Source organism: Apodemus sylvaticus, chromosome 2 (genome assembly GCF_947179515.1).
Source record: "Apodemus sylvaticus chromosome 2, mApoSyl1.1, whole genome shotgun sequence".
NCBI lineage: Eukaryota > Metazoa > Chordata > Mammalia > Rodentia > Muridae > Apodemus > Apodemus sylvaticus.
This window is the reverse complement of record NC_067473.1, coordinates 7,264,484-7,336,572: the sequence shown is the minus strand read 5'-3', so window position 1 is coordinate 7,336,572 and position 72,089 is coordinate 7,264,484. Positions and strand designations below refer to the sequence as shown.

Below are 72,089 nucleotides of genomic sequence, written 5' to 3'. Positions count from 1 at the left end.
AAAATTATGGAAGAAAACTTCCCTAACCTAAAGAGAGAGATGTCCATGAACATACAAGAAGCCTACTGAACTCCAAACAAACTGGACCAGAACAGAAATACCTCCCATCAAATAATACCAAACAAAACCCCAAATATACCAAACAAAGAAAGAATACTAAAAGCAATAAGAAAAAAAGGCCAAGTAACATATAAAGGAAGACCTATCAGAATTACACCAGACTCTTCACCAGAGACCATGAAAGCTAGAAGATCCTGGGCAGATCTCATGTAGACTCCAAGAGAACACAAATGCCAGCCAAGACTACTATACCCAGCAAAACTCTCAATCACCATAGATGGAGAAACCAAGATATTCCACGATAAAACCAAATTTACACAATATCTTTCCACAAACCCAGCCCTACAAAGGATAATAGGTGGAAAATGCCAATACAAGGATGGAAACTATACCCTGGAAAAAGCAAGATAATAACCTTCTTTCATCAAACCCAAAAGAAGATAACCACACAAACATAAAAATAACATAAAAAATAACAGGAAGTAATAATCACTATTCCTTAATATCCCTTAACATCAATGGACTCAATTTCTCAACAAAAAGACATACACTAACAAACTGGATACGTAAAGAGGACCCTACATTTTGCTGCTTACAGGAAACACACCTCAGTGTCAAAGACAAACACTACCTCAGAGTAAAAGTTTGGAAAACAATTTTACAAGCAAATGGTCTCAGGAAACATGCCAGAGTAGCCACTCTAATATCAGATAAAATTGACTTTCAACCTAAAGTCATCAAAAGGGACACAGAAGGACACTTCTTACTGGTGGAAAAATCCACCAAGAAGAACTCTCTATTCTGAACATCTGTGCTCCAAATGCAAGGACACCCTCATTTATAAAAGAAACGTTACTAAAGCTCAAAGCACGCATTGCACCTAACACAATAATTGTGGGTGATTTCAACACTCCACTCTCCTCAATAGACAGATCAGGAAAACAGAAACTAAACAGGGACACAGTGAAACTAATTGAAACTTTGGACCAATTGGATTTAAGACACACACACACACACACACACACACACACACACACACGAAACACTTCATCCTAAAGCAAAAGAATATACCTTTTTCTCAGCACCTCCTGGTACCTTCTCCAAAATCGACCATGTAATTTGTCACAAGACAGACCTCAACAGATATAAGAAGATTGAACTAATCTCATGCCTTTTATCAGATCACTATGGAGTAAGAGTGGTCTTCAATAGCAACAAAAACAACAGAAAGCCCACATACACATGGAAGCTGAACAATACTCTACTCAATGATAACTTGGTCAAGGAAGAACTAAAGGAAGAAATCAAAGACTTTCAAGAATTTAATGAAAATGAAGGCACAACATACCCAAATTTGTGGGACACAATGAAAGCAGTGCTAAGAAGAAAACTCATAGCCCTGAGTGCCTCCAAAAAGAAACTGGAGAGAGCATGCACTAGCAGCTTAACGGCACACCTTAAAGTCCTGGAACAAAAAGTTATTCCTTTTTCACCCAAGAGGAGTAGAAGACAGGAAATCATCAAACTCAGGGCTGAAATCAATCAAGTAGAAACAAAGAGAACCATACAAAGAATCAACAAAACCAGGAGCTGGTTTTTTTTTTTTTTGAGAAAATCAACAAGATAGATAATTCCTTAGCCAGACTAACCAAAGGGCACAGAGACAGTATCCAAATTAACAAAATTAGAAATGAAAAGGGAGATATAACAACAGAAACTGAGGAAATTAAAAAAATCATCAGATCCTACTATGAAAACCTATACTCAACACAACTGGAGAATCTGGAGGAAATGGACAATTTCCTAGACAGATACCAAACAACAAAATTAAATCAGGGTCAAATAGATCATTTAAACAGTCTCATAACCCCCAAAGAAATAAAAGAGGTCATAGAAAGTCTCCCAACCAATAAAAGCACGGGACCTGATGGTTTTAGTGCAGAATTCTATCAGACCTTCAAAGAAGACCTAACACCAATACTCTTCAAGCTATTCCACAAAAGAGAAACAGAAGGAACACTACCCAACTCGTTCAATGAAGCCACAATTACATTGATACCAAAACCACACAAAGATCCAACAAACTTCAGGCCAATTTCCCTTATGAATATCGATGTAAAAATACTAAATAAAATTCTTGCCAACCGAATCCAAGAACACATCAAAACGATCATCCACCATGGTCAAATAGGCTTCATCCCAGGGATGCAGGGATGGTTCAATATACGGAAATCCATCAATGCAATCCACCACATGAACAAACTCAAAGAAAAAAAAACACATGATCATTTCATTAGATGTTGAAAAAGCATTTGACAAAATTCAGCATCCTTTCATGCTAAAAGTCTTGGAAAGAACAGGAATTCAAGGCCCATACCTAAACATAGTTAAAGCAATATACAGCAAACTGGTAGCCAACATGAAACTAAATGGAGAGAAATTTGAAGCAATCCCACTAAAACCAAGGACTAGACAAGGCTGCCCCCTCTCTCTCCATATGTTTTCAATATAGTGCTTGAGGTACTAGCTAGAGCAATTAGACAACATAAGGAGGTCAAAGGGATACAAATTGGAAAGGAAGAAGTCAAACTATTACTATTTGCAGATGATATGATAGTATACTTAAGTGACCCAAAAATCTCCACCAGAGAACTCCTACAGCTGATAAACAACTTCAGCAATGTGGCTGGTTATACAATTAACTCAAGCAAATCAGTAGCCTTCCTATACCCAAAAGATAAATAAAGAATATATCTAATAAAAGAAGAAAGTTAAAAAATAATAAATAAATAAATAAATAAACAAATAAATAAAATAAGTAAATAAAATGGTCCTCATTACCTTTAAAGGAACACCTGGTGATGCTTCCCAACATTGAAAGTGCAAAGAGTGAAGGTCAGGAATATTTTCACATAACAGTAGTAGTATAAAAATATAATTTGAAAAGATAATCCTGCAAAAGTGGCAATGATAATAGGTTTCCAGCAATACATTTAATAGAAAATTAAGAAGAATGTTAAGAAACCATGAGCTCAGCTGAGCAGTGGTGGCACACACATTTAATCCCAGCACTTGGGAGGCAGAGGCAGGCAGAATTCTGAGTTTGAGGCCAGCCTGGTCTACAGAGTGAGTTCCAGGACAGCCAGGGCTACACAGAGAAATCCTGTCTTGAAAAACAAAACAAAACAAAAAACAACAAAAAAGAAACCATGAGCTCATCTGAAAATAAATATATAGACATAAAAACATATGTGACAATGGTGGTGATTTGCCCCAGTCGGAAGTCACTGGAAAGCTACACCTACATAACCCCGCGGATCATTTGCTTGCTCTAAAGCATGAGAAAGTAGGCCGAGAAGTCCTAGTATAAATCGAAACATTTTTTCCCTTGGGAGAATACTGCAGATTATGCATTGCTTCTTGTTAACAGCAGTTCCTGGATAAATATCTGTGGCCCATTAGGGATGTGGAATGATAGCTAGAGAATCTGCCGATGGCATCGTCATAGACAAGGCATGTGATGCCTTGGGAATGAATGTTGTGCCTTAAGACAGATTTAACATATAACTACTAAGGCTCAACACTTTATCTGTCTTTTCCCTGAAAAGCTACAACACTACCTACATTGGGCATGGAGTATCTTTTCAGCTGTGGATTTATTGAAGAAACTTTGCCCTCATTTTCACATCTCCCACTCTCATTTGCTGTCAACCCAACATCAACAAGTATAGACCTACCAATTGCCCAGTGCCATACTGGGTTCCTGGAGCCACACTCCAAACCCCACGTGGGAGAGGAAACAGTAGTCAGTGGCCTCGAGTATAAACACAGTGTGCTTTACTGGTCTGTTTGGTTTACTGTTATTGTACAAAGTCAATTCCGGCTTTCAAATGTTCATCTAGTTTTGTCCTATTGGGTCACATCAGTGCATTGTGAGAAAGATTGCTCTTCCCAAAGAGGGGAGAATAGCATAATGGAAGAAATAAAAGGAAGTGGAAAATGTAAAAAGCAAAAGTGTACATCACTTGTAGATTTTCAAAGCAGGGCAGTAATATGTCTGTAGATAAGCAGACAAAATATTTTTAAAGGCAAGAGACAGAGTCTGATAAACTAATAAGAATTCAGCACATTCCAAATTATACAAGGTCACCGCCTCAGTTGATTTTTAATCTTATTTCATATAATTTTAGCTCCGATTAATTGATCATTTCATCCCAGTCATACTGAAGTGTCTCATCCTCCTCATCCCTTGAAGTGCACGAGGGAGCTTGAAATATAAGTATAGGTGGCCTCCATGTTCTTTAGTCCACCTCAGTTACAACAGCCCTTGGACCTTAGCAGGACTCTTCTCATTCCTTTTTGTTTGTTTGCTTTAGCTTTTAAAATATTTATTTTATGTATGTTTATGTGTATGAGTGGCTACTTGCTTGTGCATCTGTGCACCACATGTGTGTAGTGCACCACACCCTTGGAACTGGAGTGAAGGATGATTGTGAGCCACAGACTGGTGCTAGAAATTGAGTCTGGGTACTCTGCAAGAGTGGCAAGTGCCTTTAACTAATGCTGAGCTATCTCTTCATACTCTTTGTCTAATTCTTTGGACATGTAACTCTGCCAAAGCTGGGCAACAAGGCAGAAAGACTCCCCCTCAGCTTCTGTTACAACCCATAACCAAACCTCGAGTCCATACTGCAGAGCCTGTTGATTTCCAATTTCTTTCCTGGCTTTGTGGGGGGAAATCCACCCCATTACTCAGTCACCAAAACTATCCATTTTCATTTATTTCCAAGTCAAGCTTTTAGAAAAAAATTATAAGCATGGTGGGTTATCTATTACATGCAGCATTCTTGGAACTCAGTTGGAGAAATATCTGAATAACGTTCTAAGTTAACGTCCCCAAAATAGTGTTTGCATTAAATGCAAAGAAGTGTTGCATAATCCAGGCAGATTCAACACCATAAGTAAGCCACTGACAGATGACATAGGAATAGGTACTTCAATTTCTCAGACTCCTATGCAATGCAGGCGGGTGAAGATGCCCATTACATCTATTACATCTATTACAGTACTAGCCGTGCAAAGCCCTTGGCAGAAATTTGGCCAGACCTAGTTAAACCACCAACCAAGGAAACTGGCACTGGCCAGCAGTTCTTTAATACCTTCAGTCTTTAATACAGACCATCAGCTTAAAAAATAGAGAGTAAGCTCTGAAAACTGAAACTTTATGTAATTTGCAAGCAAGTTAATCTGCCTTGAAGCCATTTATGTTCTTTGTTTGATTTATGCCATGTAACTAGTTTTCTATTTTGTTGGAAAAATGAAGAGCTGTGTGTCTTTTGTTATTATGTGATATCCCAGGCTTGCTGAAACATTAATTCATGTATGGTCTGTGTATTATATTTCTTTATGTAATCCTAAAAATTATGGATTTCAAAAGATTTAACTATAAAGATTTTAGAAAGATGATTGTGGAACCATACTTTAGTCTTCCTGGCTTATACACAGGACAGCTGTTCCAGATAAACTTGAGTCACTGTTTCTAATAAAACATGCGAGCAGAGGTAAAGGATAGTCTCTCTGGAGGACAGTTAATATGGAAGCTTAGGCCAAAACCTTGTGAGGGAGGCAGTGTGTGGCTGGGCACCCTGGACTCTCTATGGAGCAAATGAACCTACTAGCCAAGGAAACAACACATGTCTGTTGACTAGACTATTGAGGCACTGGGAACTGAAGTGGAAACCGAGGGTATGCTTTATGATGTTGAAGGGAGAGTCAATGAGTAGGAGAAGTGAGTATTCAGTCACTGTGATCCAGCCTGCAGCTTATTAGTAGAAAGCAATATTTCAGGATTTGGAACAAAAATATCAAAGCCTTGCAGCTGCTTAGTGTGACAGGCCACACTGATATAAGAAAAAGAAGTAGTAGCCGGGAAAGAGAAATGATCGAAGAAAATTGGGTAGGACCACATTTCTGTCTGAGACAGTTTAATTCTCATGGAGCAGACAAGAGCTAACATTCCAAGTGATGGTCCAGGAAGATGCACACAAGAACCCAAGAGGACCAAGAAGGGTGATGTTGACAGAGTGGTCCTCAAAGTTGTTTCAGGGAATGGAACCTGGGGATTAGCCTCCCAGCTTGAGAATGCACATACAAAGTGAAGACCATTTTATAAGAAAGTTTTACGTTCCCTCCTTCCAATGCTCTGGTGAACAGGGTAGATATAAATAGACTAACTACAAGTATTATTTAAAAATATCTACCATAACATATAACATAAGCAAACTGTGTTTTATATGCAACAGCGTTACTCTGTTCTGTTAAATTTCACCACAGAGTTGGCCAGCTTCAGGTCTTTCGTCAACATTTAGTACCTGGAAATCTGTCTGCCTGCAGACAGTGTTCTACACTAGTGTTTGCCATGTGATGCCCATTTTCATGAAGTAGACAGAGAAAGAAGTGGAATCCTTACCTTGGATGTATCCCCACCATGCCCCCAGCACTCCCTGCCCTGAGAGGTCCCCTGGCCTGTTTCCAGGACAAGCTGTAGAATGGGCCCTTGACCTACTTTCACATGCTAGCATCACTTCCAGCGTCTTGCTAATGTCATTACTTTCTGCTTCAGGCTGTTTTCTCACTGTCTTGGCTGCTCCTGGGATTGCTGTCTGTTCACTGTTGCTTTGTGTTTTGCTCTCTGGTTAGCATTCTGTGCTGTGCTATCCTGCTCAATGTCTCCTTTCTTATTTATACAACCAGAGAGCAGAGTCTGTCTTATAATTCCTTAAAGTCTGTACAATGCATTCTACGGGACTCATTGAATTTTCGACAAAATGAAAATCAAACCAGCCAAATCAGTTTCAACATTGTTTCCCACCAGTTGCAAAATTAAAGTATTAAAAATGCTTTAATGGGTGAGAGGTGCATATTTTTAATTTTTTTTAAACAAAACAAAATAGGACATAATAGAGAGAAAGATGTCACCATGTATCATAAAACAGAATACGATTTTGTGAAACTTCTGTTTTGCAAACGTTGAGGGTCGTAGAATAAAACTTTTTTTTTTAAATGACATAGGCTATAAATGAACTTTTTTTTGTTGTTTTTTTCCATGACAGGGTTTCTCTGTGTAGCCATGGCTGTCCTGGAACTCACTCTGTAGACCAGGCTGGCCTCAAACTCAGAAATCCATCTGCCTCTGCCTCCCAAGTACTGGGATTAAAGTCTCTGAGGTCTAATATTGACTGTCAACTTGGTGGGATCAGTATTCAACTGAGGCGCATATCTCTGGGTTATTGTATAAAATATTTTCAGAAAGGATTAACAGAATGGAGAAGATCCCTGAGAAATAAGCATGTATGAGTGGGTGTTATAGAGAGATACAGAGAGGTCTGAGAAGAGAGCAGGGCTACTTGTTTAAATTTTGTTGGTGAGTCCATCTAACCACGTTGTTGTTGCTGATGCTTTCCTTTGCTGATAACAGACTCCAGCCCCTTCTGCTGTCTCCTGGGAACCAAAGACTAGCAGCTTCATTGGTTGCCTTAGGTTGCCATTGTTGGGACACCCAGGTTTTAGGACTAAGCAGCTCCCAGGTTTTCAGATCTTCTAGCGTAAAGTATTAGACTACCTAGCTTCTCCCACACTAGCCAGTCTAGTACTCCCCCATCCCCTTATATAGATTTGTGTGCACACATTATCAGTTTTGTTTCTCTGGACAACCCTTACTAATATAAAGGCTATAAATTATATTGTAGAGTGGGTTAGATATTAAGTAGACATCTGTACATTTTGTATATCTAATTCCTTGTCATATTTTATTTCAGTCAATAGAACTCGTTTATGAACATAGTTCCTTGGACCATAATCATCACCTGAGGAAGTGGCATGAGACATCAGTCCCTCCAGCTAGAGTTCTTCTTGGGGGTTTTGTGTGCATTGTGTTTTAGAGGATTAAGATCAACCCTTTCTTTCCAACATAGTGGCTTAGATGATAGATAACACATGATTTCAGGGTAAGTTTAAGGCTACCCATGGATATATGGTAGAGTAAGAAATCCCAGTTCTAAGCATCTACTACATTATGAAGGTCTAGTTCTCTCTCTCTCTCTCTCTCTCTCTCTCTCTCTCTCTCTCTCTCTCTCCTTTAAAAAGTTAACTTTGGATCTTTTCCCCTTTGCAATCTAAAGTCCTAGCCAATATAAAAGAACATGGAAGGAAGAATTGGAAAATCTGGATTTGGGTCTCACAGTGCCTCACACTGGATGTATGGTTGGAAAAGCTCCAAAACCCTCACCGTCACCCTCAGTTTATTTCCTGTCAACAGTAAGGGAAGCAGCTCGGGTTAGTAGTTCCCCGACCTTGCTTCTTCTCACAGTTCCCAGTTATGCGAAGATGTGAAAGCTGAGGTGCCAGGCTCCAGGCTAGCCTTTTCTGAATCAAACACAGGGTCAGTGTAGATGAAGCAGGCACTTGTAATTATTTTTTTATTTTATGTATGTGGGTGTTTTTGCACTATATGTGTGTGTTCTGCTCTTAGAGATCAGGAAAGGGTCTTGGATCTGCTAGACCTCAAGTTGCAGATGACTGTCAATTGTCAAATAGGTGCTGGGGAATGAGCATGGTTACTCTGGAAGAGAAGTCAGTACTCTTAACTACTGAGTTATTTTTCCAGACCTTAGATGGGTCTGGCCAATCTCCAAGCTAGATAAGTCTGAACTATATAATTTCTATGGAGTTTCCACATTTAATAACACTCAATGCAATGTATTCCTGGAGATCACACAGTTTGACTGAATTCTTAGCAATTGATATAGTGACACATATAGAATATGAACTCTGTTTTTGTTCATGAGTTTGTTGACTGGCTAAGACAAATGGCTAAGATAAAACATCACTGTGCAGTACAGACAGTGATGATGAAGAGTGCTGAGGGTAAGTGCTGAGGGTATGTGCTGTGGGTAAGTGCTGAGGGTATGTGCTGAGGGTATTGCTGAGGGTATTAATGAGGGTATTGCTGAGGGTATGTGCTGAGGGTGTTGCTGAGGGTGTGTGCTAAGGATATGTGCTGAGGGTATGTGCTGAGAATATATGCTGAGTATATGTGCTAAGGGTATGTGCTGAGGGTATTGCTGAGGATATGTGCTGAGGGTATGTGCTTAGGGTATGTGCTGAGGGTATTGCTGAGGATATGTGTTGGGGGTATGCTGAGGGTATTGCTGAGGATATGTGCTGGGGGTATGCTGAGGGTTTTGCTGAGGATATGTGCTGAGGGTATATGCTGAGGGTATGTGCTGAGGATATGTGCTGAGGGTATGTGCTGAGGATATGTGCTGAGGGTATGTGCTTAGGGTATGTGTTGAGGATATGTGCTGAGGATATGTGCTGAGGGTATGTGCTTAGGGTATGTGCTGAGGATATATGCTAAAGATATGTGCTGAGGGTGTTGCTGAGGGTATTGCTGAGGATATGTGCTTACGGTATGTGCTGAGGATATGTGCTGAGGATATGTGCTAAGGATATATGCTGAGGATATGTGCTGAGGGTATGTGCTGAGGGTGTTGCTGAGGGTATTGCTGAGGGTATGTGCTGAGGGTATTGCTGGGGGTATGTGCTGGGGGGTATGTGCTGAGGGTGTGTGCTGAAGGTATGTGCTATTACTATTTCAAGTAGGTGTCTAGAAAAATAATCCTAATAAATGAATTAACATTTCTCAGTGTACCTAATGTACGATGGCCTGCACAATTACCAACATTTATTCAAGTAGTAAGGGTGTTTAAAGACAGCAATGTAGAAACAAAGGAGGAAAGTGCAGAGAAACTGGGTGACTACATTTGTTTTCAGTCATTACTGAGATTTATAGTATCCAGAAGTGTCTCATTTCCTGTGTCAGACCATAAATGTAAATTAGAGATGTGACACAAGTGATAATACAAGGCCTTGGTGATCTTTCTTAAGTAATTTTCTCCTGCCCAAAGTTTTCACTCTGTATGAAAAATCACATATTTCTGTCATTAATTTAAGGAAAGCCCACAGAGATGAGCCTAATTACTCCAGTGGATTTGTGTCTATTTCCCTCTGTAATATGCTTCAGAATAATTTATTAGTCTGTTCCTTTATTGTTCTTTTTTTTTTTTTTACAAGAACTCTAGCATGACAGGCAGTGACGCCCTTTGTCAGGGAGATGCATGTCTCCATGTTTTCATTATGCTTCTCTTTCTGTTCCCCTTAGTGGGAACTGCAGAGAGTTATGGCATATCTGGAGAGAGAAACATACTGCCATCAAGAATGGAGACTCATCTCTTCTGTGTCCTGGGGGCTTCTGAAGGCTTGCAGAGGCAAGAAGAGTGTGTAGTCTCCATTCGTGAAGAGTTAGAAAAGACCTTTAGGGAGAAGACAGGCAGGTGCATGGGGACAGTTGAATAGGCAGATAGGGTAGGGAAGCAGGAGTTATTTTACACCTAAGGAAATAACTACTTTTTGAAACATTAGAGTAGCTTGTCAGCCTTGACTTTTTTTCCAGATTCCCAAGTCACTAGGATGAGTAATTCTAGGCAGTGACTGTCATTGTCAGGATAACGCTATAATTAGAGAAATACAAACCATGTCTCACTCAGAGTCACCGCAAATAGAGCTGCTTTGGTAGCTGTCAATTAGGAAAGGTTAATAAAGTCAGAACAGCCAGATGGTGGAGAAGTTGAAGACTGTAGATGTGCTGTCCTCATTAAAGCACAGGTCTCCTTTTGCTTCAGCAGACCCCAAAGAAACGGGTCCTGAATTCTGCAGTAAAGTTGATGAGATTGCTGTGGGTATCCACCAGAGAGTGCTGCTATTGGCTTAAGCCAATAGGAAGTCATATTAGCCTTTCTCAGGATGAGCTTTTGAGCACAAAAACCATGTTCTGGGTTTACATTGTCCAGTTAACAAGAACAGTTAGCCAGAAGCAGAACTACAGAAGCTAAAAAGCAAGGTGAGTAGTTAGAGACTTTCCCAGAACTTTGATGGATTAGGCCTTTGTTTTAAGTTTTGGCAGGTGGTAGGGTCTACATGCTGAGTGTTAATGCCTGAATAGTGCTTCCATCATGGAGTCAGTTGTGCTATGGTCTTGGACCCTTTTACATGTTAAAATTTTCCCTTTAGATTCATAATGCATAATGTGATCTATCGTCACTTGTGTAAAAGTCACGAGATGGCTTAAGCAGGACACCTTGCTGTCTTAGCTGCTTTTCCTGATGCTGTGATAAAATATCGCAACAAAAGCAGCTGCAGGCAGAGACGGTTTATCTTGACTTACAATTACCAGTGCGGTTTATCATGACAGAGACGGCTTAGCCTGCTAAACCCCTGCAAGGCGGCTGCGGAATCTGGGCATATTGCATCTACACTTAGGGAGCAGAAAGTGGTGAATGCTGGTACTTCTTTTCATGCAACTGAGAAATTAAGCTCAGGGAAGGGTAACTGCCACCATTTTGATGGGTCTTCCCAACTCGACTAATTTAATGAAGATGATCTAGGACAGCCATGGCCAGAGGCCCTCCATTGGTGTATCCAGCAGCCTGTCACCTAGGCAATTCTTATATCTAGTTGATAATTAATATTAACCATTGCATTGCATTGTCTAAACTGTTTTATTAAAGGAGGTTAAAAAATTCTGTCCCCCCCCCAATTTGAAAAATAAACCAGAGATCTTCATCCAAGAAAGTAAACACCTGTGAACCAAGGTGCTGTTCGGAGAAATGTAATTATTTCCTTCACAAATAAAAGTGGTTGAGTACAACTGCCATCAGGCATCAGGTTCAAATTACTGGTGCTCAGATACACATCCTGTATGATAAGAACAGACATGGCCCATTATTTGTTGCATTGTGTGCATAGTTTTGTTTCATTTCAAAATCTAGGAAAACCTCTTATTTTTACTACACAAATCTCAGAGAACACATCTTTAGCTTTTAATACAGTCATATACTTAAAACTTACATAATATTTGAAAAGTCCATAGGAGCTGAAGTTTGCTACAGAGCCTGGGTGATGATTTCTTTTTCCTTTTCACATTTCCCCTTTATGTTGTATATTTAGGATATGAAGTCTGTATAAGTAAGATGTGAGAACTCTGTGAAAATTAGATAAAAATAAAGTTTTGCTCAAGACAGCTTTATTCATCACCTACAAATAGATGTGATATTTAAATACCAACAATCATATCATAGTTTGCACATAAGAATAATTTTAGAAGTTAAGTTTAAAAAGGAAACCCAATTGTCAAAATTTCTGTTGATGGAAGGTATCTGCCCACGTGTAAACTTTTCCATTCTTGGTAATATTTGGTGTAACAGCGTCTGCTTTCATTCTGTCAATGACGACAACGACACTAGGCTTTATCAGGTGATGGCGTTACCTGCCAGAAGGTCCCCACAGAGCGAGTTGAATATTACTAAAGGTCAATGTGTAATTGTGGTTGTGATTTTCAAAAACAGAAATAGCTAACATTCAAATTGTTGCGACCTAGTACATTGATTAAGTTTAGCATCTCTGGATCAAACAGAAATGTTAATTACTTGCAAAAAGAGTGAAAATGGTGTACTTCATAATTGCAAAATTGTATTTGCAAGCCTTTGGCATAAAGTACCTTTGGATATGTTCTATTTCTGCTGATTGACCTTCTCCACTCAGAAGCTGGGAAATTATATCTATAGATAGCTAAATATAATTTCAAGGTTTTTCCATCTGCAATCACGCAGGAGCTGCTCTTTCATTCCTTAGACATACACTGAGATACTGGGGAAGAAGGAAAATACAATACTCTCTCTTATTAAGAAGCCCCAAATTTAGTTATGAAAGACATTTGCAAATATATGTGTGTAAGTTCATACATGAAGATATATCTGGATGCTGAAGAAGCCCAATATTTGGTTGATGGACAGGGAGTCTCACAAGCAGATGGAGGCGTTCCAGAAACATGTAGGGTTTTCATAAAGACATGAGTATTTGAGAGTAGCAAGACATTGAGTTTGGTTAGAATGGATTGAATCATTAGAGAAGAACCAAAGAGAAGAAGGGAAAGATGGATAGAAACCAGGTAGCTTGGCCATCACACTGAGCCTCAGTAAATACAATAGATCATGGGTCTAAAGAGGGACTGACTAGAGATGACAGATGTGAAGCATTTCCACATCAAGTTTGGTGTTTTAAAATCTGTCTCTCCTGAAGGAAAGGCCATCCAGAGACTGCCCCACCTGGGGATTCACCCCATATACAGTCACCAAACCCAGACACTATTATGGATGCCAACAAGTGATTGCTGACAGGAGCCTATTATATCTGCTTCGGAGAGGTTCTGCCAGTGCTTGACAAATATAGAGGGGGATGCTCACAGCCAACCGTTGGACTGAGCACAGGGTTCCCAATGGAGGAGCTAGGGAAAGGACCCAAGGAGCTGATGGTGTTTATAGCCCATAGGAGGAACAAAAATATGAACCAACCAGTACCCCAGAGCTCCCAGGGACTAAACTACCAATCAAAGACACCAACCCATGGCTCCAGCTGCAGGTGTAGCAGAGGATGGCCATTCATTAATGAGCAGACAGTCCCTTGGTCCTATGAAGGCTCAATGCCCCAGTGTAAGGTAATGCCAGACAGGGAAGCAGGAATGGGTAGATTGGTGAGCAGGGAGGAGGAGAGATGGGATAGGGAATTTTTGGAAGGGAAACAAGGAAAGGGATAACATTTCTTTATTTGTAAATAAAGAAAATATCTAATATAAAATTAAAAATAAATAAATAAAATCTGTCTCTTATTTCCACATTTCCATGGGTAGTCAGGGCATTTAGATTACAGGTTGCATGAGTATATCTTTGGTTTCTAGCACAGTTTGTTCAACCTGTCACACCAATTGAAGGTCCTCCTGACCCCAGACCTTTTGATTCACTGCCACTCCAGTTATGATATCCCATTTAGCAGGATAGAAATCAGTTTCAAGCTCCATTTTGGCAGAGCCTCAAAACTTTCACATCAGTGTGTTTGTTTATCTTATGGCTGGCGCATAACAGATTTCTCTAGTCCTTTGATCTAGCTCCAGACAGGAAACAGGCGAGTCTACTGTGGGTAAAAGCTGACACAAGAGTAAAGAGACAGCAGTGCTGTGGTTTCTGCCCATATAACTGGTAGAGAAAGATTCACCAATCAGATGGTGAGAATGAAGGTCATAATGGCAAGGCTTGGTGACTTTAGGTTGAGAGACTGAGATACTTAGAAAAAATCAAAAGGAAAGGCTCTTCAGCCTTTCAGGGTCAGGAGCCATGTGCTACTTGTCTGTTAAATATTGATGAGTCCTGCGGTCATGTTTGCTTGCCTTATCTTCTAGACTTTGTACAATAGCTTCCATTCTTGTGGCTCCAACCTCACTGTTTGTGAGCTGGTCTCTTTGTTACTAGAATTTCCCCACTCCATCTAGGTAGTAAGAACTCAATGAGTATTCATTGAATAAATGAATTGTACTTGAGTTGCTCCATCTTGCATATTTTCCAAGAGTTATTATTCTACTACTTATATATATATACATATATATATGTATATATATATATATTCTATGTATATAGAGTATGTGTATACTGTGTATATACAATATTTGCATATTCTAATGTAATACATACATTAGCCTATTTTCTAACATGGAAACATTTATGAGTCTGAAATTCAAGATTATAGTCATTTTTGAGTTGAGAATCATTGCTGGCAAATTGTTGAATATCAGCAATGGATAAGTTCACTCAAGGAAAATATATGGAGAAGAAAGGCAGTAAGGCATCAATAATACTGATGTATTAATAACAGGAAAACAAAGTAGGGTAAGTTCTTAAGAAAAGAACAAAGGGTAAGGCAAGATAAAACCAGGGAATAAGGATAGAAATAATTTAGGTGAGAGAATCGTAGCCTACTGGCCATCCCCAAACCTAAGAGTGTTACATGTTGAATATAAAACAATAGGCTTACATACTTGAACACCTAGTCTACAAGTTGATGGCACTGATTTCAAAAAGTTGAGGCTTTTCTAAGAGATGGAACCTCATTGGAAAAGGAGAGTCATTGAGGACAGGCCTTGAGGTCACACAGCAAATATCTCTTTCTGCCTGTGCGCTGTCTGCTCTGGTGAATATGACTAGCTACCTCCTATCACCCCACTGCCATGTCTTACTGGTCATGACAGACTGTACCTTCTCAAACCACAAGCTAAAACAAACCGAAGCTTCCTTGAGTTGCTTGTGCCCAGTGTTTTGTAACAGCAAGGAGAAAAGTAACCTATAAAATGAATAGCTGACGTGTGAACTTGGAGTTCGTATTCTACAATGATTGAGTGCACAGGAGAATTTAATAGGCTTTTGTGTTCCAGGAAGGAAGGACAGATGGCCCTGACAATGAATAGGTGTGAGCAGCAGAGGAGTGGATGGGGTTGGCATCAGTCCTGCATGACTCTCATCACTTTATACGTGAGGAATTTGGTGTGTCACACCTGGACAACGGCAATATTTGTAGATTTAGAGGTACTGGTTCTGAGAGGGAAAATATGTCCACTATAAAACAAACAAACAAGCAGTCTGTTTTACTGCAAACTGTGACTGCAGTTTGGGCACTTCTGAGAGTGACCATGATGGAGAACCACCATATTGGCAGTGGCAGCTGACTCTGATTTTAGAAAAAGGCAATGCTGCAGAATTGATGCATGGAAGGATCTATTTGAAATGGCCCACTCTGATATTGCTCGGTATTTCCCTGCCCAGTTTTAATGGTGAATGAGAAGCTGTAGCAACCTCCTCAGAGTGATAACAACAGAACTGCAAAGTGCGGCTGAGGGACGAGTACGGATAGTGAGGAACTGCTGTGGTGGCATTGTGGCCACTTTGACACCAGAGAAGCAACAAGGTCATGACCCATCAGGTTGGTTATATTGATATGTTTCCCCATGTGTCATAGTCCATCAGAGCTGGGAGGGCTGATTTAGAAACACATGAAGAAGGAGATCCAGGTAGTAGCAGTTGTCCCTGGATTAGGTTCTTGGAGACACTGCTCAGGTTGCTCTTTAGAAGTTTGTTGAGCTACTTGCCAGGAATGCTATTTGCAGAGGGTGTTGACCCTCAAGGATTGGCTCAGCTGTCCTCAGGAGTGTTACACAAGGTCCTGACTCTTTCTAGGCCAGTTCATCATTAATTAGCTTAGAAATATAAAGGTCTTGGCATCTTAAACAAACCCAGGTCATGTGGAAGGTCTGTTCTAGCCTTAGTATTTCTTATGTGGTTAGCCAAAGCTGACACTAGGCCTTCACCACAGCCTCAGTCTCCTTCATTCCTGACCTGCTTCCTGCCTTTCCCTTCCACCAAGGATTCTTCTTAAAAAAACCATGCAATAAACTCAGATTCTGCCCCAGGATCTCAACTCATGACATGTCTATGATATACATCCTGCATGTGGCTCTCTTCACACCACTGTTCCTTACACCCTTAGGACTTGGATCTGTGTCCTATTCAGGGACCCCTCACTGTTAGTTTCAGCTCACAAGGTCCTTTGGGTCATCTTCTAGGTAAACTTCCCTTGGGTCTGTCTCCTAGTCTCAATTGTCTGCATTTTCTTCGGTATTACTTCCCTTGGGTAGTGGAGTACCAGAACACACTTCCTATCTGTAGGGGCTAAGTTTTTCTCAGATAACACAGAAGATTAATCAATTTCAACACATGCTTATTGTAACCTACTTCTGCTGAAACGTGAAGCTATCATTTAAGAGTTTATAGAGATAAGCTAAGTCTTTCCCCTAAAGAACTTACAAAGATATGTAGAGGTAGCAGTTTCCTCTTTGAGCAGAAGGCCCTTTCAGGTCTGAACAAACAGCATGTTCCCTTCCCCTGGTAGTCTTTCAGGGCTGGACATATAACTTGCTCCCTTCCTCTAGGAGTCTAGGTTATGCTGTCAGTTTCAGAAGCAACTTTCAGAAAGGATGACTGGATATGTCCCAGTCTATGTGTCCCTGATCTTCTTATCCATATACGCATATTCCTATCACATCTTCATTCTTGAGTCTAGATCCAGAATAACATTTATTATCCCCTGGGTTATTCTCACAGGCTGGTGTATGAGAATGATTTTTGTCAACCAAAATTCAGGAACAAGCACTAGTCCTGGAGCCAGTTCCATGTGTTAAGTAATTCCTTGAGAATGAGCAGCGCCCAGAGGCCATTTCACTGGCCCATAGCTCATCACGGTGTGATGAAGGAAAATCAGGGATCTGACTTTAGATAAGCAAGGTCATGTTCCATACTGTGCATTGTCACATGCTATATGTGTGTGTACTATATATAAAATATAATATATGACATATGTATAGACATTATATTAACATAGTTAGATATCTATTATAATATATTAATTATATTATCATATATGCTACAACATTACAGGGTGTCTTTTCTGGAGAGCAGTCACTTTACTGATGCACGTCTTAGTTTATTTTACTAGAATAATAATTTTAACTTCTCCCAGGTGAATAGGAGGCTGCTAGAATCTATTGACTAGTTGATAAAATAAATATACAAAGGCAGTTTGTTGATCTGACCAACTGAAAGCACATGAGTTCATTTTATTACAGAAACAAAACATAAAATATATGTCTTAGTCACATAGTCCACAGTCAATGTGGTTTTGATGAATTTGTGTTTTCTCAAATGATTGACAGTCCTCTATTGCTCTAATGTCTGTCAGACTTTATTATTTTCTATAAGCTGCTCTTTTGACTTTTGAGTTTGTAGACTTGCTTAAGGAAATGCAAACTACTATTATTGTTGTTGTTATTGTTTTTAAAGAAACCACTATTACAATGATATATATATTACAAATGTCTAATCAAATATTCATAATTCTCTCTATATTGATTTCCAATGTTTGCTATTTGTTAGTAAGTTCACAGAGAATTGATGCACTATCGTACTCATTGCTTTATCTCAGAAGCCCAAGAAAGTGTCCAGGACACTGTTCATGCTTTGTAAGTATTTGCTGGGCCTCATTTAGCCAGATGGGAAACAAAGTAGGCCATTAAGATAGGGTAGATATTAAGGAGAAGCAGATACAGAACTGAACAGAATAATAAAAGTAAAACAAATGTGGAAATAAGTGGCCAAGTAGAACTTGTAATTAATCTCAATAAGAGAAAATAGAGACATTTAAAGTAGCAAAGACTCTACACCATCTGGACAAAGCATCAATTCCCCAGAGCAGTGAAGCCTCTAGGGGATGAGGTTCTAGGAAGAGAAAATGGAATAAGTTTCTTAAAGCCCCACACAACAAATTACGGAGGGCCCATATTAAGAAAGAAGAGCCTCTCTTCATGTGCTGCAGCACCAGTGAGGGTGGGCCCTGCACACCACCTGGGCAGACAGTAGAGCTGGCCCTGGAATGTGGAGGCTGCAGGTAAACCAGCCCCAAGGGAGGGAGTGTGGGAGAGCTGGCCCTGCCTCTTGTCTGTTGGGTGGTGGTGTGAACTAGGGAGACACCATCCTCTCATCCTCATCCCTCTCCATCTATGGCAAGGGGGAAAGCTGCCCCCTGCCCCTGGTCATGAGAGTGGGAGGACTGCCCATGCCCCTCGCTGGCTGCAATGCTTGCAAAGAATAAATCCTGTACTTTGCCGGGGCAGCAAGGTGGAGCTGGCCCTGGTTTCGGGGTTGGCCAATGAGGTGGCTCCTTTGGAATGGAAGAGCAGAAGAGCCAGTGGGTCAACCAGTCTAGATACTTCTCAGGCCCAGAGCCAGGGTTTCAAGTGGGCACACCGCCAATAGCTACCCCATTGGTGAACTGCTGGAGTGCATGAAGAGATGAGTCCTACAGATCTGAACCTGGGATCTCCATGACACAGGTCAACAACACGATATCCGAAGGGGTTTACAGTGAGGTTCCGTATTGACAGAATAGAAGAAGCCAGAGGCCTTGTACCAGACCCACGACTCATGGCAAAGAACATTTGCAAGCAAAGAAGTGTAGACAAAAAGGTATACTGTGGGACACATGATGGCACACTATAGCTTCTACAAGGAGTTTTTTTTTCTGTTGGTGGGGATGTGGGAAGGATGGAGGATGGGGAGACGAGTGGGCTTGGGGATCATGACGTGAAGTTCACAAAGAATCAACAAACAAACAAAAGCAGAACTTCTGAGTATTACTCTTTACCAGGCATTACCTGGGAATATTAGAGAAGTTATCTGCTGCTATATGTGTGCACCAGGTTGAGAATTATGATATTAGCTACCTGGCCGCTGGCATGAGATACCCATCATGAGATGGTAGCATTTGCTTTATTTCTGCACTATAAATGAATTGATTGGTTAGGATTATGTCATCCAATACAGTCTGAGCTGGTTTGGATAGACTAGGCAGATTGGACGAGCTTATTAGCTTCTAAACTTTTCTTACATTTAGCTTCTCATCTGTAATTCATCAGGGTCTTTTGATTACCTGTGGATTAAGCCCCAACCTTGATTGGAATATTGCTTTCCTCAATGCCTACATTAACTAATCTAGCTCTCTCTAGCCTTTCAGACTCCAACTTCTTCCTGCCTCAACTCTTTCTACACCAAATTCATCCCTTCTTGCAGGGTCCCCACTTGAGTTTCAAATTAAATTAAAATTCTTACTGCAATGATCCATCCTGTTCAGTCATTCATGACTGTGTGTGGCTTCCTCCATCAGGCTGTTTTCAGACCATCAAGATGCACTTTTCCTGAATCTGGGCTTGCTCTTTTCCTCATTTGCAAGGAACTCTTCAGTTTTAACAGTCATTTTTATTTTGAAAATCAATGTGCGGTTTATAGAAATTCTAGCATAAGAATGCAGTGACTTTTTATCCTAGTTAGGGTTACTATTGCTGTGACAAAACACCATGACCAAAATCAAGGGGAGGAAAGGCTTATATTTCCACATTGTAGTTTATCATTGAAGGAAGTCAGGACAGACACTCACAACACTCACACAGAGTAGGAACTTGGGGACAAGAACTGATCCAGAGACCATGAAAATGCCTACTGGCTTGTTCAGCCGGCATTTGTAGAACTTCGGACCACCAGCCTAAAGATAGCACTATCACAATGGGCTGGGCCCATCAATAATTCATTAGAAAAATATCTTTCAGGCCTGTCTATAGCCTGATCTTATGGAAGCATCTTTTCAACTGAGCCTCCACCTCTCTGATGGCTCTAGTTTGTGCCACGTTGACATAAAACTAGCTAGGGCAGTCATGTTTGATATGTCTGGGGATATGACTTCACACTTTCTGGAAGGACGTGTGTCCTGTAGTAAGCAGGAAACAGATGCATACATATTCCACTGTGTTGGTCATCGATTATGTTGGCTCTTTGAATTTGGACAATTTATTTGTTCGTGAATTACTCATGACCGTTTTCATGTAATAATGACAATGCTAAATGCAAGAGACACCATATGGGCCAGAAAGCATGATATTAAAGTTGCAAAGTCAAGCTCTGTACAGAAAATATTTGCTGACACAGGGCCTAGAGCTTTCTTGTTTGTTTCAGCCTGTCTGGTCTCTTCCATTAGAACAGAGGCTACTCAAGGGCATTTGGGTTTCCTGCTCTGCAATCATTAAAGAGATGATGTGGGATTTCTGATTGAATGACAGGCATGCTTCCAAGAAATATTAAGTGTGCCAGATGAGCAGCAAAATCTAGACATGATGTATATTTTATGTATATTTTATGTGATGGAAAGGGTATTCCCATGCCTCCTTTTCTCAACACGTTGATTCTTATTTTACTCCACAGGGATACTGTCATAAAAAATTCTCAAACTTTCTTGAAGAAGTTTTAAGGAGCTTCCCTCCTTGAGTCTGTCCTACTTCAGGGCTTGGCACAGAGGTGTCGCTAGACCAGACAGTAGTAGAGAAGTGAACGCTGACTGAATGAGCTTTCTTTTTTGGCTGCGGATAATTTTATTTAAAATATGTTGCTTGAAAACATATGTAAACTTGTATTTCACAATGTTCATAGCTCCATGGTTAATTAAATAACACCCAGGCACATGTTTGTTTAGAGAATACCCGCATATTTCCAGGGAGATTATCTAAAAGCAGAAACAGACACTAGGGTCTCACTGGGCCATTCTGTTACACTGCAAATAATTCTAGCCTGCCCAAGAAAGAAGAAGGGGCCCAGGGTCAAGAGAAGCAGAGGCAGCCTCCATGTAGACTACAAGCTGTGTTTCAGACATTTGCTTTGACCTACATTTTCTTTTCTTTTTCTTGTATTTTCTCCCTTTCTCCCTTTCTCCCTTTCTCCTTTTCTCCCTTTCTCCCTTTCTCTCTCTCTCTCTCTCTCTCTCTCTCTCTCTCTCTCTCTCTCTCTCTCTCTCTCTCTCTCTCTCTCTCTCTCTCTCTCTCTCTCTTGTTTCTTTCTTTCTGTTTCTTTTTCTATTTTTCTTTAAGGTTTTGACTGTCCTAGAACTTGCTCTATAGACCAGGCTAGCTTTGAACTAAGAAAGCTGCCTGCCTCTGCCTCTAGAGTAGCTAAGCATGGTGGAATATACCTTTGGGAGGATCTGTGAGTTGACCAGTTGGCCAACTAATCAAGTTCCTGGACAGTTAGAGCAACACAGAGAAGCCTGTCTCAAAAAACAACAAAAAAAGCAAAATAGATATTTATTGTTTCATGGATGTATCTTCTAAGGAATGGCTACATTCTAATCCATTGTGTGTGGGGGAAGGGCTGTGAAGGAAAACAAATCAGCCACATTGACCAGGTTATTTTCTTTCTTTCTTTTTTTTTGTTTGTGTCTTTTTAAAAATTTATTCGTTATATTTTTATTTACATTTCAAATGATTTCCCCTTTTCCGGCTCCCCACTCCCGAAAGTCCCATAAGCCCTTTTCCCTCTCCTTATTCCCCCATCCACAGCTTCCCACTTCCCTGTTCTGGTATTCTCCCATACTGCTGCACTGAGTCTTTCCAGAACCAGGGGCCACTCCTCCGTTCCTCTTGGACATCATTTAATATGTGGATTATGCCTTGGGTATTCCAAGTTTCTAGGCTAATATCCACTTGTCAGTAAGTGCACACCATGATTGATCTTTTGAGACTGGGTTGCCTCACTTATTAGTATAATGTTCTCCAGCTCCATCCATTTGTCTAAGAATTTTATGAATTCATTGTTTCTAATGGCTGAATAGTACTCCATTGTGTAAATGTACCACATTTTTTGTATCCATTCCTCCTTTGAGGGACACCTGGGTTCTTTCTAGCTTCTGGCTATTACAAATAGGGCTGCTATGAACATATTGGAGCATGTGTCCTTATTGCATGCTGGGGAATCCTCTGGGTATATGCCCAGGAGTGGTATAGCAGGGTCCCCTGGAAGTGTCATGCCCAGATTTCTGAGGAACCACCAGACTGATTTCCAAAGCGGTTTTACCATCTTGCAATCCCACCAGCAGTGGAGGAGTGTTCCTCTTTGTCCACATCCTCGCCAACACCTGCTGTCTCCTGAGTTTTTAACCTTAGCCATTCTGACTGGTGTGAGGTGAAATCTCAGGGTTGTTTTGATTTGCATTTCTCTAATGACTAATGATGTTGAACATTTCTTAAGGAGCTTCTCAGCCATCTGAAGTTCTTCATGTGAAAATTCTTTGTTTAGCTCTGTACCCCACTTTTTAATAGAGTTATTTGTTTCTTTGGGGTCTACCTTCTTGAGTTCTTTGAATATATTAGATATTAGCCCTCTGTCAGATTTAGGATTGGTGAAGATCCTTTCCTAATCTGTTGGTTGCCATTTTGTCCTTTTGACAGTGTCTTTTGCCTTACAGAAACTTTGTAATTTTATGAGGTTCCATTTGTCAATTCTTGATCTTAGAGCATAAGCTATTGGTGTTCTGTTCAGGAATGTTTCCCCTATGCCCATGTCCTCAAGGGTCTTCCCCAGTTTCTTTTCTATTAGTTTCAGTCTGTCAGGTTTTATGTGGAGGTCCTTGATCCACTTGGAGTTGAGCTTAGTACAAGAAGATAAGAATGGATCAATTCGTATTCTTCTCCATGCTGACCTCCAACTGAACCAGCACCATTTGTTGAAAAGGCTATCTTTTTTTCCACTGAATGTTTTCACACCTTTGTCAAAGATCAAGTGACCATAGGTGTGTGGGTTCAATTCTGGGTCTTCAATTCTATTCCACTGATCCACTTGCCTGACATTGTACCAATACCATGCAGTTTTTAATCACTATTGCTCTGTAGTAATGTTTGAGGTCTGGGATACTGATTCCCCCAGAAGTTCTTTTACTGTTGAGAATAGATTTAGCTATCCTTGGTTTTTAGTTATTCCAGATGAATTTGAGAATTCCTCTTTCTAACTCTATGAAGAACTGAGTTGGGATTTTGATGGGGATTGCATTGAATCTGTAGATTGCTTTTGGCAAGATGGCCATTTTAACTATATTAATCCTGCCAATCCACGAGCATGGAAGATTTTTTCATTTTCTGAGGTCTTCTTCGATTTCCTTCTTCAGAGATCTGAATCAGAGTTCTTGTCATATAGGTCTTTCACTTGTTTGGTTAGAGTCACCCCAAGATACTTTATGCTGTTTGTGGCTATTGTGAAGGATGTCATTTCTCTAATTTCTTTCTCAGTCTGCTTATCCTTTGAGTACAGAAAGGCTAATGATTTGCTTGAGTTAGTTTCATATCCAGACACTTTGCTGAAGTTGTTTTTCAGCTGTAGGAGTTCTCTGGTAGAGTTTTTTTGGTCACTTAAGTATACTATCATATCATCTGCAAATAGTGATAGTTTGACTTCTTCCTTTCCAATTTGTATCCCTTTGACCCCCTTATGTTGTCTATTTGCTCTAGCTAGGACTTCAAGAACTATATTGAAAAGATATGGAGAGAGGGGGCAGCCTTGTCTAGTCCCTGATTTTAGTGGGATTGCTTCAAGTTTCTCTCCATTTAGTTTGATGTTGGCTACCAGTTTGCTGTATATTTCTTTTACTATGTTTAGCTATGGGCCTTGAATTCCTGTTCTTTCCAAGACTTTTAGCATAAAAGGATGCTGAATTTTGTCAAATGCTTTTTTAGCATCTAACGAAATGATCATGTGGTGTTTTTTTTTTTTTTGAGTTTGTTTATGTGGTGGATTGCATTGATGGATTTTCGTATATTGAACCATCCCTGCATCCCTGTGATGAAGCCTACTTGATCACAGTGAACGATTATTTTGATGTGTTCTTGGATTCGGTGGGCAAAAATTTTATTGAGTATTTTTGCATCGATATTCATAAGGGATATTGTTCTGAAATTCTCCTTTGTTGGATCTTTGTGTTGTTTTGATATCAGTTAATTGTGGCTTCATAGAACGAGTTGGGTACTGTTCCATCTGTTTCTATTTTGTGGAATTGTTTGAAGAGTATTGGTGTTAAGTCTTCTTTGAAGGTCTGATGGAATTCTGCCCTAAAACCATCTGGTCCTGTTCTTTTTTTGGTTTGAAGGCTTTCTATGACCCCTTCTATTTATTTAGGGGTTATGGGTCTGTTTAAATGATCAATTTGATCCTGATTTAATTTTGGTAATTGATATCTGTCTAAGAAATTGTCCATTTCCTCCAGATTCTCCAATTGTGTTTAGTACAGGCTTTTGTAGTAGGATCTGATAATTTTTTTGAATTTCCTCAGTTTCTGTTGTTATATCTCCCTTTTCATTTCTAATTCTGTTAATTTGGATACTGTCTCTGTGCCATTTGGTTAGTCTGGCTAAGGGTTTATCTATCTTGTTGATTTTTTCAAGGTACCAGCTCCTGGTTTTGTTGATTTTTTGTATGGTTCTCTTAGTTTCTACTTGATTGATTTCAGCCCTAAGTTTGATGATTTTTTGTCTTCTTCTCCTCCTGTGTGAATTAGTTTCTTTTTGTTCCAGGGCTTTCAGTTGTGCCGTTAAGCTTCTAGTGTATGCTCTCTGCAATTTCTTTTTGGAGGCACTCAAAGGTATGAGTTTTCCTCTTAGCACTGCTTTCATTGTGTCCCATAAATTTGGGTATGTTGTGCCTTCATTTTCGTTAAATTCTAAAAAGTCTTTGATTTCTTTTTTTATTTCTTCCTTGACCAAGGTATCACTGAGTAGAGTATTGTTCAGTTTCCATTTGTATGTGGCCTTTCTGTTGTTTTTGTTGTTATCAAAGACCATTTTTACTCCATAGTGATCTGATGGGAGACATAGGATTATTTAGATCTTCTTATATTTGTTGAGGTCTGTCTTGTGACCAACTATATGATCGATTTTGGATAAGGTACCATGAGATGCTGAGAAAAAGGTATATTCTTTTGCTTTGGGATGAAAAGTTCTATATATATATCTGTTAACTCTAATTGTTCCAAAGCTTCAATTAGTTTAACTGTGTCCCTGTTTAGTTTCTGTTTTCCTGATCAGTCCATTGAGGAGAGTGGGGTGTTGAAGTTACCCACAATTATTGTGTTAGGTGCAATGTGTGCTTTGAGCTTTAATAAAGTTTCTTTTATGAATGAGGGTGCCCTTGCATTTGGAGCATATATGTTCATGATTGAGAATTCTTCTTGGTGGATTTTTCCTTTGACCAGCAAGAAGTGTCCTTCCATGTTTCTTTTGATGACATTAGGTTGAAAGTCAATTTTATCTGATATTAGAGTGGCTACTCTGACTTGTTTCCTGAGACCATTTGCTCATAGAATTGTCTTCCAGACCTGGTTTGCGACCCCAGAGATCTTAACCTCTGGATATCTCAGTACCTGGTGCTGCTTTTTTGCCTCAGCAGGCAGGGAAGATGGCAGTGGGGAGTCACTCCCTCTGCTGATCTCTATGTAGGACTCAGGCCCCACAACAGGCCGGCTGGCAGGTGAACTGCCTATGTGCTCAGGTCCTGGGCACAGGCAGACCCCTGGTGGTTTGCGCCCCCAGAGATCTTAAACTCAGGATATCTCAGTACCTGGTGCTGCTTTTCTGCCTCGGCAGGCAGGAAAGATGGCAGCGGGGAGCTCGCCAGGTTACTTTCTACTGTTGAATCTTTGGGTTTTTCTTGTAATTGTTTTTTACATCTGAAAAATGGGGGAATGCTTTTGGGGTAAGTAAATGTGATTAAGTAACAAACTGATTTTAATTATTCCTGACACAATATATTTTCTTACTGGTTTTTCTTTTTTCTCAGGCATTGTGATTTATAATTGAAACCCCTCTGACCTTTCTACATTTCTTTTGCTCCTCTAGAGATCAGGAATCTAAGTTATGTTCCAGGTAGATTTCTTGTCCTCAAGTAGGTGTGGGAGCAAAGTAATTAGCTTCTCCCCATTCTCCAATGCGTCTGATGTCTGATATATTTTTGTCTATTTTAGAGAAGGAAAGCCATCTGGATGGTTTTACACATGCTAACATGTTAATGGCTCGCCTTTCCCATTTTCAAAAATGACTAGTTATTCAACTAAGTGAATGAGTGATTAACTAGCCTGCCTCCATTTTAGACTTGAAAACCATCTAAAAGTAACTAGGTTTAATCCTGTTTATTATTAAATTCATTTTTAAGGATCTCTCCCACCAGTAACCATAACTACAAAATATTCTGTACTGTTTGTCCCAGGAAATGTCAACCATGCCTTTGTTTCAGAAGATTATTACGACCACCTGCTGTCATGACTACCTTGTTTTGTCCATCTTGTTTTTCAAAACCACCTGTTGTTGTGACCACTTTGAAGATGTTAGATATTGAGTCCTGTGTGGCCACAGAAGGGACAGCATGACACAGTTCCTAGCCATGGAGCATAGCCAGCAGGATGTGGGTCTTTATGGGTGTTAAGGCTTGTTTGTATAATAATGTATGTATTTTATGTCATGTTCCTCCTTTGGGAAATGTTCTCCTTTCCAAGGTTAATGATTCTATGGTAAATAGAAAGAATATGATCCCAGGAAGCTAGTATATGTCTCTGTGATGCTGAGACCTCCAGAACAGCCCTTATGACTGTGGGAAACAACTCTGAAAACATGAGTACAAGAATACCTAAGTCAGTGTAAGAGCTGTCCTTGAAGAGGTCAGCTCAGGAACTTAGAAAATTCTACCCGATCCCTCACCTCCTGGAAGAGGAAGGCCATAGAGCACATAGGTACCCCTCCCCTTCAGAAGGGAGAGGTTTATTACATTCCTTAGGAGGTTTATTACATCACAGGAGGGAGCCCAGAGCACTAGACACATTCCTCAGGGCAGACTGACTATTAGCCACCTGCAGATAAAGGAACCCTTTGCTACCTCATCAGTTTAAAAGTCACATTGTTCTGCCAATCACATTGTGCTTAGTGGCTGTTGCTCTATTCTACCTCTGAAAACTGCATAAAAACTGGCCGAATGGGCTGCCCAGGGTCTTCGCCTCTCCTTTGGGTGCAGGACGACCCCAATTCATTGTAACAATAAATTCCTCTTGATTTTCCATTGATCTACTGATCCCCAGCTCTGCATTGTTCCCGGGGGAGGGGTGTCCCAGGTAAGCTAAGGCTTGTCAGAGTCTTACCTCTTTTACAAGATTTCTCAGCTATGAAAAATACAAGGACACAATGTGAACTGTATGAGGGCCATCACTGACTTGAAAGAACAGAGGCAGCTACAGTAATTAACCAGCTTGTCAGAAAGATATTAGGAAGGAGATAAAGAGATCTAGGGAATTGTGATCTCAGGGCAAGATCTCACTTAGCTCTTAGAGCATACGCTATTGGTGTTCTGTTCAGAAACTTTCTCCCTGTACCGATGTCCTCAAGGGTCTTCCCCAGTTTCTTTTCTATTAGCTTCAGAGTGTCTGGCTTTATGTGGAGGTCCTTGATCCATTTGGATTTGAGCTTAGTACAAGGAGACAAGGATGGATCAATTCGCATTCTTCTGCATGCTGACCTCCAGTTGAACCAGCACCATTTGTTGAAAAGGCTATCTTTTTTCCATTGGATGTTTTCAGCCTCTTTGTCGAGGATCAAGTGCCCATAGGTGTGTGGGTTCATTTCTGGATCTTCAATCCTGTTCCATTGATCCTCCTGTCTGTCACTGTACCAATACCATGCAGTTTTTAACACTATTGCTCTGTAGTATTGCTTGAGGTCAGGGATACTGATTCCCCCAGATTTTCTTTTGTTGCTGAGAATAGTTTTAGCTATCCTGGGTTATTCCAGATGAATTTGATAATTGCTCTTTCTAACTCTGTGAAGAATTGAGTTGGGATTTTGATGGGTATTGCATTGAATCTGTATATTGCTTTTGGCAAAATGGCCATTTTAACTATATTGATTCTACCGATCCATGAGCATGGGAGGTTTTCCCATTTTTTGAGGTCTTCTTCCATTTCCTTCTTCAGAGTCTTGAAGTTCTTGTCATACAGATCTTTCACATGTTTGGTAAGAGTCACCCCAAGATACTTTATACTGTTTGTGGCTATTGTGAAGGGGGTCATTTCCCTAATTTCTTTCTCAGCCTGCTTATCCTTTGAGTATAGGAAGGCCACTGATTTGCTTGAGTTGATTTTATAACCTGCGTATGCTCTAAGAGCAAGAATTGACAAATGGGACCTCATAAAATTACAAAGTTTCTGTAAGGCAAAGGACACCATCAAGAGGACAAATCGGCAACCAACAAATTGGGAAAAGATCTTCACCAATCCTACATCAGATAGAGGGCTAATATCCAATATATATAAAGAACTCAAGAAGTTAGACTGCAGAAAACCGAACAACCCTATTAAAAAATGGGGTACAGAGTTAAACAAAGAATTCTCACCTGAAGAACTTCGGATGGCGGAGAAGCATCTTAAAAAATGCTCAACTTCATTAGTCATTAGGGAAATGCAAATCAAAACAACCCTAAGATTTCATCTTACACCAGTCAGAATGGCTAAGATTAAAAATTCAGGAGACAGCAGGTGTTGGCAAGGATGTGGAGAAGGAGGAACACTCCTCCACTGCTGGTGGGGTTGCAAATTGGTACAACCACTCTGGAAATCAGTCTGGCGGTTCCTCCGAAAACTGGGCACCTCACTTGCAGAAGATCCTGCTATACCACTCCTGGGCATATACCCAGAGGATTCCCCACCATGTAATAAGGATACATGCTCTACTATGTTCATAGCAGCCCTATTTATAATTGCCAGATGCTGGCAAGAACCCAGGTATCCCTCAACAGAAGAGTGGATGCAAAAAATGTGGTATATCTACACAATGGAGTACTATTCAGCCATTAGAAACAATGAATTCATGAAATTCTTAGGCAAATGGATGGAGCTAGAGAACATCATACTAAGTGAGGTAACCCAGACTCAAAAGGTGAATCATGGTATGCACTCACTAATAAGTGGTTATTAACCTAGAAAACTGGAATACCCAAAACATAATCCACACATCAAATGAGGTACAAGAAGAAAGGAGGAGTGGCCCCTGGTTCTGGAAAGACTCAGTGAAACAGTATTCGGCAAAACCAGAACAGGGAAGTGGGAAGGGGTGGGTGGGAGGACAGGGGAAGAGAAGGGGGCTTACGGGACTTTCGGAGAGTGGGGGGGCTAGAAAAGGGGAAATCATTTGAAATGTAAATAAATTATATCGAATAAAAAAAATTAAAAAAAAAGGAAAAAAAGATCTCACTTAGCTAAGTTTATTGTTTGTGCTTACAAAGACAGGCAGATTTCTGAGTTCATTTGCTATGTTAAAAAATGTACTTGCTGTCTTTTTCTAAGAATCAAGGGTCTAAGGCCATAACATGCTGACTCATGGGATAATCAAAAGGGACTTAGGGTAAGTGACTGAACTGACATGTAAATAAGACTGGGCTTTGGTTCATAAGAGATGAGCTGTCTGGAGAGCAATTGTAGTACTTTTTTTTTGGAATTTGTCTAGCAGGTTTTCTGACTTTGGTTGGAAAATAAAGAAGGTTCTTAGAGGGCTAACACAACTCTTAGAATTTTTCTAGCAAGTTTTCTGACTTTGGTCAGAAAACCAAAAAGCTACTTAGAGATCTATCTTGAACAGAGATGTCTTGAGAGCCACTTGGTGCAGACTACAGAGCTGTCAGCTTTCACCCCATCAGTCCCACAAGAAGATCAAACAACTTTGAGTTGTTTCTTCTGCTGCTCCCAAACACCCCTTCCTTAGTAAGAGACTAAATAAGAGAATAAACATTGACTATCTTTAGAAATGCATCTAATCTAACCTTTTAGAAAGGGAGAGGGAAGTGTTGAGGTCAAGATTAGCTGCCACAATGTTTGCAATGTTGGGCTTGTTAGAGAGTCCTTCACACCTTGCAAATATCTTTGTTTCAGGGGGTTGTTATTGTAAAGGGTTTGGAATTTGGAGAGAGAGAGAGAGAAGAAGAAGAAGAAGAGAACAAATGTAGGCCGAGGAAAGGAGAAAGGAATGTAGAGGTTTTTTAGGAGCTCTTTTTGGGAGAGAATGCAAAATTTATGTTAGCTTTGGAAAAGATATCTTTTTTTATTAATGTGTGTATAGTTCAAGAAGGAGAGAATGGAAAAAGGAAACTGCTGAAGAGAAGTGGAGATAAGATTATATTAATATATCTATATCTTTTTTCCTTCCTTCTTTCCTTCCTTCCTTCCTTCCTTCCTTCCTTCCTTCCTTCCTTCCTTCCTTCCTTCCTTCCTTCCTTCCTTCCTTCCTTGCTTGCTTCCTTCCTTTCTTCCTTCCTTCTGTCCTTTTATATTTCTCCTCTCCTCCCAGTTCCTTTTCCACCTCTTCTGGGCCCCCTCACTCATCCACTCCTCCTCCATTTCTCTTCAGAAAAGGGCAGGCTTCCCATGGAAATCAACTGATTCTGGCATATCAAGTTGCAGTAAGATTAGGCTCATCCTCTTCTATTGAGGCTAGACAAGGCAACTCAGGAGGAGGAAAAATCCCCTGCTCCCAATCTTAGGGGTCCCACAAGAAGATCAAGTTATACAACTGTAACATATATGCACAGGGCCTAGGTCAGATGCATGCAGGATCCCTGGTTGGCTGTTCAGTTTTTTTGTGAGCCCCTTTGGGCTCAAGTTGGCTGACTCTGTGGGTTTTCTTGTGATGACCTTGTCCACTCTTGCTCCTGAAATCCTTCCCTCCTCTCTTCTGTAGGATTCCTCAAGCTCTACCTTATTTTTAGCTTTTGGTCTCAGCATCTGTTTCCATCAGTTGCTGGATTAAGCCTCTCTGATGACAATTGGGCTAGGCACCATTCTTGAGTGTTAAGATACATCAGTAAACAGGGTAGTGTGGGGCAAGCCTATAATCCTAGCACTCAGGAGGCAGAGACAGGTTTGAATGTTGGCCTACATACATTTCCACTAGGCTCCTCCCAGGGACCAAGCAACAGGGACCTAGCAATAGCTTGTACCCTTGCCTGCAGCCATCACCTGCCAGGTACAAGCCAGGTGCAGCAGAGGCAGTGTATAAAGAAGACTGCTCACTACCTCAGGCCCCCTTCCTTCTCTCTCTCTCTCTCTCCTCCCTCTCCCCCTTCACCTCTCTCTCCTCTCTCTCTCTCCTCTCTCTCTATCCATTTTCCAGGTCTTCACTCCCCTCCCTTCCCTCACAATAAACCTCCCTTATACCAGTTCTGTCTTATAGCATGGTTTCTTCAGGGGATGCCTTGGCATAGGCCCACCAGGAACCCCTTTACTGAAGCCCCCACTATTGCATTGTATTTTATAACATTAAGGCCAACCTGGTCCACAGGGCAAGTTCTAGGACAGCCACAGCCACACAGAGAATGTTGGGGTTCTGAAATTGCCCACAACCATGCAAACACAGATCTCAGTCAGATAGGGATGGTTTGTTGAATGCATACTCTAAGACTGATTGATCAGAATTTGGGGCTGAAGCAACAGTGGTAACCATTTCTCAGGGCTGGTTTAAAAGGAAAAAAAGCAATGAGAGCTCATGTGTGGGTTCAGGAAGTGCTACCCAGTGGTCGACTCTGACTCATGTTATTTTGGCTAGCTTGACAGAACAATTCTAATTGACCTTTATTCTGATTGGTGCTATGTGGAGTTTACAGTTGTTGAATTTCTTAAGATTAACAAACCTCAGAACATACAGTAATAACAGGGTATGTGGTCAGCATGACCCCACTCTGAGTCAAGTTATTTTTCTGCAACAATGACTGCCAGGAATATTAAAGCCACAATATGAAATAGCTGGTGGCATGGAACAAATGGCCACAGTTATGCTGGGGTAGGGAGTGGAGGGGGCGGACCTCAGCAGAGAAACCCTGTTTTAGAAAACACAAAACAAAACAAATAAACAAAAAGATGTACTAGTAATGTTGGCTGTGAGCTGGAGTTTTCAGTTGTGACAATCTATTCCTTTTCCCAGTGGTGGCCAGGGGCCAGGGTCAAGAGCAGAGGGCACCCCCAGGTTCTCAAATGGCTAATAGGTCTCTGTGAAGGAGGGATTGTCACCCAAGCCCCATCACTAAGAGAGGGACCTAGGAGAGGCTCTGAGGAGGAATCCAGGACCTGTTAGCATTATTTTCCAGTGGTTAAGAAAGGACACTGGACTTCAGCAGAAGGCCATCAAAAGTAAAAGAAACATTTCTAACCAAGAAGAACTTGACAGAGATCCAAAGGAGTCTACTGTGGCTGCTGAGGGCTGTGGCTGTGTTCTCACCCAGACAAGATGGAGCGGGGATTCCCAACATTCAATAGTCTTGGGGAATGTTTAGGATGATAGTAAAGGAAAACTCACCAGTTAGCCACTGCTGGATATTAGGAACTAGCACTGGTTGGTTGGAAAGCTCAAGATCCTAGGTTGATCTGAATTATGATCATAGGTTACAACACCAATGTAAGGGGTTGTGTGGGTTCCCCAGGTAACACATCCAGACACCAAATTCTCAGTACAAAGATTTATTACCCTGGAAAGGCAAGCAGGGTAGAGAGGCTGTCTCTGGATCAGGCAAAGGCAGACAGCAAGCAACAACACTAGCAGGTGTTTTATTTTTTTATTTTTTTTTCAGGAGTGGGTGTTCAAGGAGAAAAATGGGTAGAACATGCTAGGGTGAGATAGTAAATCTTGAGGACAGTTTAGCCAATATAGCCAAATAACAAATTTTGGTTGTTGGAGCTTGGTGCTCTATCTCAGGAATGATTCAATGACCAAATAAGGGAGTAGACTTTGGAGATTAGCTTTAGCAATGTTATAGCATTGGGGAGAGAAAGAGGCAAAAGGGCAAAACCTCTAGGCCATATTCTTCATGCCATGATTGGACCTGTTAGAGAGCCCTTCAGGGGCAGTGGTGGCTCACGCCTATAATCCCAGCACTTGGGAGGCAGAGGCAGGCAGATTTCTGAGTTCAAGGCTAGTCTGGTCTACAGAGTGAGTTCCAGGACAGCCAGGGCTACACAGAGAAACCCTGTCTCAAAAACAACAACAACAACAACAACAACAACAACAAAAGAGTTATAGAGAGCCCTTCAGTTATGACCAACTTGTTATGCTTATGCTCTGTTTCTGTAACTCTGCCTGCTTGCCTTCCAAAAACCCCATCCGGAAACCCCCAACTCATGAACTATAAAAAACCTGCCTTACCCATGTTCAATTCCAATCTCTCAAGCTCCACTGTTAGGGAGAGATATCTTTTTACATGAAATTTTAAAAAAGCTTGCTTGGTTTAATTGTTTGGTTTAATTAATTTACTATGATTTAGATCAGTGATCTTTTCCCTCAGATCTGTTTGATTAGCATCAGGAGCAACCAAATTTTAATGCAAGCAGAAAGGAAAAAGTGCCTCTCTAGTTCTACTTTTAAAATGGCCTCTTAGACTGGAGGCAAAGCCTGGGGCAGACATGAGGCAAGTGGCCTCTTGGAACTAGCTGGCCAGTCAGACTAACCATTGAGTGTCCTCCAGGTTCAGTGAAAAACTTACAGAGGCTTCTTACCAAGACTAGCTAACTCCTCACTATCTAAGGCTTCTGTGTCCCCCACCACCATGCTGTTAGATTATAAATACCCTGAGATTTTAGCATGTTGGTGCTCTCCATCAAAGCGAGCACAGTCCTACTCCCTGATCTCTGCTTTTCTGTACTTGTGCCTCTGTTTTTCCTTCATTCCCTAGCTGCCCCACGATGTTTCCCAGACTAAGTGGTGAACAGAGGCAGGCCTCCTAATATTGATCTCTGGCCTCTTCATGCGCCTGTGCATGTCTGCACACACAAACACATACACACACATGCACACACACTCTGTTTCTCACGTCAGCATTGGATTGCCTTGTCTGTGAGGCTGCTGCTCAGTTCTATGCTTGAGTTTCTGTGGACAAATGGCTCTGGAAATACCCTGATCTGCATGTTCTTTTCTGGGGAGAGGTGTTGGCTCCCATTAGGTCTCACGAGAGTGATACTCTGTAACTCTAGGACGGTTGTGAACCTCGGCTCTCAGAAGTAGCTCTGTCTATACTGCATACTCTTAGATCTTCTCAGAGCTTCCCTACTGTCAGCACCACACTCTGGAGTACTCTTGGTGCTGAGAGATGAGAACACAGGCAGCACAGGGAAGGCACTTTCTATTCCTAGGAACTTACTCAAAATGTAATGTTTCCATATAAAAGGCACACACTCTCACTGGAGAAAATTTAGAAGCTGAGGAGAAATAGGAAGAAACAAGAAAATGTGTGTGTGCTATTTTAGTAGCTGGGTGACTGTGGTTAAAAAGCACAGTTTCCTCACTTAAAAAATGGGTATGCGAACAGCATCTATACCATATGGCACTGCCTCTGCACTTGGCAGAGTCTGCTGTATGGTTGGCACTTAATATATTAACTATACTCATACTCATATGCCTGGGTTCTTCTGTCTATAAAGTTGGGACAATTTTCCATAATTTGAATACTATTTATTACATAGTATTTTCCCTCATGTAGATGGTGATTTATAAAATGATTTCTTAATAATTAAGGATCACTGGTAGGGTTTTAAATATGAAAGGGTATCAATCTAAGGTTTTATATCCCTCAAATCCAAGCCCAGATACGTGAAGCAGTAGGCAAATAGTAGCACTAACAGTACTTGGCAACTGTGCTGGAGTCTGTGCAGCAAAGCATGGAAGCTGGCTTTTCCTAAAGGTGCTGTGTGTGTGTGTGTGTATGTGTGTGTGTGTGTGTGTGTGTGTGTGTGTGTGGTGGATATGTGTGGTGGATGTCCACATATTTTGTGAGAGAATGTGACTAGGCGCACACAGAGGCCAGAGAAGGACACTGGGTGTCCTGCGGTATCACCCTCTTCCTTATTCATTCGAGAGACAGTCTCCCTGACTCTAAAGCTAGGCCAGAGGCCAAGCCTGGGGATTTTCCCATCTCTATTCCCACAACTCCATGATTACAGATGTGGGTACTCACACCTGCCTTTTCTTTCTAATACTTTTGATTTCATGCAATAAGTTCTGATCACAGTTTCCCCTTCCCCTTCTCCAAGATCCACCCCCATCTCCTCACCTATCCAATGTCACATCTTTATTCTATCTCTTTTTTGGAACCAAACATGTCAATCAAAAAACAAACAAATGAATAAACCAGAATAAAATAAGGAAAACAGAGAAAAGTAGCAACAACAACAAAAGCCCACAAGAAACACACACACACACACACACACACACACACACACACACAAAACAAACAAGCAAACAAACAAACTTCTATGAAAACAGAAATTTGGAAACCATAATAGATAAGCAAAAGACAAGTAAGGTAAAAATGTCCAAACAAAGCATTGTAAGAAAAAAACATCTCCCAAATTACCATTGAGTTCATCATGTGCTGACCATCTACTTCTGGGCGTGGAGCCTGCCCTTAAGTGTAGTTTGTATGTTCAGTGAGACTCTATTGAAGAAAACTATTTTGTCCTTTGTGAGCAGCTATCACAAAGGTTCTGGGTTATGGACAAAGGGTTGTGTCCACTTCTTCACTCAGCACTGGGACTCCTGCTGGCTTGCACCCATGCCTGACTTATTACACGGGTGTTGAGACCTGAATTCAGGTCCTTATGCTTTTGCCCTTGGAGCCATTTCCCCAGCTCACTGAGAAACAGAATCTCTACCATGCATTTTTTTTTCAATTTTAATCCCCAGATGTGGTCTGGAACACTGTTCCTGTCACAGTGAGGTGTGGAGCCCAGGAAGCAGGTTAACCTAGATCTCATCTTTTCCTTTTGTTGAGTCTTTGGACTTGGCAGTCAGAAGTGTTTCGGCCCTTTTCCCATCCCTGTTGTTAAGAATGGACAGCCTAAGGAGGCTGCAGCTGCCTACTTCTTCTGGGTAGGTAATTTTTTTTATTCGATATATTTTTTATTTACATTTCAAATGATTCCCCCTTTTCTAGCCCCCCACTCCCCGAAAGTCCCATAAGCCCCCTTCTCTCCCCCTGTCCTCCCACCCACCCCTTCCCACTTCCCTGTTCTGGTTTTGCCCTATACTGCTTCACTGAGTCTTTCCAGAACAAGGGTCCACTCCTCCTTTCTTCTTGTGCCTCATTTGATGTGTGGATTATGTTTTGGGTATTCCAGTTTTCTAGGTTAATATCCACTTATTAGTGAGTGCATACCATGATTGATCTTTTGAGTCTGGGTTACCTCACTTAGGAAGATGTTCTCCAGCTCCATCCATTTGCCTAAGAATTTCATGAATTCATTGTTTCTAATGGCTGAATAGTACTCCATTGTGTATATATACCACATTTTTTTGCATCCACTCTTCTCTTGAGGGATACCTGGGTTCTTTCCAGCTTCTGGCAACTATAAATAGGGCTGCTATGAACATAGTGGGACATGTATCCTTATTACATGCTGGGGAATCTTCTGGGTATATGCCCAGGAGTGGTATAGCAGGATCTTCTGGAAGTGAGGTGCCCAGTTTTCTGAGGAACTACCAGACTGATACTCTTGGGGGCTGAAGAGATGGCTCAGTAGTTAAGAGCACTGACTGCTCTTCCAGAAGTCCCAAGTTCAATTCCCAGCACCCACATGGTGCCTCACAACCATCTGTAATAGGATCTAACCCTCTATTCTGGTGTGTCTAAAAAGAATAACTCATATGTATAAAATAAATGAAATGTTTTAGAAACAGAATACCCTTGGCATCTTATAAAATGGATATTTTCCCACCTCTTGTGTTGAAATGTGAACATTGTGAGGTTCCTGGAGGTATAGCTCATGGAACTGTAGGATTCCCCTATCACTGGTTTCTAGCAGTTTCTCAGCTCAGACAAATTCATAACTACTTGCCTGAAATTTGTGAATGTTGACACTTAGCATTCTCTTTGTGGAGTTAAGAATGGTGATGAAATGTTAGTTTGTTTTACCTCTTCCTAGTCAGAATGGGAGTGATGAGCACCTGGTCCTTTCAGAGTTGGCCCTGAAATAGGAATCCTCCCTATTTGGTTCTTATTAACCTTGACCGGCACATCTGTAAGCAACTCCTCGTTCCCTGACCCCCTAAATTCTGTCTTCAGATTAACATGGTTTAGAATTTCAATATGTACTTTTTCCGTATTCTATGTCTACTTATTTGCTGAGACAGGGTCTTGCTCTGTAGCCCAGGCTGGCCTAGAACTTATGCCTCCATCTATTCTTTTTTGTTAATCTTTATTGATAGGTCAAAAAACAATTGGGAGCAAAGATCTGCAGTGTCAATAAGCAGATTCCCAATGAAAGCATCAGAACCACCCTCTACAGTGTCTTATGATTTGTCCATGTTTATACATGGATATCATGCCTCTTGCCACTTTCTTTCTTGCAATATTTGTCAAAATGTCCCTTGCCCTGTCTTTTCTTCACACAAAACACCAACTATCCCAACTGCATTATAAATTTACTTAGGTAAGTTTACTAACCTTAAAATTGCCTCCTAATATTTATATTTTCCAGGCAGCTTTTCCTGGCCCTTCAAGTATGTGCTGGTCTTACTCCCCAAGCACTTAGTATTTACCCTATCATAGCAGTTACCATACTCTACTATAAGTAGTGTCTATTTTTAATGTTCTTTGACCATAAAAACTCCTAACTTCAATTAGGTCATAACATACCATATACATATTACAGCTGCAGTGCCGAAGTGAATTTTGGCTTGTGTTTCTTTTGTTACTTGTGGAATGATTGGGAGGCTGAACTTGTCAGTGAAAGTTTAGTCTTTTGATCTATTTCAGCAACATTTGTACTCAGATATCTGTTCATTTATTTATTCAAGAAATCAATTATAAAATATAATTCACTTAATAAATGGTTATGGCTACCTAATATATATGAGGCTCCATCTATTCTTAAGCCAGTGTTACTTTCTATCTTAGCTTATGCTCCAAACGTCTTATGCATTTACTACATTGATTCATATTTCAAAATAAGCTTAATTCAGCTTCCTATATTTTCATTCATGAACATATGTGGTGATCGTCACTTTGGCTTGTGAAGTTGACAAATCTGCCAAGAGGGAACGAATCTCATCTGAGACTGACCTCTGTCAGATAGGCTTGTGGGAATGTCTGAAGTGCTTTGATTAGTGATTGATAAAGGAAGGCCTAGACCTCTGGGGAAATGCCACCAAGGGCAGATGGGCCTGGGCTGCAAAAGTAAAGTAGCTAACGAAGCCCAAAAGCAGCATTCCTTATTGCCTCTGCTTCAGTCCCCTTCCCCAGGTTCCCACACATAGGTCCTGGCTTCCCTAGGTGATAGTCTGTAAGCTATAAGCCAAGTGAACCCTTTCCCTCCCCAGGATACTTTTATCAGTGTTTCATCATATCAACAGAGAAAGCAAACTAGAACACATCTGTCTTAGGGTTTACTGCTGTGAACATACACCATGACCAAGGCAAGTCTTATAAAGGAGAACATTTAACTGGGGCTGACTTAGAGGTTCAGAGGTTCAGTCCATTATCATTAAGGTGAGAACATGGCAGCATCCAGGCAGGCATGGTATAGGAGGAGCTGAGAGTTCTACCACTTCATCTGAAGGCTACAAGTAGAAGAATAACTTCCAGGCATCTAGGACTAGGGTACTCGAGACCACATTCATAGTGACACACCTACTCCAACAAGGACACACCTCCTAATAGTCCCACTCCCTGGGCTAAGCAATGTATAAAGCTTCCCAACATTAATTTGCTTCTTCCTTTCTTTCTAACCAGAGAATATACTTTTTAATGTCAAAATGTATGGTCATGATTGGGTTTAATCTTTTTATTTTAATCTTATTTTTCCTTTTATTGAAAATTGATTTTTAATCACATAATATATTTTGATTATGTTTTTCCCTTACCTCTCTTTCCAGTTTCATCCAACTTCCATTTCCATCCACTTCCCCTCGAGATTACTCTGTCATTAACAAACAAACAGGTTTCTAAGGGATAATAATAGAATAGTGTAAAATAAACTATAATAGGCTAAAACAAAAACTAAAACATTGGAATTGCACAATACAAATAAACAGGTGGCAGGGAGTCCAAGAGAAAGCGCAAGAAACAGAGACCTACTCATTCATATCCTTGGGAATCCCATAAAAACACTAAACTGGAAGTCATAATCTACATGTGCAAAGATGTGGTGCAAACCTGTGCATGCTGCCTCAGTCTGTGAGTTCATATGAGCTTTGATCATGTTGATTTAGAAGATCTTGTGTTCTTTGTATCCTTAGTCCCTTCTGGCACTTACAGTCTTTCTGTCTATTCTTCCTTAGCTCCTGGGGAGTAATTTGATGGAGACATGCCTTTTAGGGCTGAATGTTCCAAGACTTTCATTCTCTGCATAATATCTGGCTGTGGGTCCCTGCATTTGTTTCCATCTGCAGAAAAAGGAAGTTTCTCTGATGACAGCTGAGTTAGGCACTAATGCATGGTGTGGTGGTTTGAATAGGTATAGCCTCATAGACTCAGTGTGTGAATGCTTGACCCATCTGGAGTGGCACTATTGGGTAGGTGTGGCCTTGTTGGAGGAAGCATGTCACTGGGGGTGGGCTTTGAGGTCTATGCTCAAGCTCTGCCCAGTGTGGATCCAGTCTTCTGTTGCTGCTTGTGGATAAAGTTATAGAACTCTCAGCTGCTTCTGAGTACCATGTCTGCCTGCATGCTTCTTTCTATAATGACAACAATAGACCTCTGAAACTGTAAGCATGCACTGATTTCCTTTATAAGAGTTGCTGTCATCATAGTGTCTCTCCACAGCAATGGAAACCTGAACTAAGACAGAAACTGATTATAGAGCCTGGAATGTTGCTGTCATAGGCCTGATCATGCTTTTGTTTGGATGACTGTGGTTTCTGGGACTTTGGATGTCTGCGACAAAGGCAGTTGAACACTTTGAGTGGGGCTTAATGAGCCATCCAAGTAGGAACATGGAAAACAGTGACACTAAGAGGGTAACTTGAACTGTGGTGGCCTGACCCAAGAGACTTCAGAGAAGAATTTTCGTCTGTCATATCGAGATTGTTCTTGTAATATTTTGGGGGCACTAAGAAGTGGAATGAAGCTAATTCCTGTGTTTAAGGAGAATAATAGGGTCTCCCAGGACTGCCGACACACCTGTGGGCACAGGTAAGACCACCACCTCTGCTCAAATTCCTGGCCCAAGAGGGTCCCACCCAGAGCCATCAGGACACAGGAACCAAGGAACAGCTGGGAACAGGATCCTTCCAGATTCCAGCAGCACCCTGGAGCTGACCCTGTACTACAGCTCTACATACCCAAATTCCTGCCAGAGAAAACTGGTCTCCCAGGAGTGCTGACACACAGGTTTACAGGAGGAACAAGCCACAGTTAGAGACAGCAAGACTAGCTAATACCAGAGATAACCAAGTGGCAAGAGGCAAGCTCAAGAAAACAAACAACAGAAACCAAGGCTATTTGGCACCATTAGAACCCAGTTCTCCCATCACAGCAAGCCCAGATAGCCCAACACATGGGAAAAGCAAGACTGATTTAAAAATGCATCTCATGATGATGATAGAGGACTTTAAGAAGGACATAAATAACTTCATTAAAGAAATACAGGACACATGTTCCACTATGTTCATAGTAGCCTTATTTATAATAGCCAGAAGCTGGAAAGAACCCAGATGTCCCTCAATGGAGGAATGGATACAGAAAATGTGGTATATATACACAATGGAACACTACTCAGCAGTTAAAAACAAAGAATTCATGAAATTTTTAGGCAAATGGTCAGAACTAGAAAATATCATCCTAAGTGAGGTAACCCAATCACAAAAGAACACACATGGAATGCAGTCACTGATAAGTGGATGTTAGCCCAGAAGCTCTGAATACCCAAGACATAATTAACATATCAAATCATTCCCAAGAAGAAGGAAGGAGAGGGCCCTGGTCCTGGAAAGGCTTGATGCAGCAATGTAGGGGGATGACCAGGATAGAGAAGTGGGAGGGGGTTGATTGGGGAAGGGGCAGAGGGAAGAGGGCTTATGGGACTTATGGGGAGTGGGAAACCAGGAAAGGAGAAATCATTTGGAATGTAAACAAAGAATATAGAAAATAATAATAATAATAATAATAATAATAATAATAATAATAAAAGAAATACAGGAGAACACAAGTAAAAAGCTAGATTCCCTTAAAGAGGAAACACAAAAATCCGTTAAAGAATTAGAGGAAAACACAAACAAACAGGTGAAGGAATTGAACAAAATCATCAAGGATCTAAAAATGGAAATAGAAACAATAAAGAAATCTCAAAAAGAGAAATCTCAAATCTCTCAAATTTAGAGATAGGAAATCTAGGTGGTGATCAGTCATAGATGCAAGAATACGAGAGTTAAAAGAGAGACTTTCAGGTGCAGAAGATACCATAGAAAACTCAATACAATAGAAAACATTGACACAATATCAAAGAAAATGTAAAATGCAAAAAGCTCCTAACCCAAACATCCAGGAAATCCAGGACACAACGAGAAGACCAAACCTAAGGATAATAGGTATAGAAGAGAGTGAAGATGTCCAGATTTACTGAAAGGGCCAGTAAATATCTTCAACAAAATTATAGAAGAAAACTTCCCTAACCTAAAGAAAGAGATGCCCATGAACATACAAAAAACCTACAGAACTCCAAATAGTTTCGACCAGAAAAGAAATTCCTCCATTCACATAATAATTAAAACACCAAATGCATAAAACAAAGAAAGAATATTAAAAAACAGTAAGGGAAAAAGATCAAGTAACATATAACGGTAGACCTATTAGAATTACACCAGACGTCTTACTAGAGACTATGAAAGCTAGAAGATCCTGGACAGATGTTATACAGACCCTAATAGAATACCAATGCCAGCCCAGAATACTATGCCCAGCAAAACTCTCAATTACCATAGATGGAGAAACCAAGATATTCCATGACAAAACCAAATTTACACAATATCTCCCTACAAATCCAGTTCTACAAAGGATATTAAATAGAAAACTCCAGTACAAGGAGGAAAACTACACCATAGAAAAAGTAAGAAGGTAATCTTTCAACAAACCTAAAAGAAGATAGCCACACTAACATGATTCCACCTCTAGCAACAAGAATAGCAGGAAGCAGCAATCACTACTCCTTAATATCTCTTAACATCAGTGGACTTAATTCCCCAATAAAAAGACATAGACTAACAGACTGGTTATATAAACAGGACCCAGCATTTTGCTGCATACAGGAAATGCACATCAGTGAAAAAGACAGGCAATGCCTCAGAGTAAAAGGCTGAAAACACTTTTCCAAGCATACAGTCCCCAAAAAACCAAGATGGACTAGCCATTTTAATATTGAATAAAATCGACTTTATCCTAAGATTCCACCTCACCCCAGTCAGAATAGCTAAGATTAAAAACTCAGGTGACAGAAGACGCTGGTGAGGATGTGGAGAGAGAGGAACACTCCTTCACTGCTGGTGGGATTGTAAGCTGGTACAACCAGTCTGAAAATCTGTCTGGAGGTTCCGCAGAAAATTGGAAATAATACTACTTGAGAACCCAGCTATACCACTCCTGGGCATATACCCAGAAGATGCTCCAACATGTAATAAGGACACATGCTACACTATGTTCATAGCACTCATATTTATAAACTGGAAACTGCGAACAACCAAGATGTTCTTCAACAGCAACGGATCCAGAAAATGTGGGACATTTACATAATGGAATACTACTCAACTATCACAAACAATGACTTCAGGAAAATTTCAGGCAAATGGATGGATCTAGAAAATATCCTGAGTGAGGTAACTCAGTCACAAAAGAACACACATGGTATGTATTCACTGATAAGTGGATATTAGGCAAACAGCATGGAATACCCATGATTAAACTAATAGGCCACATGAAGCTCAATAAGAAGGAAGAGCAAAGATGGGCGCTTCAGTCCTACTTAGAAGGGGGAACAAACTAATCCAGGGAAGTAGAGGGTGGGAGAGAAGAGAAGGGGGGAGGGGGAAAAGAAGGGCAGAATCAGGTACGGGAGGAGATGAAGGAGATATACAGAGGGTCAGGAAATTGAACAGAGGTGTGTAGCAATGGGGGGTTGGGAACTGGGGGTAGCAACCAGAAAGTTCCAGATACCAGGAAAGCAAGATCCTCCCAGGACCCCACATGGATGACATTAGCTGAAATACACTACAAAGGCAAGGGGGAACCTGTTGAGACCTTTTCTAGAAGTTAGTCATGGCCCCCGGTTGAGGGATGGGGCCACCAACCCATCTCCAAAATTTTAACCCAGAATTGTTCCTGTCTAAAGGAAATACAGGGTCAAAGAGTAGAGCAGAGACTGAAGGAAAGGCCATCCAGAGACTGTCCCACCTGGGGATCCATCCCACATGCAGACAACCTAGACACTGTTGTGGGTGCTAATAAGTGCTCTGACAGGAGCCTTATACCTCTTGAGAGGATTTTCCAGATCCTGACCAATGCAAATGAGAATACATGCAGCCTGTCATGTATTCTTAGTGAGGAGATCCCAATGGAGGAGTTAGGGGAAGGACTGAAGGAGCTAAAAGGGCTTTATCTGGCATCAATGGGAGGGGAGGCCCTTGGTCCTGTGAAGGCTTGATGCCCCAGTGTAGAGAAATCCTAGGGTGGTGAGGCAAGAGTGGGTTGGTTGGTGAGGGAGGACCCTCATAGAAGCAGGATTAGGTGGGATGGGATAGGGGGATTGCAGAGGGGAAACTAAGAACGGGGATAACATTTGAAATATAAATAAATAAAATATCCAATAAAAAGGAGAATAATAAAGATAGTAAATAGAATGAAGGGAGTGGTGTTCATGGGGCAAGACCCCACCCAGCTAAGCTTCCATCTTGTTTAAAGGAATTAAAGAAAAGCTTAAGTCCAGGTGTGGGAATGCACACCTTTAATCAGGACTCAGGAGACAGAGGCATGCAGATCTTTGAGCTCAAGTTCAGTTGACAGAGCAAGTTCTAGAACAGCCAAGCTTAGGCAGCAAAGGAAACCATGAACAACAGAGAGCCGGTGACAGAAGACAGGGATTGTAGAATTTCCTTCCACAACTAAGGAAAGCAACTGAGTTCCAAGATACCACATTCCCTGACTTCCATCTTGATGTTAAAACATCTCTAAAGTATACAGGTTGATCTAATCCAGTATTTTTTCTACAATCCAGTATCTTTCAGTAGCTGCTGTTCCTGCCTCATTGGCATTAAAAAATAACATTAATAAAGCATTATTCATTTTATTTCCAACAGTTCTTATTTCCCCTTTCTGCTTATCAAGATACAATTCAATCTTTATGAATACACATATATTAATAGCTTATTTTTCCCATTTAAACTAGATAGTTTGGCACTTGAATTCTATGCCCAGCTCCATGCCAGCGATCCAGGCTTCTCACTCATTTAAACCAAGAAGCAATCATGCCATATCACATACGATGCCAATATACAGTCTCAGTTAAAATAGGTATCCATTGTCTGAGATTGAAGGACTATTGATCTGAGTTCCCCATTGTCATAGTAGATCTCTTCCCCATGGGTTTATGAATATATCTGCCACATAAGGTTCCACACATTTAATTTGTCTTACCCTTTATTTTACTTGGGATAATATTCCAAACCCAATAAACTGTGTAGACACCTTCTGAAAGGGCCACTGTGGACTCCAAGGTTCTTGCGAGATTGTAGTCATATCAAACCTTCTATTTCAATACTATATTATTTTAATTTTTGTAGCAGTTTTCCCCAAAAAACTGTCTTCTAGTACTTCCACATTCTCCTGTTCTTTCAATTGGAGTGTCTTTGCCTTTGACATATGGAAGACATAGACATTGAACAATGCTGTCTTCTTCCACTTTAAGATGCATGTTTTTGTTTATGTAAGCCACAACCTCAATCTCTCCCTTGAAGTCTTCATCTATAATTCCTAGATGCATGATGGATCCTTGAGATGTTAGCCTACCTCTTCCTTGGACTTCCTTCTTTCTTTGGGGAAAAGGGTCCATGCTCTCCAGTGAGTATTTTATAGGATGGAATATTTGGTGAAAATGTAAGACTTTTATTATGGCTAAATCTAGGGCACTGATTCTTTCTGCAGCCTGCATTACATCTCCAATGCTTGGGTGAGTTGTTCTATTGCTGACAGGAAATGCCTGGCTTGTGTTGTTTGTTGGCAGGAGTGTGAGCTAACCCCCTTAGAGAGTTTCCCATAGGTGAGGGATTACCTTAAATATCTCTTGCTGATATGGATTCATTAGTCCATTGCCTACACTTACCACACCTTCTACAAATCCTGGAAGGCCAAGATATTCTAGAGAAGTCTTGAGGAAGGCCTTGCTTATCGTCTTTTTAAAAAAGACCTCATCTTCCATAGTTGAAACATAATTATTAGGGTCAATATCAGCAGCAGTTCTAATCCATCCATTCAAGAGTAATGATCAAGATTTAAAGGACTAAGAACATTTTTACACTCTGCATTTGCATTTTTGGATGCTAAAGTTTCAATTAATACCTGTCTTGAACTTGGATCTGGTATTGCCCTGTTTATAGCAGAAATTAATCTACGTAAGCAGTCACTAAAAGTCTCTGGGGCTTTACATAACCTTTGTGAATGACACAGACTTTTTTCTTTATTCCTCAACCTGATCCCAGGCTCTTAAAGCTACTAAAGTATATTGTATGATAATAGGGTTATTGCATCTTGTGTCTTAAGTTAGCAAATTGACCTTCATCTAACAATTGGCCTTTCATCATATTAACTCGTCTATTATGATTTTTAGCATAATTGCAGCTTCTTCTCCGCACCATGTCAGCTATTGTAATTGAGAAGGACCTTCCAGTACAACTGCGACTAAATCTTCCCAAACTTGGAGGTTAGTCTTGTTTTGGGTAGCCCAAGTATTGAATATCTGACTTACCACATGGAGTGAGCACATTCCATGCATTACTATTGATTCTTTAAAATGCTTAAGAACTTGTATTTTAATAGGCTTGCAGGATAGTTGTTCTTTTGTGAATTTCACCACTTTTTCAGGCATTTGTTCCTGAGTGAATGGGAAAGCTAATGGGGGTGGTACCAGTTCCTCACTTTCAGTAAGAGGGTAGCACTGTAAGTTCAATGGGCTTTCTATCTTGGTCCTTAATTTCATTAGGTACCATAAGTTCACATTTAAGTACTTCCTATTTTTTTCTCTATCTCTTGTCTCTCAAGCCTTTGTATTACTATAGCTAATTTTTCATGTTGTACAGCTATTTTTTTGTTGTTTTACAGTTTTTCTACTCCTTTTTGAGAGGAAATATATAAAGATTGCAATTGATAGTAGGAAGGGGTTTACTCTGGTTGTCACAGTTTCCAATATGTACTGCAATGGCTTTTTCAAGTAACACTTTAATCCTCTCAACTCCTACCCTTGGTCTTGAGGGACCTGAAAGGTAATTTCTCATTTTTTAATGCAGGAAGTCTGTATAATTAAGATTGTCTTTTGGGATGGCTTATTGCAATTCACTGTCTCAGAGGCTCCTGCACTGTTTCTTGCTCTGGTTTTTCAGCTCAAGTCTTTTACAGCTCTGGAGTCTCCTGACCTCTCTAGGAGTTCGACTGAACTTGAAGAACTGCTACTTTCTTTGGAGTCAATTCCAAATGAATTTCTCCTCTGTGGCTTTCTGTCAGATGTCTCCTGTGCTCTTTGCCACTTCTGTCAGATGTCCTCTGCTTTCTGCAACATTGTTGGGCTTTTTCTTTTCCAATAATGTTGGGTACCAGATAAAAATGTAAATGCTACTTCTATTTCTTCAGATTAAGTGAATATATGAGGGCTGTATCTAAGTTGTTCAAATACATGCCTTGGACTGAGCCAGAGTGCTTCCTTCTCTGTTCTAACTATCCCTAGGCCTAGGCCTGGAAGCTTCTCTCCTCAACACAATCTAATCTTCTGCAAGCCCTGACCTTGAAGGCTTCATCTTCCATCTTCCATCTGCTAACCTAGGCCTAATACGTCTCATCTTGTGAAACTTACTGCTGAATAGAGTCACTCTTTCTAGGCTGGCTGGTTCACCTCAGCTGTTACGGCTCAAACTCCAACGACGACTCCAAGCTGACTGACTCAAATTGGCTTCTTGCAGCTTCTGACTGAATTGCTCCACTTGGAAAGACTGCCTCTAAACTCCATGAACTGAACTGCTCCAAAGTGAACTAAGAAAACAATTAAATTGAACTGAACTGAAGTCTTTCTCCCTCACTGTTCTTTAAATAGTCTATCTTTTTGGTCTATTCTTGTGAGAGCTGGGCATATCCTACCTTTGGCTCGTTCTGTCAAATCTTTCTCTGCCCCTCAATTAGATGTCATTGCTTGACATTAAAGGTGTGTATTAAAAAGATGTCTCTACCCCAACATGAGAGAGTTAAGGTGCATATTCCAGTCAGAGGGATTGAAGGTATGTGGTATGTTTGCATTCCAGTTGGGTTATGTTTTTGGATGTGATCCCTTGCCAAAGCAGCCCTGTTGGGTGTTCTACAGGCCCCCATAGTTTCATGTGTGTGAATTCCTAGCCCACAGTGAGTGTCAATATTAGGGGAGGTGGTCTTGTTAAAGGAAGAATGTCACTGTGGGAATGGGATTTTAGGTCTCCTATGCTTAAACTCTGGCCTATGTAGAATCATCTCCTGTGAATCAAGATGCAGAACTCTCAGCTCCCTTTTCAGTACCATATCTGCCTTTGTGCCTCTATATTCCATTCTATAATTATAACAAACTAAACCTCTAAAACTATAAACCAGCCCCAATTAAATATTGTCCTTTATAACAATTGCAATGGTCATGGTGTCACTTTACTGCAATGGAAACAGTAAGACACATGGGTATAGCAAAATCTCCAAAATGTCATCAGGACTCATTTTATTGCTGTTTTATTTTGTTTTGTTTCCTTTTTAAAAAAATCAGTAGTATTTGACTTTACCTTAGGTTTCTGAACTATCTAGTCTCAGACTCTTGGTCATCCAAGCAGTGTTGAGTATGAGTTTTATCTCCTGGAGTGGGCTTTAATTTATGTCAGAATTTGATTTATTACTTTTACAAGTTTTGTGCCCCCATTTCCCTAACCTATCTTGCAAGCAGGAAACCTTTGTCTGTCGAAGGGTTTATAAGTGCATTGGTGTTTAGCATGCAGACTACTCACTGTCCTATACCAAAGATCCTAACATGTAGGAATGAAGGCTCTATGCAGGCACCAGCTTGCTGTCTCCATGTTCAGTATGTTATGTAGATATTTCATTCAGTGAAGGGGTCTTGCCATCAGTTTGTGGTAAGCATCCTCTAGTCTTGGCAATAGCCTGAGTTGTTTGGATGTTTTTATAGGACCATTTCAGATAACAACTTACTTAGATGTAACCCAATCCCAGCACTGGAGGCTTCATTTGGTGACAAGAGGTACCCAGTTGGGACTCTTGTCTTTACCATTATTTACTGAGTTTAGTTGGATCATTTTCATATACATATATGTTTTAGGAAATTTTTATGGTATTAGATTTTTCTGCTATCCCTCAAAAGGTCCTTAATTTTAGCTATCTTTCTGTATGGTATTCTCTCCCTTGTCCCTCTCTTCCCAATTGACCCCAATGTTCTAGCTTCCTCCATTCACCATACCATTTATTCCATTTCCTTTTCTGGAGGAGATCTATCTATCTCCCACCCCCAATCCCACTCCCAGTCCCTTACACTATACCTAACCTCTGTGGTTCTCCTTAATGTAACTTGATTATCATTGACTCGACAGCTAATATTTACATATATGCAAATACATACTATATTTTCCTTTCTGGGTCTAGATTACTTCACTCAAGGTATTTTTTTCTAGTTCTGTTGTGTGCATTTCAGAAGTGTTTGTGAACCCCAAAAGACCACCAAGGAGTTGAATCTGATGTAATCTCACTAGAGTCTTTATTAAGCTGGCGCTTGGGCTGACCTGCTGTTTCTGATGCAGCAGGACAGGAGGGTGAAGCCCTGAGTGAGGGACAAGGTTTTACAGGAAATGGCCAGTAGGTAAGGGGGTTTCTAGCCTGTCAAGCATCTAATTGAATGACTAATGTAAGAAGACAGGTGGGTTCCCTGAAGCTAAACCATGAACAATCACAAACAGTCAGAAAGTATATCTGAAACTATCAGACCAATTCTGATTGGCTAGTGCTAGGGAGTATCTAGGGAATAACTCTGGAGTATGGGCCAGAGTAAGCTATGTGGTTCTTACTGGAACTTGGGTGTAGTTTCTGTTCAGCTACAGGTCAAGTTCTCATGTCCCTTTTCTTTTAAAATGGAGGCAGGTCCCAAGATAGAGAAGGTTGAGCCTCTCAGTTCCAGCCATTTATCTTAGAATTACATAATTTCATTTTTTTAAAATAATTGAGTAATACACCGTTGTGTAGCTGAACCATGTTTTTCTTTACCCATTCTTCCATTGAGGAGCATCTACATTGTTTCTAGTTTTTTGGCTATTATGAATAGATAAGTAATGAAAATGGTTGAGCAAATGTCCTTGTGGTAGGCTGAAGTGTCCTTTGGGTATATGCCTAATGGTGGTACAGTGGGATTTTGAGATAGATTAATTCTCATTATCCTGAGGAACAAACACACTAATTCCCATAGTTGCTGTAGAAGTTTGCACTCTCAACAGCAGCTGATGTTACTCCTTACTCCACATCCTCACCATGTGAGTAGTAACTTGTTTTATTGATCGTAGCCATTCTGACAAGTGAAAGACAGAATTTCTAAGTAGTTTGATAGTTTGATAGCTAAGGATCTTGAACATTTCTTTAAGTGTTTCTCAGCTGTTTGAGTTTTCTTGTAGAGAATTTTGTTTAAATCTGTATTAAATTTTTTAAAAATTGGATTATTTGTTATAGAGGCATTTTAATTCAGCAACTTGGCCACCACTCTGTTAAGGAATCAAATTCAAAGATGTGATCTGGGTAGAATGTAGACATGCCCTGGATTTCAATATAATCTGGGTGTAATACAGATGCACCCTTAGTACACATCTTTAATCTTTAACAATGAAAGTAAGGTTAGTTTGTACAAGGAAGCAGCCATGTTTCAAAGTCATTTCTAACTGAAGAGCAGACAAAGTGTTTAATCAGAGGAAGATTAGACAGAATGAGTCAGAGATAGGATATGCCCAGCTCACACAAGAGCAGCAAAGGAAGAGAGACTACTTAAGAACAGCAATAGATGCCATGCAGAAGTCTTTCAGTTTCAAGAGGTCCCATTTATTAGTGGCTGTGGTAACAGTGTTGTGTTGAGAAAGCCTTTTCCTGCACCCATGAGTTCAAGGCTATCCCACAGCTTTTCTTCTATAAGGTTCAGTGTACCTGGTTTTATGTTGAGGTTTCTAATCCATTTGGAGATGAGTTTTGTGCTGGGTGATAAATATAGGTCAATTTGGATTCTTCCACATGCAGATATCCAGTTTAAACAGCATCATTTGTTGAAGATGCTCTCTAATTCACAGTGTGTATGTCTGGCTTCTTGATAAAAAATCAGCTGTCTAAGTATGTGGACTTATTTCTGGATCTTCCATTTGATTCTATTAATCAACACGTCTTTTTGTGGGAATATGACACAAAAATGTTTTATGTGACACAATATGTTTTATACAGCTCTGTAGTACAAATTGAAATTAGGAATGGTGATTTTTGTATTCTTTTATTACTCAGAATTCTCTTCACTATCCTGAATTTTCTATGTTTCCATATGAACTTGAAAACTGTCCTTTCAAGGTTTGTGAAGAACTGTGCTGGAAATTTGGAGGGGATTGCATAGAATATGTAGGTTGATATTTGTGGGATGGTCAGTTTTTACTATATTAATCCTACCTTTCTATGAGCATGAGAGATCTTTCCATTATCTGATATCTTTAGTTTCTTCAATGACATGAAGTTTTTATTATACAAGTCTTTCATTGACTTGGTTAGAGTCACCCCAATACATTTTACATCATTTGAGGCTACTGTGAAAAGTGTTGTTTATTTCTTTCTCAATCCATTTTTTAAAATTTTTATATAGGAGGGATATTCTGACTTTTGTTAGTTAATTTGTATCCATCTACTTTCCAGAAAGTGTTGATCAGCTCTAAGAGTTTTCTGGTGCAATTTTTAGGGTGAGTTTGCTTAGGTGGAATATCTTAAAACTACACACAACTGTTTACTATCAGATCATCTGCAAATAAAATACTTTGACTTATTAATTTCTGATTTGTATCCCCTTCAGGTGTCTTATATCTCTTGTTAAAGCTTCAAGTACTATGTTCAGTAAGTATGGAGAGAATGAACAACCTTGTCTTCCTGATTTTAGTGAAATTGTTCTGAGCTTCTCTCTATTTAATTTGATTTTGGGCATTGGCTTGCTGTAAATTGCCTTTATTATGGTGAGGTACCTTACTTATGTCAATAATCTCTATAGGATCTTAATCATGAAGGGGTGTTATATTTTGCCAAAGGCCTTTTCTGCATCTAAGATGCTTACGTGATTTTTGTCTTTCAGTCTGTCTACATGGTGGACTACATTTACTGATTTTTATATGTTGGGCCATATTTGTTTCTCTGGGTTGAAGTTTACTTGATCATGGTGGATCTTTGATTTGCAAGTATTTTATCAAGAAATGTTGTGTCTATGTTCATAAGAAAAGTTGGTATGTAGTTCTCCTTTTAGGGGGAGGCTATGTGGTTTGGATATTGGGGAAACTGTGGCCTCATAGAATGAATTGGGCAAAATTCTTTCCATTTCTCTTTTGTAGAAAAACTTGAGAGTACTGGCATCAACTCATCATTGAAAGTCCAGGAGAATTCTGTGGTAAAAACAGTTGGCCTTGGGCTTTATTGGGTGGTAAACTTTTAATGACTACTTCTATTTCACTGTTTTAATTGCTTATCTGATCTTAATTTAACTTTGGTAAGTAGTATTTATTAAGACCATGTATTTTAGGTTTCCAATTTGGTCAGGTCTATTTTTAAGATACATTCTGGGTGGAAGCAGAGGCGGCAGCAGCGGCAGCAGCAGAAGCTGGTCCAGCAGAAGGGCTATCAGCAGTGGAACCAAGGTGAAAGGGTCCAGGCAGGCCTTGTGCCCACTACCACTGACCTGCGCTGGCCAGCCAGGCTGCAAGCAGCGACAGATTTACAGTGCCTTTCACCTCACAGAAGTTACATCAGAACTCTGCCTCCCGCCAGTCAGTTACTAGAGTCTCTCCACCATCTTGGATCTCGGGCGCCAGAGAAATCAGACAGACTGAGGTACGCAAATATAACCCAAGGCCAACATTGCAGTGGTCTAAGCCCGACGGGCGTTGGCCTGCACCCAGGCCCAGGGCAGTTTGGGGGGGGGGCATTGGTGTGCAAACATGGCCAGGAGGTTGTTTGCCCGGCCCAGCGCCATTTTGACTACTGGACGCCAGAGAGTTCTAGCAGGCAAAGTCAGCTAAGAGCCATAGCCTGAGGCTAACATAGCAGGGGTCTAAGATGGAAGGCCTTGGACTGACCCCAAGCCCTGGGCTGCTCGGTGGGCCATCTGTGTGCCAACCTGGCCAGGAGGTTGTTAGCCTAGCAGATTCTCCCAGCATTTTCAGGGAGTGTGCTCATGCCACCATCCTGGCCACCTGACAGAACCAATTAACAGTCATAGCCCGAGGGGAACTTTGCTCAGGCCTTAGCCTGCCAGGCTTTTGGCTAGACTCAGGGCCTCAGCAGCTAGGCTAGCCTTGTGTGCACCAACCCGGTTGGGAGATAGGCTGCCCAGCAGAGTGACCAGCACTCAGAAAAGGTCCCGCAGCATAGACCATCAGCACTCACTGAAGGAGCAAACGGGCATCACCTGGTTCACACAGATAACCTGGGGCAAGGCACACTAGGGCTGCAAGGGCACCCAAGAGGAGGGCAGTGCATTAGCAATCTGTAACAGGGGAAACCCAGCCATCCAGTGTTGCAGAAATAGCCCTATAGCCTCACAGGAGGCACAAATACCAGAGACAAGACCAACTAATGCCAGAAATAACAAGATGGCAAAGGGCAAACACAGGAACTCTACTAACAGAAATCTAGGCAATATGGCAGCGGCTGAACCAAACTCTCCAACATCAGCAAGTCCTGATTACACAAACATACCAGAAAAACAAGATTTGGATTTAAAATCACTTTTCATGATGCTGCTAGAAGAAAACAAAAAGGACATAAATGAATCTTTTAAAGAAATACAGAGGAACATGAATTAGCTAAAAACCCATATAATGGAAACACAAAAATCAGTTAAAGAAATTCAGGAGAATAAGGCTCAAGAGATAGAAGCCAATAAATAAGAAACACACACACACACACACACACACACAAAACTTAAAGAAATGCAGGAGAAAGTGAGTCAAACAGCAGAAGTCATGAAAGAGGAAACACAAAAATCTCTTAAAGAATTACAGGAAAACACAAGCAAGTGAAGGAGCTAAGCAAAGCCATCCAGGATCTAAAATCAGAAGTAGAAACAACTAAGAAATCACAAAGGGAGACACCTTTGGAGATAGAAAACCTTGAGAAGAAATCAGGGGCCATAGATGCAAATATCAACAACAGAATACAAGAGATGGAAGAAAGAATCTCAGATGCCGAAGATACCATAGAAACCATATACTCAACAGTCAAAGAAAATGCAAAATGCAAAAAGCTTGTATCCCAGAACATCCAGGAAATCCAGGACACAATGAGAAGACCAAACCTAAGGATTATAGGTATAGATGAGAGTGAAGATTTACAGCTGAAAGGGCCAGCAAATATCTTTAACAAAATTATGGAAGAAAACCTTCCCAACTTATAGAGAGAGATGCCTATGAATATACAAGAAGCCTACAGAACTCCAAACAGACTGGACCTGAGCAGAAATACCTCTCGTCACATAATAATCAAAACCCCAAATGTACTAAACAAAGAAAGAATATTAAAGGCAGCAAGAGAAAAAGGCCAAGTAACATATAAAGGAACATCTATCAGAATCACACCTGACTTCTCACCAGAGACCATGAAAGCTAGAAGATCCTGGGCAGATCTCATGCAGACTCTAAGAGAACACAAAAGTCAGCCAAGACTACTATACCCAGCAAAACTCTCAATCACAATAGATGGAGAAACGAAGATATTCCATGACAAAACCAAATTTACACAATATCTTTCTACAAACCCAGCTCTACAAAGAATAATAGGTGAAAACTCCAATACAAAGAGGGAAACGAAACCCTGGAAAAAGCAAGATAGTCACCTTCTTTCATCGAACCCTAAAGAAGATAACCACTCAAAAATAAAAATAACATCGAAAATGACAGGAAATAATAATCACTATTTCTTAATGTCTCTTAACATTAATGGACTCAACTCCCCAATAAAAAGAAATAGACTAACAGACTGGATAAGGAAAGAGGACCTTTTGCTGCATACATTTTGCTGCATACAGGAAACACACCTCAATGTCAAAGACAAAAACTGCCTTAGAGTAAAAGGCTGGAAGACAATTTTACAAGCCAATGGTCACAGGAAACAAGCCGGAGTAGCCATTCTAATATCAGATAAAATTGACTTTCAACCTAAAGTCATAAAAAGAGATACAGAAGGACACTTCTTGCTGGTCAAAGGAAAAATGCGCCAAGAAGAACTTTCAATTCTGAACATCTATGCGCCAAATGCAAGGGCACCCTCATTTGTAAAAGAAACTTTACTAAAGCTCAAAGCACACACTGCACCTAACACAATAATTGTGGGTGACTTCAACACTCCACTCTCCTCAATGGACAGATCAGGAAAACAGAAACTAAACAGGGACACAATGAAACTAACCGAAGCTTTGGACCAATTGGACTTGACTGATATTTATAGAACATTTCACCCTAAAACAAAAGAATATACCTTTTTCTCAGCACCTCATGGTACCTTCTCCAAAATCGACCATATAATTGGTCACAAGACAGACCTCAACAAATATAAAAAGATCGAACTAATCCCATGCCTCCTATTGGATCACTATGGAGTAAGAGTGGTCTTCAATGGCAACAAAAACAACAGAAAGCCTGCATACACATGGAGGCTGAACAATAATCTACTCAATGACACCTTGGCCAAAGAAGAAATAAAGAAAGAAATCAGAGACTTTTTAGAGTTTTATGAAAATGAAGGCACAACATACCCAAATCTTTGGGACACAATGAAAGCAGTGCTAAGAGGAAAACTCATAGCCCCGAGTGCCTCCAAAAAGAAAATGGAGAGAGCATACACTAGCAGCTTAATGACACACCTGAAAGCCCTGGAACAAAAAGAAGCCAATTCACCCAGGAGGAGTAGAAGACAGGAAATCATCAAACTCAGGGCTGAAATCAGTCAAGTGGAAACAAAGAGAACCATACAAAGAATCAACGAATCCAGGAGCTGGTTTTTTGAGAAAATCAACAAGATAGATAGACCCTTAGCCAGACTGACCAAAGGGCAGAGAGATGAAAATGGAGATATAACAACAGAAACTGAGGAAACTCAAAAAATCATCAGATCCTACTACAAAAGCCTATACTCAACACAACTGGAGAATCTGGAGGAAAAGGAAAATTTCCTAGACATATACCAAACACCAAAATTAAATTAGGACCAAATAGATCATCTAAACAATCCCGTAACCCCTAAAGGAATAGAAGGGGTCATAGAATGCCTTCCAACCAAAAAAAGCACAGGACTACATGGCTTCAGTGCAGAATTCTATAAGACCTTCAATGAAGACCTAACACCAATACTCTTGAAACTATTCCACAAAATAGAAATAGAAGGAACACTACCCAATTCCTTCTATGAAGCCACAATTACGCTGATACCAAAACCACACAAAGATCCAACAAAGAAAGAGAACTTCAGACCAATTTCCCTTAAGAACATCGATGCAAAAATACTCAATAAAATTCTTGCCACCGGAATTCAAGAACACATAAAAACGATCATCCACCATAATCAAGAAGGCTTTATTCCAGGGATGCAGGGTTGGTTCAATATAAGGAAATCCATCAATGCAATCCACTACATAAACAAACTCTAAAAAAAAAAAAAAAAAAAAAAAAAAAAAAAAAAAAAAACAAGGTCATTTCATTGGATGCTGAAAAAGCATTTGACAAAATTCAGCATCTGTTCATGCTAAAAGTCTTGGGAAGAACAGGAATTCAAGGCCCATACCTAAACATAGTAAAAGCAATATACAGCAAACTGGTAGCCAGCATCAAACTAAATGGAGAGAAACTTGAAGCCATCCCACTAAAATCAGGGACTAGACAGGGCTGCCGCCTTTCTCCTTATGTTTTCAATATTGTACTTGAGGTAATAGCTTGGCGAATTAGACAACATTAGGAGGTCAAAGGGATACAAATTGGAAAGGAAAAAGTCAAACTATCATTATTTGCAGATGATATGATAGTCTACCTAAGTGACCCAAAAAACTCCATTAGAGAACTCCTACAGCTGATAAAGAACTTCTGCAAAGTGGCTGGTTATAAAATCAACTCAAGCAAATCAGTAGCCTTCCTATACTCAAAGGCTAAGCAAGCTGAGAAAGAAATTAGGGAAATAACACCCTTAACAATAGCCACAAACAGTATAAAGTCCTTGGGGTGACTCTTACCAAACATGCGCATGATCTGTATGACAAGAACTTCAAGACTCTGAAGAAGGAAATAGAAGAAGACCTCAAAAAATGGAAAAACCTCCCATGCTCATGGATCAGCAAGATTAATATAGTTAAAATGGCCATTTTGCCAAAAGCAATATACAGATTCAACGCAATACCCATCAAAATCCCAACTCAATTCTTCATAGAGTTAGAAAGAGCAATTCTCAAATTCATCTGGAATAACAAAAAACCCAGGATAGCTAAAACTATTCTCAATAACAAAAGAAATTCTGGGGGAATCAGTATCCCTGACCTCAAGCAATAATACTGAGCAATAGTGTTAAAAACTGCATGGTATTGGTACAGTGACAGGCAGGCGGATCAATGCAACAGGATTGAAGATCCAGAAATGAACCCACACACTTATGGCCACTTGAGCCTGGACAAAGGGGCTGAAAACATCCAATGGAAAAAAGATAGCCTTTTCAACAAATGGTGCTGGTTCAACTGGAGGTCAGCATGCAGAAGAATGCGAATTGATCCATCCTTGTCTCCTTGTACTAAGCTCAACTCCAAATGGATCAAGGACCTCCACATAAAGCCAGATACTCTGAAGCTAATAGAAAAGAAACTGGGGAAGACCCTTGAGGACATTGGTACAGGGGGAAAGTTCCTGAACAGAACACCAATAGCGCATGCTCTAAGATCAAGAATTGACAAATGGGACCTCATAAAATTATAAAGTTTCTGTAAGGCAAAGGACACTGTCTAAAGGACAAAACAACAACCAACAAATTGGGAAAAGATCTTCACTAACCCTACATCAGATAGAGGGCTAATATCCAATATATACAAAGAACTCAAGAAGTTAGACCCCAGGAAACCAAATAACCCTATTAAAAATGGGGTACAGAATTAAACAAAGAATTCTCACCTGAAGAACTTCGGATGGTGGAGAAACATCTTTAAAAAAATGCTCAACTTCATTAGTCATTAGGGAAATGTAAATCAAAACAACCCTGAGATTTCACCTTACACCAGTCAGAATGGCTAAGATTAAAAACTCAGGAGATAGCATGTGTTGGCGAGGATGTGGAGAAAGAGGAACACTCCTCCACTGCTGGTGGGGTTGCAAATTGGTACAACCACTCTGGAAATCAGTCTGGCAGTTCCTCAGAAAACTGGGCACCTCACTTACAGAAGATCCTGCTATACCACTCCTGGGCATATACCCAGAGGATTCCCCAGCATGTGATAAGGATATATGCTCCACTATGTTCATAGCAGCCCTATTTATAATTGCCAGATGCTGGAAAGAACCCAGGTATCCCTCAACAGAAGAGTGGATGCAAAAAATGTGGTATATATACACAATGGAGTACTATTCATCCATTAGAAACAATGAATTCATGAAATTCTTAGGCAAATGGATGGATCTGGAGAACATCATACTAAGTGAGGTAATCCAGTCTCAAAAGATCAATCATGGTATGCACTCACTAATACGTGGATATTAGCATGGAAAACTGGAATACCCAAAACATAATCCACACATCAAATGAGGTACAAGAAGAACGGAGGAGTGTCCCCTGGTCCTGGAAAGACTCAGTGTAGCAGTATAAGGCAAACCAGAACAGGGAAGTGGGAAGGGGTGGGTGGGAGAATAAGGGAAGGGAAGGGGTCTTATGTGACTTTTGGGGAGTGGGGGGCCAGAAAAGGGGAAATAATTTGGAATGTAAATGAAATAAAAAATAGATACATTCTATGCCACTCTTTCATCTCCAGTTTTAAGATTTAATCTTTCTCTGCCATTCAGTTAATTTGGCTAAAAGTTTATCAACTTTATTGATTTTTCTAATAAAAAATCCAACTCTGTTTCATTGGTTCTTTGTGCTGTGTTTTGTTCTTAATTTGTTTCTTTTATTGATTTTAGGCCTGAGTTTGATTATTTCTTGACATCTGCTTCTTCTGAGTATGATTTTTCTTCTTTTTGTTCTAGAGCATTCAGATGTGCTACTAAGTTACTAGTATTAGATCTCTCAACTTTTCTAATGTAGGCATTTATGCTATGAACTTCCTTTTAGGACTGCCTTCATTGTGTCCTCTAAGCTTGAGTATATTGTATTTTCATTTATTTCTAGGAAGTCATTAATTTCTCTCTTAATTTCTGCTTTGACATAATTTTTATTCAGTAGTGAATTGTTTGGTTTCCATGAGTTTGTAAAGTTTCTGTTGTTGTTATATTCAGCTTTTTAAAAATTAGATATATCCTTTATTGACATTTCAAATGATTTCCCCTTTCCTGGTTCTCCCCTCCCCGAAAGTTCCATAAGCCCTCTCCCCCCATCCCCCCCCCACCCCATTCCCTAATTAACCCCCTCTAGCTTCCCTGTCCTGGTATTCCCCTACACTCCTGCACGGAGCCTTTCCAGGACCTTCCTTCTTCTTGGGCATCATTTGATATGTGAATTGTGTCTTGGGTACTCCAAGCTTCTGGGCTAATATCCAACTATCAGTGACTACAGACCATGTGTGTTCTTTTGTGGTTGGGTTACCTCACTTAGGATGATATTTTCCAGTTCCACCCATTTGCCTAAGAATTTCATGAATACATTATTTTTAATAGCTGAGTAGTATTCCATAGTGTAAATATACCACATTTTCTGTATCCATTCCTCCGTTGAGGGACATCTGGGTTCTTTCCAGCTTCTGGCTATTATAAATAGGGCTGCTATGAACATAGTGGAGCATGTGTCCTTATTACATACTGGGGAATCCTCTGGGTACTTGCCCAGGCATGGTATAACGGGGTCTTCTGGTAGTATCATGCCCAGTCTTCTGAGGAACCACCAGACTGATTTCCAGAGTGGGTTTCTTCTTTTTCCTCTATTTCTATTAGTCTTAGACTTGGTATTTTCACAGTGTCCCAGATTTCCTGGATGTTTTGTGTCAGGATTTTTTTCTTTAACATTTTCTTTAATCATATCCAGTTTTTCTATTGTGTCTTCAGAGTCTATGATTCTCATTTTGCATTTTCTTTAACTGTTGAGTCCATGGTTTCTATGGTATCTTCAGCATCTGAGATTCTTTCTTCTATCTCTTGTATTCTGTTGTTGATATTTGCATCTATGTCCCCTGATTTCTTCCCAAGGTTTTCTATTTCCAAAGTTGTCTCCCTTTGAGTTTTCTTAGTTGTTTCTACTTCTGATTTTAGATCCTGGATGGCTTTGCTTAGCTCCTTCACTTGCTTGTTTGTGTTTTCCTGTAATTCTTTAAGAGATTTTTGTGTTTCCTCTTTCATGACCTCAGCCTGTTGACCAAAGTTCTCCTGTATTTAAGTGATTTTTGCGATTCCTCCTTATTGGCTTTTGTATTCTCCTGAATTTCTTTCAATGATTTTTGTGTTTCCCTTGTAAGGGCTTCTAACTTTTGATCCATTTTCTCCTGAATTTCTTTAAGTATGTCCTTCATGTGTTCCTGTACCAGCATCATGACCAGTGATTTTAAATCCAAATCTTTTTTTACTGGTGTAATGGGGTATTCAGGACATGCTGTTAAAGGAGAATTGGGTTCAGATGCTGCCATATTGTCTTGATTTCTGTTAGTGATGTTCCTGCGTTTGCCTTTTGCCATCTAGTTCTCACTGGTGTTAGTTGGTCTTGTCAATGCTGGACTCACCAGTGCAAGCTGCCTCTTCCCAGGTGGCCTTTGGTGCACAGCTGACCTCCTGCACTGCCTGGAGACAGGGTGCTGTGGCCCAGGCTGGTCATATCCCGAAGCAGACACCTGAAGGCTCCCGCCGGGGCCTGCTGGACTCACCAGAGCACACTGACTCCTCCCAGCCAGCCTGCCGGATGCCCCTCTTGCCTCTTGCAGGACCTGGAGATGTGGCATTGCAGCCCAGGCTGTTCTGGATCCCAAAGCGGAGATCTGAAGGCTCCTGCCAGAGGCCTCAGGACTGGAACCCAAGCTCCTTGCCGCCGGAGCAAGCTGTGTGCTCCCAGTCTGCTTCTGGGTGCACACCAGGCCTCTTGCACTTCCTGGAGACCGAGTGCTGTGGCCCAGGCTGTTCAGATCCCTAAGCAGATACCTGAAGGCTCCCGCAGGGGCCTGCTGGACTCACCAGAGCACACTGACTCCTCCCAGCTGGCCTCCGGGGTGACCCTCTGGCCTCTTGCAGGACCTGGAGATGTGGCATTGCAGCCCAGGCTGTTCTGGATCCAGAAGTGGAGATCTGAGGGCTCCTGCCAGAGGCCTCAGGACTGGAACCTAAGCTCCGTGCCACTGGAGCAAAGAGTCTATGATTCTCTTTTCTGTATTCCATGTTCCATTGGTGGAGCTCGCCTCTGAGTTTCCCATTCAAGTTCTTCAATTTTTCATTTCCAGATTTGTCTCAGTTTGGATTTTCTCTATCAATTCAATTTCCACTTTCAGATCTTGAACTGTTATATTCATTTCCTGCTACTGTTTATGTTTTCATAGTTTTCTTCAAAAATTTATTAATTTCTTCTTTAAGGACCTTGTCAATAGTATTATAACTGCCATTTTAAGGTCTTTGCCTTGTGTTTCAATTGTGTTGTGTTTCTCAGGGCCTCCTGGAATAGACTTGCTGGGCTCTGGTGGAGACATATTGCCCTGGCTCTCATTGTGTTGTTATGCTGGCCTCTAGCCGTTTGGGTTTGTGAAGATTGTAATTCTAGGTGTTGATAGATGGTCTTGTCTTTTTTGAGTGTGTATGTGGTTCCTTGGTTTCTCTTGTCCTCTCTGGTTCTTAGGAGAGTGCAGTGGCTGATTTGTGTTGCTTGTTAGAGAATGTTTCTGAGATCCTGCCAGTTATGGCCACTGAGGGAGAAGTGAAGATCTGCCATTACTCCATACGTGCCCTGGGCCTGAGTGGCCTGAGAGTTCCCACTGAGTACCTTGGGTTTACATATTTTTATGTCCACTTACACTCTAAGGAGTGCTCAGAAAATATCGTTGAGAATGACTTATTTAAGTAGTTTATATATTCCTAATGGTTTTTAACAAAATAACATTTCTTTAAAAATTTCATAATTGTCCAGACATTTTTGGTTCAGCTGTTTTAGGTGCTAACTTTCTACTTTCACTTTTTTCTCTCAGCAGAAATATCATATTCTGCACGGACAGACAAAGACTGCCTGGAATCACGTGAATAATAGAAGAGAAAGATTAGGATTCCAAATCCAAAATAATCTACTTCTCTGATTTTCATTCATTGAAAATAGAAAGAAGTAATTGAAGTATTTTCACTTGTATTACATAGACAGTAGTAAGTCAATTTTACTATAGCATATCCCAATGAAGCCAAAAGAATTGAGAATAAATATTAGTAGTCAAAAATATAATGACAATTAATATTTATAGTAACAATCATATGACAATTATTTTGACTAATAAAATCCAAGTGGTTCTTCAGAGCTAAGCAATGCATCACATGCCAAAAGAACTAAAACGCTTCAGTAATTTGTGAGAGAGGAAGGAAGGAAAAAAGGAGGGAGGGAGGGAGGGAAAGAGGGAAGGAGGGAAGCAGGATAAGAGGATCAGGATCAAGTATCAGGGGAGACAGAAGAAAAGCCCAGAGGGCCAGGAGAATGAATGAAAATATGTTGCAAGGCACCAGTGGTGGCAGGGGGTGGGGTGAACCTCTAGAAAGTCCCAGCATCCTCGGATGTGAGAGGCTCCCAGAACTCAGTGGGATGACCGTAATCAAAATGCCCAACAGTAGGGAGATAGAACCTGAAGAGACCACCTCCAGTAGAAAGACATGGCCCCCAGTTGAGGCATGGGACCACCCACCCATCTTTAAAATTTCTGACTCAAATTTGTTTCTGTCTTAAGGAAATGAAGGGACAAAAACGGAACAGAGACTGGAGGAAAGGCCATCTAGTGAAAGGCCCAACTTGGGATCCATCCCATGCTCAGTCAGCAAACTCTGACACTATTACTGATTCTATGTTGTATTGCAGATAGGAACCTGGCATGGCCATCCTCTGAGATGTTCTATCAGCAGCTTCCTGAGACAGATGCAGATACTTACAGTCAACCATTGGACTGAGATCAGAGACTCCTGTGGAAGAATTGTGGGAAGAATTGAAGGAGCCGAAGGGTATTGCAACCCCATAGGAAGAACAACAGAATCAACTAACCTGGACCCTTCAGAGCTCCCAGAGACTAAGCTACCAACTAAAGAGCATATATGGACTGGTCTGTGACTTCCAGCACGTATGTAGCAAAGGATTGTCTTGTGTGGCCTCAGTGGGAAAAGATGCACATAAACTTGTAGAGATCCCCCCAGGGAAGGAGAAAACATCTGGGCAATACAACATGCATTTTGATTTGTTTGTTTGTTTACATCCCAAAAGTTATACTCCAGATATTTCCCTTATAGAGTCTCTCCTCCCATCCCCCTCCCCTTCTCCTCTGAAAGGGTGGGCTCCCTTTGGGTGTCTCCTCACCACCACATCAAGTTTCTGCAGGATTAGGTGAACCTTCTCTCACTGAGGCCAGACAAGGTAGCCCTGGTGGGGAATAGATTCCAAACTAAGGTTGCAGCTTTAGGGATAGCCCCTCTCTAGTTGTTGGGGGGACCCACATGGAGACTGCACTGCATGTCTGCTACATATGTGCTGGGGGGCTTCAGTTCATTTCATGGATGACCTTTGGTTGGTAGCTCAGTCTCTGAGAACTCCCAGGGGTCCAGAGGGTTAACCTTATTGGTATTCCTGTGGAGTTCCTATCCTCTTCACTGCCTTCAATCTTTCCCCTCACTCTTCTCTAAGAGTCCCTGACCTTCATCCAATGTTGTTAGACAATTGTGGCAAAACCAAAGAGTAGATCATACAGTTCAGTGGGAGGCAAGCACACAACACATATTGAGGTTTAGATAATGATTCTTCCCTAGACAAACGGAGACTCAACAAAGAAAACATTCTTTTCTTTGAATTTAGTCAATGTTATTTTTCCCCTGATGTTAGGATGATAAAGGCCCCATAGATAGTACTCATAAAAATTTCTGGCAAATATACACGCAAGTGAGATATAGAAAGTCAATGAATTAAATTATACTCCTGAAAGCAGCCTCATTACAATAAAAATCTGTAGAAAAGATGAGTTATCTGTATGCATTATGATATAATTATTTGACCATCCTTGAACTGAGAATTTCAAGGTCTCTAAAAGCCAGAGGAAAATCTATTTAGTTTCACTGAAGGCATTGTAAGGATATTTTAAAAACTAGGCTTGGGCTCGATGTGCAAGGTGATGATTATTCAGTGAGTCAGAACAGGATTGTGGTCACTGACAGCGATGCACACTGGTTTCAAACTAGGCTTGACATATCAGAACCCATGAGCAGTCTTCAATCTTGCTTTTAAACAAGGCTGGTTATTTTCAAAGCTGTCATAACAGTAAATATGTAGAATATTTACTGTGGAAATAAGCGGCTTTTGGGGCCGCTTCTAGGAGTTTGGCAGGATTTTGATATTGGGCTGGGACAATGAAGTAGGCTCAATGCAAACACAGTCGAGGAGTGTATTGTATTTCTTGTATCCGAGTCAACCTGATAAACCTGTAGACATAGTGACCGTGGGACTGGTGTTTAGTGCCTTGATTTTTGCCCTACTTGTTCCTTGACTACTTTGTTTATGCCTTAAGGATTGCCCATAATCTTTGTATGTACTTCCCATGCTCATGGATCGGTAGAATCAATATAGTTAAAATGGCCATTTTGCCTAAAGCACTATACAGATTCAATGCAATACCCATCAAAATCCCAACTCAATTCTTCACAGAGTTAGAAAGAGCAATTATCAAATTCATCTGGAACAACAAAAAACCCAGGATAGCTAAAACTATTCTCAGCAACAAAAGAAAATCTGGGGGAATCAGTATCCCTGACCTCAAGCAATACTACAGAGCAATAGTGTTAAAAACTGCATGGTATTGGTACAGTGACAGGCAGGAGGATCAATGGAACAGGATTGAAGATCCAGAAATGAACCCACACACCTATGGCCACTTGATCCTCGACAAAGAGGCTGAAAACATCCAATGGAAAAAAGATAGCCTTTTCAACAAATGGTGCTGGTTCAACTGGAGGTCAGCATGCAGAAGAATGCGAATTGATCCATCCTTGTCTCCTTGTACTAAGCTCAAATCCAAATGGATCAAGGACCTCCACATAAAGCCAGACACTCTGAAGCTAATAGAAAAGAAACTGGGGAAGACCCTTGAGGACATCGGTACAGGGAGAAAGTTTCTGAACAGAACACCAATAGCGTATGCTCTAAGAGCAAGAATTGACAAATGGGACCTCATAAAATTACAAAGTTTCTGTAAGGCAAAGGACACCATCAAGAGGACAAATCGGCAACCAACAATTTGGGAAAAGATCTTCACCAATCCTACATCAGATAGAGGGCTAATATCCAATATATATAAAGAACTCAAGAAGTTAGACTCCAGAAAACCAAACAACCCTATTAAAAAATGGGGTACAGAGTTAAACAAAGAATTCTCACCTGAGGAACTTCGGATGGAGGAGAAGCATCTTAAAAAATGCTCAACTTCATTAGTCATTAGGGAAATGCAAATCAAAACAACCCTAAGATTTCATCTTACACCAGTCAGAATGGCTAAGATTAAAAATTCAGGAGACAGCAGGTGTTGGAGAGGGTGTGGAGAAAGAGGAACACTCCTCCACTGCTGGTGGGGTTGCAAATTGGTACAACCACTCTGGAAATCAGTCTGGCGGTTCCTCCGAAAACTGGGCACCTCACTTCCAGAAGATCCTGCTATACCACTCCTGGGCATATACCCAGAAGACTCCCCACCATGTAATAAGGATACATGTTCTACTATGTTCATAGCAGCCCTATTTGTAATTGCCAGATGCTGGAAAGAACCCAGGTAACCCTCAACAGAAGAGTGGATGCAAAAAATGTGGTATATCTACACAATGGAGTACTATTCAGCCATTAGAAACAATGAATTCATGAAATTCTTAGGCAAATGGATGGAGCTAGAGAATATCATACTAAGTGAGGTAACCCAGACTCAAAAAGTGAATCATGGTATGCACTCACTAATAAGTGGATATTAACCTAGAAAACTGGAATACCCAAAACATAATCCACACATCAAATGAGGTACAAGAAGAAAGGAGGAGTGGCCCCTGGTTCTGGAAAGACTCAGTGAAACAGTATTCAGCAAAACCAGAACGGGGAAGTGGGAAGGGGTGGGTGGGAGGACAGGGGAAGAGAAGGGGGCTTGCAGGACTTTCGGGGAGTGGGGGGGCTAGAAAAGGGGAAATCATTTGAAATGTAAATAAATTATATCGAATAATAATAATAATAAAAAAATGTCCATGCAGTTTGTGACTTCTGCAGTAGATGGCAGTGTTTTAAAACTTCCTCCTTTTGCAAACAGGATGGCTGCAACCAGGCTCTGTATATTATAAAGAGATTAGTCTATATAAGAAGTCTATACATGCTTATGTTTTCTTACTACTTTCTGATAAAAAATGCTGAAACGTATATATGCTAACTTCATATGCATTTGAGAGTTGCCAGATTATTAGAGGGGGAGACATGGAGAGTCTGGGGAGCTGGAAAGTTCAGGGTCAAATCATATTAATGATGGCTGTCAGTGAGCTTAGTTAGAGTTCAGATGACTCTATTAAACTATTTAAAGTGTAGAACAATAGAGCCCAGGTAGCACTGTGGTTTTAGAAGAACCTCATACGGAAATACAATTCGATACAAATTAAAATACCTAAAAATACTGGGCATTTATTAGACCCAGAAAAGGTGAACCAATTCTAGTCATTGAAATGTATTTCTAGCACTTGGGGTTACATTGGACATCTGTAAGGCATGCTTTTGGCTGAGTACTATGCAGAACTAGTCATTTTTTATTTATTTTTATTGACTATAATTTATAAATGTGTCCTCCCTTTCCCTTAAAAGCAATGAAATATTATTGTTTTTAATGACCACTTTTGTTTTTTAACTATGCAGCTATAGTGAAATACAAATTTCAATTAACTTCATAAATAGACAATGGGTTTTATAAAGGTCCTTCAAAAAGTTGGAGGGACACCTTATGAGGATTTGTGGTAAACCAGCCTCACCAACTAATATTATTTATTTCTTGTCCCTCAAGGATTTCAAACATGTACACAGTGCATTGTGATCCACACTGTTCCTCATTTCCACACTCCCATCAATTAGTCATTTTGTGGAATCCATCTTTCTCTAATCTTGCATTTTTTTCTAGCACTACCTGCATGTAGAATAAGAAACATCTTGATAACTAGCCCCAAGCAGTGATTCTGCAAACTGCTCTATTTACACTCCAAATAGTCCCTCACCCCTGATTTAAAATGCTCTCCTGTGTTATGATTTCAGTACCACTGCCTCCTGGTTTGGGAGATCTCTGCTTCCTTAATTAGCCTTTCTAATGTTTTCTTTCAAATCTCTCATTTATTGGTGTCTCCTCATCCTTGAAAAACCAGTCTTGCCAATTTTAAGTAATATTTTAAAGCCAATTTCTTGATATATAATCTCATTTTGGTTGTTGTCTATATTGAACTTTGATTGCTATAACAAAACATCATACATTGAGTGGTCTATCTTTATATATAGATATAGATACTAAAGTTACTTTAGTAACTTTAGTATCTGTATCGTCTGCCTGTACATTTATGGGCATGCATGAACCATACTGTGTGTGGAAGTCAGCAGACAGCTAAGGGAAACTGGCTATCTCCTTCCACTATTTGGGTCCCAATTACTGAACTTGGGTCACTGGATTTAGCAGCAAGTCCTTTTATCTATTTTCTCAATTTCTGATTAAATGATTTAAGCAATAAAATTTTCAGAGATGTGGAAGCTAGATGTCTGAGACAAAGCTCATACCTTGAGTAGTTTCTTATGGGGATTCACTTCCAAGCTTGCTGCCCCCCTTTTTAAAATTAATTATTTGATACATATTCTCACTATATATTCCATACTGGCTATAAAATCTTGATCCCTTAAGCCTCCCAAATGCATGTATGACCACTTCTACTCATTCATTTACATTAACTTCATTTTTAACAGATATATAAAAACACATAAACTACACACATGACACAATTGTTCAGTGTGTTCAATCACTGTATCACCAGTTAGTCATATGTTTTACATACGTATATAAATATTCATATATATAGTTATATATATATATATATACATATATATTTAGTTAGACCTATGTCTTCAAACATTGATCATTTATTTATATGTTAAAAATCCATTCTTCTAGGTTTCTGAGATGTGTAGTACACAAACACTATTTGGTCGCCCGACCTTAAAACAGCACACTAGAGCTTTTGACTCATGTCTAAATACAGTTTAGCACTCATTGGCCAACCAACAATCTTTCTCATTCTGTATGGCCACTAATCCTACCATAATCATCCTGGCATTATGACCAAATTTAACCTCAATTTTCTCACTAACACCCCATCTCCAAATACCATTAAATAGTAGCTTAGGGCTTCAGCACTAGTTTGGAACTGGAAGAAACACAAATATTAAGGTCACTACATTGCTCCTAATTTTCTTCTTCTGGAGCTTTTCAGATAATAATTTTGGATAAAAATAACCTTCACAGATCCCCTTTCTCACCTCTCATTTTCTCACAACTTTCCATCATATGGTCTATGTGTCCCTGAATCACTAATCACAAATGCCCTTGTATCTGTCAAGGCCCTAGTCTGGGGTTCTTATCTTTCTTGGCTGCTCAGGCCGCCAATGCTGTTGCTATTTTATTCAGTCTTGGTATCTTTTTCTGACTTCTACAAACGATGCTGTCTCCCTCTCTCCCTCCCTCCCTCCCTCCCTCCCTCCCTCCCTCCTTCCCTCCTTCCCCCCCTCTCTCTCTTTCTTTCTTTCTTTCTTTCTTTCTTTCTTTCTTTCTTTCTTTCTTTCTTTCTTTCTTTCCTTTCTTTTTCCTTCCCTCCCCCTCCCCTCCCCTCCCCTCCCCTTCCATCCTCTCCCCTCCCCTCCCCCTCCCCTCCCCCTCCCCTCCCCTTTTCTTTTCTTTTCTTTTCTTTTCTTTTCTTTTCTTTTCTTTTCTTTTCTTTTCTTTTCTTTTCTTTTTCGTTTGTCCTTTCCAGTCACTTCTCAGTCTTCTCTCATCTCCCCAGAGTCAGAAGTCTGTCCTCAGAGATCCTTTTTAAATCTATGTCCTTGCCTTCAAGTCAGGTCTGCTAGCTGTACACATGCTGTTGGGGCAGCCATTTCTCACCTCTACTGTAATACAAAGGACAGCTTTCCCTTCCTGGGCATCCTTATCAAATACCAAAGATTCTCCAGCATTTTCTCAGGTAGAACTGAAGTCAGCCCCTTTCTTCATTTTCTTTTCCCCTTATTTGTGGCAATGCAAACATATTTGGTCTCTTATTTCTCTAGGGAAACTATTCAATTGTTTTTGTTGTTGTCTTGAAACAGGTCTGACTCTCAAGCTCAGGCTGTCCTGAAACTCACTTCATGCTCCATTAATGCCTATAAATCCTGGTGTTCCTCCTGCCCCCACCTCCCAAATGCTGATCATATAAGCATGAATCACTTAAAGTCTTTGTGCTTTAAAATCTTTTTGTTAGATATTTGTGGTTTCCCCCATACTAAGCAATGCATTACCTTCTGTCAGTCTTCATAAGTATCATTTATATCATGTCAATCAAGCCTGGACACTTTACTTTTTATCAGTACTTAAAATGCAATGGTAAACCAGTAACATGCCATATTTCAGAAGTATACTCCTTAACCTAAAGTTGAGATGATTGGTCATATGATCTTGACCCTTATCCCCTGCCCCATGTGCACGTGTAGGTAGGTAGCCACAGGTTTGTGTTCACTATTGCACTAGTTATGCCATTTATCAAAAAACATAGCTTTTAATAGCATTTTATCCATGTTGTAGCGCTTATAATTTTTCTGTTTTATTTTTTAAAGATAGAATGATTGTCAAGGACCAAGCGTTAGCTTGGAAAGGGGCTCCTGAGAGAAGGGGTGTTTGTGAGCAGCAGAAGAAATGACACAATGTCAGTCATGGAAGTACAAGTTGATGGTTCTGTGTTCTGCTTGACATGACTCTCCAGACAGCTCTCTGCTCAAGACAGCTCTCTCTTGCTACAACCAATTCTAAAAACTCTGAATAGCTCATGGGTTTTCTAATCAAAGTTGGAAAAGCTGGTAGGAAAAAAATTCTTGGACTTTTCTGACCTCAGAAATACTGCTAGAAACATTCTAAAAGAATCACTCTCTAAGGTGCTCTCTCTGGGTAGCTCTCTTTCACAGATCAAAGCCCAGTCTTTTATTTACATATCAATTCAGTCATTTACATCAGGTTCCCCTTTGATTATCCTACAAATCAGGATGTTATGATCCTTGATTCTTAGGAAAAGACAGCCAGTACAGTTTTTTTTTCAATTATTACAAATGAATTCAGAGATCTGCTTGTCCTAGTAAGCACAGACAATATGATAACTGGGTGGGATACCATTCTGAGATTACCATTGCTAGGACCTTGAACTCAGGAATCTGCCTGCCTTTGTGATAGGCTGGATTTTGAGTGCAGCTGCCTTTGTCTTTTAAGGTTCAGGAAGCCCCTCATATAATTCATATTGCATCCTTATATTTTGCATAGCTGAGAAATTATGTAATTTTGTATTCATGTTCTCAAAGTTCTTTCCCATAGTCTTAAGGGTTGTCCTGAAGGTCATAGTATTTACCATTTTTCTTGAGGATCATAGGACACATGTTTGACTCTCAGACTCATCTTGTTTCTAACTGTCATTAGTGTCATGCCATTAATCTTGACAGGGAGAATATTTTCCAAAGAAGAAACATGAAGTGACATATATACATTATCATACAAACATGCCTCATGCCCAGCAACCATCAACACTTGCCCATGCCCTGATGTCTCTGCTCCAGGCAGGAAACTGCCACACAGCACTGGCTATTGGAATTTTTTTGTTAGGTATTATTTGATTCTGGAATATTTTGCTATTTTTTGGTAAAGCTTTTGTACATCGAGCAGGCAAATGGTTCGTAATATGATGGGAAACTCTTTATAACCTAAGTGATACAGATTCCTCTTCTTGCATAAATCTTGCTACTATGTCACTCAAGGGTCTCCTCCAAACATAACAGCTATGCATTGATTGTTGTTGCCAAAAAGTTCTACAAGTACAATAATGAGCTTTAGAGTACACATTTTCTTCAGTATTTTAATCTTAGACATATGGACAGGAGCATATTCCACAAACTCTGATTAGCTGTATTATAAGTTTGCCTCACACTCTGTTATGCCTATTATAAACACTTTGATGGGAGAATAAATGCTTAGCCTCCAGATTAATTTCTACATTCCAAAATATTGCCTCAAAATTAAAAGTTGAAAAATCTCCTATTTTTTTTTACTCCTTTGCAAAAGCATTTTCTTAATCAGGAAAAGTACATATGTGTCACCATCTTTCAGCTTAATCTTCTCTTAACTTACTCTGCTCAGTTTGACATTTGTATCTTGAGGAACAAACATCACAAGATGTTCTCTTAGCCTCTGAACACTTGCCTCCTGTTATCCTCTCCTCCATCACTGACACATTGTGGCTGGAACATCTTTCTTTTCCAAGCCTCCACAATCAACACCAAGGAATATCTAAACTCTCATGTACAAAGAAGTGTAAGTTTTAGGTGTTTTCCCCGGTTTGTAGCTGTGAAACTTTCAATTCCTGTGAAATGAATTTCAAACTATAGCCATCAGGTAGAAGAAATTTTACTTTTTTGTAGGAGCTTTACTCTTCTCTTTAATCAGATTTTACCTAATGATGTCTCAGAAAGTGAAGTTCCCTT

At 40.4% G+C, this 72,089-nt stretch overlaps 1 non-coding gene across 1 annotated transcript; it reads left to right on the top strand.

Moving 5' to 3' along the window:
* Positions 1–29,994: 29,994 nt before the first annotated feature.
* Positions 29,995–30,057, top strand: LOC127679505 (U7 small nuclear RNA). Its single transcript, XR_007976809.1, has one exon. It is a non-coding gene; the product is annotated as a U7 small nuclear RNA (small nuclear RNA).
* The last annotated feature ends 42,032 nt before the right edge of the window (positions 30,058–72,089 follow it).